The sequence below is a fragment of the Lepidothrix coronata genome, unplaced genomic scaffold (assembly GCF_001604755.1).
Source record: "Lepidothrix coronata isolate B3197 unplaced genomic scaffold, Lepidothrix_coronata-1.0 Scaffold20, whole genome shotgun sequence".
Classification (NCBI taxonomy): Eukaryota; Metazoa; Chordata; class Aves; order Passeriformes; family Pipridae; genus Lepidothrix; species Lepidothrix coronata.
Window position 1 is genome coordinate 1948083 of NW_016690200.1, and position 65629 is coordinate 2013711.

The following is a 65629-nucleotide window of genomic DNA, read 5'->3' on the forward strand; positions in this document are numbered from 1 at the left end:
AAAGCACAGATTTTCTTTAAATATTCTGTGGTCAGTTCTTCATAGTCATCTCTGGTGGTCACAGAGGTCACAGAGAGCTTTCCTTTGTGAATCACGGGCTGGGTTGGGTAGATGAGATTGGTCAATGGCTGTTCTTACCTGGGCAGGGATGGGGAGGGATTCAGGAGAGAGTACCAGAAACTGAGAGCGTAGGGCATCTGCTGCATTTTGAAATGTTGGTTTCTACACATTTTCCTATTAATATGGAAGTATTTGACTGCGGGTCTGCATTATGGCAGAACTGTTTGCTGTTCTATAGGTTTTATAAGGAAATGAGAAACACAAGAGTGACAAAATCCATTACTCGTAACCCAAAAAAAAAAAGAAAAAATGAAAAAAAAAGAAAAGAAAAAAAAAGAAAAGAAAAAAAAAAGAAAAGAAAAAAAAAAAAAGCCAAAAAGCTAACAAGACTGCAAAAAGTATTCCAGAGCAAGTCATGGCACACATCCCTTGTAACTTTGTTGATCTCAAATCTACTGACAAGACACATATATGCCCTTAAAATACTTACTAATAAATGCAAGATTTGTATGTGTTCATGTGTTTCCCTATATATATAATAATATTCAAAACTGTAGGGTAACATGGAAGCTGGCAACGCCCCTTTTAATTTTGGTAGAAACCATTCTTCTCTATTATTATTGAAAAAAAATTCTTTTTTTCAGTAAACAATATGAATTCTGGCTTTATCATTCTTCATTATCTGAAATTCAAAAATACTTCACAAAACATTTTCAAATTACTGAAATCCCACATTCTCAAAACATTAATATTTGGATTTCATATATTTTTGCTGTAGTTGTCCAGAAAATTAGAGGTTAAAATCACACATTTGTGCCCTACTCTGGGACAAATAAACTTTTTAAAGGAAAAAAAGCAGTTAATATAATTTATTCCCTCTACCCAGTTAAGGAAAAGCTAAATTAAATTCATTTTCTAGATGAGGTACAGTGAAAAGCAAATGCCACATGGTTTTTCCTAGGGTTTGTTAAACTATATTAAGCAATAATTGAAATCAGATGACTTTTAGATTATTCAGGCCATGTTATTTTAAAAGCATGTGGATATGAGTACATTTTAATTCTCCAAAGATATAAGCAATCCTGCCCTTTCACCTATGCATGATGTGGATGATGAGGATGGAATAGGTACTCTTTAGATTACAATGGAAATGAGATATCCAGCTCCTTCAAATTTCACCTCCAGTACCTTTTTCCACCCCAAATACAGGTATCTTAGACTTGAGCACAAGTCCTATGAGGAGAGACTGAGGGAGCTGGGGTTGTTTATCCTGGAGATGAGGAGGCTCAGGGGAGACCTCATCACTCTCTATAAGTACCTGAAAGGAGGTTGTAGCCAGGTGAGGGTCGGTCTCTTCTCCCTGGAACCAGCAGTAGGACAAGAGGGCACAGTCTTCAGCTGTGCCAGGGGAGGTTTAGGTTGGATATAAGGAAGAAATTTTTTACAGAGAGAGTAATCAGACATTGGAATGAGCTGCCCAGGGAGGTGGTGGATTCACCGTCCCTGGAGGTTTTTAAGATGAGACTGGATGTGGCACTTAGTGCCATGGTCTGGGAACCATGGCAGTGTTGGATTAAGGGTTGGACTTGATGGTCTCTGAGATCTTTTCCAACCCAGCTGATTCTATGATTCTATGATCTTCAGCCATAGGGGCTGAGGTCTCTTGGCTTGTTCAGCCTGGTGAAGAGAAGACTGAAGAGAGATTTCACTGTGGTCTACAACCTCCTCACAAGGGAAGCAGAGGATCAGGCACTGATGTCTCCTCTGTGGTGACCAGTGACAGGATGTGAGGGAATGGCCTGAAGTGAGGGAATGGCCTGAAGTTGTGTCAGAGGAGGTTTAGGTTGGGTATTAGGAAAGGTTCTTCACTCAGAGGATGGTTGGGCACTGGAACAGGCTCCCCAGAGAAGTGGTCACAGCACCAAGCCTAGCATTTGGACAGTACTCTCAGGCAGATGGTGTGACTCTTGGGGATGGTCCTGTGCAGGGCTAAGAGTTGGACTCAATGATCCTTATAGGTCCCTTCCAACTCAGGATATTCCATGATTCTGAGTTGTTAATGTGATACTCATAAGCCTGCAGAAGCCAAAAAGCTCTCTCCAGCTGCTACAGCATCTAATACTCATATATCAAAATATAACAGATCAGACCAGACTAGGTTTATTCCAATTATTTCTGTCTTTCCTGTTTAATTTGCACATTTGGCACTCTCTCAGTATTGCCCACTTTGCAGCTACTTCGTAGATACTTTGTGCAGGAAAAATTATCCAAGCTGTGGGTATTAGAGAATCGAGGTGCCTGCATTGGAAATGCCTGTACCTTTGCCAAGACAAATAACCTGATCAGATGTAATCATGAGGAAATTTCTAAGAATGTCATATTTACTGTGAAATATACATTTGGGTTCCACAAAACACTGAATGCCTTCCTATAGAAGCCTCAGGGAACAAATAGAAAATGTTGAGGTTATTTCAGTCTGTAAATGACTGCAGACTCATGAAGACAAACTCACTCTTTTCCTTTGTGCTGGCTGCAGAATTGCTTCCAAATCAGCCTAGAATCTAATAAATCATTCACATCACCTTTTTCTTTTAATAGGTGAATATTCATGATGATAGTTTGCAATTATAATTTGTAGGATGCTAAATTTCTGGCAAAATTTGCACAGAAATAACCAGTTTCTTTTTAATTTTAATGATCATACATCTTCAAGGCACTTGTTGAAGCTGCCTATAGGAATTCAGAGGAGTATTGCCAATTAGTGGAACCCAAAGTATGCAGAGAGTATTGCTAATAAAGACACAGGTGAAAGCTTTGATGAGAGAGTGAGGAAAGGTTAGAAAGGAAGTCCCTCTTGAATTCCTCATTTCTTTTTATCTCTTCTTTATGGTGTCCACAAAAACTGATGCAAGTGAAGTTTGGAAGGCAGAGCTGAACTATCATCTCTGGCCTTCCTATGTTTCACTCCAGCACTCTCAGCTGTGCAAGCTCTGCCCCATTTGGCAAAATGAAGCCCAAGCTGTTTTCTCCTCTGGGAATAAAGCACAAAGGTGAACACCAGGATTTCAATAGCTGCAATTGCCTGCACACCAGGCATGAAATTTCTCCTTGGTATCACAGCTAATTTGTGTAGAGGGAGCATCTGTTCAAAATGCAATTCTGCCCATCTCTGTTCATCAGAGTATTGACGATGTGATTTGGGTGGCTCTGCCCTGTGCAGGTGAGGTCTTCAGTGGCTCTGCAGGTGACCTACAGCTTCCTTGAGGCTCTGCTGCAATACTGTTAAAGTTTGTGGAGATCCACAACACTGACTATGACCTTCTGGTGCAACTGTACTGAAGAACCTCACCTGTTCCCATCTTGTTCCTATATACAGACTTATTTAAGTGTAATTAATTGCATTTATTATACTGGAAACTTTCTCGTTAAAAGATCAAAACAATGCTATGGTAAAACAAGCACAAGTGCTTTTATTTCAGGCTGATTTTTAAATATCAAAACTTCTTTTACAGAGCTGAAGCATCACAGGGATTTTCATGTCAGCGACTTTCCGAAGGCTAGATACTGAGATTTTATTAGTATTTTGACATCATAAAACATCCCAATGGCATTAAAACACCCATGAAACTTAAACACAGGTAGTGAGAGAGTTTTCTTCCATTTATCAAGTATTGTACTTTCAAGTATGTCAGGGCTCTTTCAGGATCCAGATGGCTTGTACTCAAAAATCAGGTTCAAACACAAACCTGCTGTTTTCTTTCCCCTTCTTTCCCTCCCCCTCCTTTCTCCCTCTATTTCCTTCCAAATCACTAATACTCTAAATAGGATATAAACTCCAGGACTATAAGTGTGGGTTCACTTCAGGGTTTGCCAGGGAATTAAGCTATTTTGTCTCCTGGCAATAGAGTGACAATCCAGCCAATTTTTACAAAAATTTGTTCCACTGCTGTGGACTGACTCTGTCTCTGTCCCTTTGAACCAGCTCTGCTGCTCTCACAGCCTGTCCAACCCAGACAACAGCCAGAGGAGAGGGAAAGGGAAAGGGGGAGGGAGAGGGAGAGGGAGGGGAAGGAGAGAATCATGTAATTAACTTCCAGCAACATGGAGAGGTACTGTTGGCCTGGGAAGTTCGAAAGCTGAAGAAAGACAACACGCCACCACAAAGGCAGCTTTCAGGAGCCCATGACCATCTGTGCTCCAGATTCACATTAAAAGACTTAGTATTTTCAAGAAAAATTCCTGGATGTGCCCTGGAAATGGAAACCAAATTAGTGTCCTTCAGCGAGCAGGTAGGACTGGGTTAGGTCAGGATTGCTTGTGACTGGTAAAGGAAACCGAGGCAGCTGTGCATGAAAGATTTTCAGGGCAGAAATTAGCAGGGTACAGACAAAGTACTAAAAAGAGTCTTTGCAACCCCTTATCTCCCATTTCTTTTTTCTTGACTACTTAATACTTTTCTGAAATCCTACACTGACAGCGCATCGAACTATTCCGCTGTTAACTATTTGTTTACTGGACAAATGTATTGACTTAACACGTCCCAAGTCAAACTATGGGCTGCTCGGAGGAAAAAAAGATCCTGCAATAGATCTTCAATAGATCTTCAATAGATCTTTAGATCTATTGAAGAAAAATAGAAACATGCAACTACATTCTAACAAGAATATTTCTGATGAGGTTCATTTCCCCATGTACAATTAACAGAATTATAATAAAAAGGAGTGGCTTTCTGCAGCTCCATAAATCACAGCTCTTCAAGTTAATTCTGATTCAGCAGGAAGATTCTTTCCTTAATCAAGATGATCACCATTTCATTCAGTGCATGGGAGCTGTAGTGCTGAGTGTCCCCAATTTTTCATGGCTATAAAATATGTATGTGTAATGGTTTGTACCTTTTCACAGAATATTTATAGAGTGAGACTGTCAGCTCAGCCATAGACAGATATTTTCTGAGGCTATGAAATGGTTGAACCAAAAAGCAGGCACCTAAGCCTCCCAATCCAACTTGCAATTGAAAAAAATTAGACATATAATTAACCTAAATAAGTCTGGAAAGCACGTCTTGCAGCAAGAGGGAAAAGATACCCCTTCTCCTCAATTTATTCAAAGGTTAAAAGATGCTTTGTTCACAGGTGCCTTGTTCACAGCCCGTACAAGAAGGGTATTTTGGATTCTAGGTGGTTCCTTCCCCCACAAAAAGATATAATGAGAATCAGATCCAGCTGGAAGCTGATGCTAAATAATTTCACATTAAAAATAAGATAAAGCATAGAATTGTGACAGGAAAGGTGAGTCATGGAAAAACATGTGTAGGGTTGTGTGGGTTGTATATTACCACAGATCTTTAAATCCTGGCCAGATATTCTTCTGAAAGGACTGCTACAGTTGTAACAGAATTTCCCACTCCATGAAGAAATTACTATGTGGAATTTGGAGGTCTGTGCTATACAAGAAGTGAGTTAGGTAGAGGTGACTGCCTACATCCACTTGAAAAATCAAGAAATTCTTTCTCTCTGACCCTCTCCCTGAGCATTGTGGAAAGGGGAAGTCGATAAAACCTCCATTGAAGCTATAACAGAAAAAGATCAAACAACAGCCAAAGCAAACAGCAGCTGGCTCAACACATATGAATTTCAGGTAATGGTCATAAACAACAGGCTGGAACTGTGGATGCTAATAAAGTGAGATCAAATGTCAAATCTTGCTTTTTAACAACGTGGTTTGGTTCAAAACAACAAATAAAATGAAAGCATGGGTCACAAAAAAAAACCCCAAACATTTTATTCTATGAGTAATGCAGACAACTGCTCCCCACCCCAGCAGTCCCTCTGTTCCCAGCAAGTACAGGAGTGGTGCCTCCAAACAAATGGACAATGAAAAGGCACCTGGGAGACTGAAATTGCTGCTGATCCTGCTGATCAAACTCCCTGTTTCATGGTATTCCTCAGTCTGTTGATTTGCACCCACCTGCCATCTCTTCTCCAAGAAACACATCGTAAAGTGCTTAAAGCAAAACCATCTTTCTATTCCTTTTTTTTTTGGGTGGTGGGTCACGTGAAGAGTTTCTGGTCTCGGCTTTGACACTTTGAATCTACAGAAGCAGTTGCAGCAGTAAGAGACAATAATTCATCCTTAATCACTATTGCATGCAGAGCCCCTGGAAATAAACAGAACTCACATTGGTATCCAAGCACTGATGTTTAGGGAAGAGATTCGGCATTTACACAGATATCAAGGATATTAATTCATAGCAGGTCAAAACCCAGAGAAGGTTGCTCTTGGTGAGCTGGAGCTGGTTTCTTTCCCATCTGCTTGTGTGAGATTTCAGATGCAGCTGTACAGACACACCAAGGGCATGATGTTGAGCCACATGGATGTGGATACTGATCCAGACTCTCAGCTCCTATGAGAAGCATTAGCCCTCCCATATCTGTAAGTAATAATCAGATTTCATGCTTATCACAAGCAAAATCCCATAATTGTCCTAATAGACTATGAACAATTTATCCCATTATTTATTTCTTTGTTTGTCACTGCAATAATCTGAACACAGATGGCCAGGAAATATTTTTTCCATCACGTGACCTTTGGAGTCTATTGGCCTCTCACTTTCTGCACATGGAGCAAGTTCATTTGTAAAAAGGTAGAGGAAAAAAAAATTAGAATAGCCAAGAAATTTGTATTAAATGTGTTTACTTGAGCTGGGGGAATGCACCTCTGAGTCCAAACCATCTTGAAACTGGCTATTTCTAAGGCAGAGAAATCTCTGGCTGATCTAAAGATTATTTAGCTGATTAAAGAAAATGTAAAAGAACTCATAGGAGAAACTAAGAATCACGCCATGGAGCTGCAGTGACTGGAGTATGCAGGAAGCAGGCTGAGGTCTGGGTTAGGATCCAAGCCTGAATCCTCTATCGACCATTTTTGTCCTATCTCTGCTACACAATGGCAGAGACAATTGAAACTCAGAGACAAAGACAGATGGAGGTAAAAAAGCTCTTCTTCAGCTCCCCACACTCTAACAAGGATTGCGATTCCCAAATTGTGATGGGGAAATGGTGGACTAGTCACACAACATCTGCAGAGTAACCATTCAGCACTGAAAATTATCTGAAACTGGCAATGGCTACTGAGTGACCAAGTTAAAAGGCAAAATTGAAGAGGCAATTTCAAATTCAAAAAATAAATTAATACAAATGTACCAATTACATAGTTTCAGGATATTGCATCAATATTAATCAAACTTCATTGTATTTTGAGACTGTAAATAATGTTCTCTTTATCTCAAAAATTGAAAACCTGCCAGGCTCACAATGATGAGAGAGAAGGAAAGAGGTGCTAAAACACGCTAGAATATGACAGTGTTTGGGCTGTCATTTAAACTGGTGTTGTATGTTTGAGTGGAACTAAACTGTGTTATGAACCATGGTATGAAACCATGAAAACCTGGATAGGAGCCCAAACTGGGATATGTCACACCATGAGAACAGTGGTGTACAGCTGATGCTCCAGAGGTTTATGTATTTTAAAAGGACAGCTCAGACTTATCCTCCCTAGAGTAAGGAAAACAAAAATATATTTTTTTAAAAAGATTTGTGGTTATGTTTTTTTCTTGTTGAAAATGGATCTTAAAATCTTTTTTTGGTGATCAAATCCAAATGTTGGTTTAATTGACAACTTTTTTTAGAGAAAAGCCTCAGTCTTGGAAAAGGGGTGAATTGAATATTAAATAGTTTAAATTTTCGACCAGGACAAGGCACAAATACTTCATGCAAGGTCAAGTAGCAACACAGAGGCAAAGTGAGGAGACAGAACTCCTGTCTGCCTGCTCTGTGTGCAGCCCTACCACAGTACCACACTTCTTTCCATTTCCTATTTACAGAAGCAGAACAAAACAAATTTGCACAGAGCTGTTCAAATCAAAAGGTAATGATTACCTGCAATGAGCAAATAGAAAAAAAGAGACATTTCTAAGGAGATCTGTCTGTCTCTCATATATGCTGCTGGGCTATTGGTGAAATGGGTTTTTTTAGGTTTTTTTTTCTTTCTGATAAATTTGACTCATCTTTTTCTTATTGGCAGAGTACAAAAGAGGTAATTTTTGTTAATTTGCTGAGAATTTAGTTCTCTTTGCAATTTTTTGTGACTAACCAATGTAATGAAGTTGCTAGAAATAATTTCTGGGAAAATACATCACGCTTTTGTCACTTCTCCCTTGCAATATTCACCTCTCCCTCAGCTCTTCATGCACATAATGGTGCTATTACACGCTGAGAGGTTAAAAAATAGCTGCATAGAAGAAATGAACTTGACTGGCAGATTCTATGAAGGTCACAGAGCAAGAGTGACTTCACACAATTTCAAGTGGCACTCAGGGAAAATATCTTATCCTACTAAATTTTGACAGGGTCCACATCCAGATCCCTTCTTCTGAATCCTATGAAAACTGGGAGAAGGCTGGATGTAGATATAATCTCTACAAGTGACCTTTTCTGCCTCCCTGCCTTGGCTTCAGACATTAACAGCTCCACATTTAGAAAATATGCAGAGATGAGTTTGGAGCACATTGAAAATCTGCACCTGAAACCTACTTTTTAATGCTGGAGTCTGACTTGCTGCTACCAAGGAACAGAGTGAAGGCAATTCCACCAGCCTGAAAGAGCAAGGTATAAAAGGCTAGAGCCTCTCTACGGTCAATTAGAAGAGCTTCTGTGGTCAAACCACCATTAAAAAGGGAAAGGCAGAGGAAGAAGCCAGGACTCAGTGTGCAGCATCCTGCATCAGACCTGAGAGAGGGACCGGCCTGACTCTCAGCTGCTGCTGCTGCAGGCAGCAAACAGCTCTAAGATTAAAGGCACAGTACTGAAAAGCAAAAAAAAAAGGGAGAGGAAAAAGAAACAGCAACCCCAAAAAAACCACAAAGCAAAACAAACAAAAAACCACCACACACAAAACCCCCAAAACCAAAACCCATTCAATACATTAAATCCTTGAGTTCAGCACTGCATATATATCAACTGTATTTATTTGTTGTTTTCTTGAATTTATAACTTCAATATTCACTGCCAATGGCAGTGTACTTGGGCTTTTTTCTACTTTTTTTTCTATTTACTCCTCACAACTGTCTATGGTGACTAATACACACTACAGGGATATGTGAATTATTAAAAGCTGTCTTTTCAAGAAGACAGAGGTGCTGTAAAACACCCGAAAGGGTTGATGTTACAACTGACATTGTTTCAACCATGCATTCAGTTTGAGTATTTATCAAGATTTTTTCATATATGTCATCAGAACTAATTTTTTTCCCAAAATAATTAGCAATTGATAGGCTTTCTAACCATGTGGCTGTTTGCCATAGCTGGCAATATTTCTGATATTATATATGTAAAATATTTCTATTTGCCATTGGTGACAATATTTCTCAGCAAGGAGTTTGCAAAAAGGCTAAATGGGATTTGCAACACTTGTACAAGGACCTTAAATTCAGGCTCTTGAACTTCTATGACTCCCTGGATTTCAGCCAGTCTGAAAAAGGCCCTAAATACCCAAACACTGATTAAAAAATTCTATAGCTTGGGATACTAGCATATATGTTCCTGATCTAAATTCATAGAACCATTCATGATTGAAATTAAGAATATACTTATGTATTTACATGCTGGGAATCCTGAGGGCTGATAATTTTAACTCCTCCTGCTCATATGGATGTTCACATTGTCTTAAAGGGAAGAACATGTAAGAAGCAGATCTCAAGACTATGATCTTAACGTTGATGATTTTAGATTTTCTTTCCAGAGTAGATTGATGGCAGAGTATTTTAATTGGCATATTTTTCATTTGAAGGGGAAAACAAAGGGGTTTTGTAATTTCTTGTTCTTCTTGTCAGTCCTGTTCAGAGAGATTATTTTTTCCCCCTGAACACAGAATTTTCTGCTCACCAATGACATGCCTCATCAGCTGCAGAGATGAAAAAGAATTTCCTACACAGACAATTCAGAATCACCTGTTAGAGTCAGGCCAGGTATCCTTTCACTGTTCTTTACAGTGATGGCTAAAGCTGGGGGGTTTTAGGATACAAAGCCTCATTTGCTGCCTGTTATCAATGCTTTGCATTTGCTTTGCCTTGTTATCAATGTTTGAAAAAGTTGTGTTCGACTTCAGTGAGAGAAGAAGATGTAAATACAGATTCTTCATCTGAAATGTCCCTTCCAAAATCCTTTTTGTCACCTAGTGACCTCTGTCATCACCAGCATCTTCTCCTGCCTCCTGCTCCTTCTAGATACTAAGCTGCACTGAAAGTTGCCCTGCCAGCAACCACATACTGTAGCTACAGATTTGTGCTGATTTAATTTGAGAACAAATTCATTTTAAAAAAGATTGATCAGATGAAAAAATAAATTTTATGAGGAAGCAGGATGCAGTTTGCAGTAGAGCACTCAACTGCTACAATGCAGGAAAGTGGCCATATGTTGATGAGTGTAATATTTTGTCCTTTATTTTAATTCTGATTGGCTCAAGATGGTTAGAAACCTTTTACAAATGACTTGAAAGAATGAGTCTGATACTAGGAACGTAAATCCTGCTCACTTCACTAGTAAGAGTGATCCTACTGGTTAACTCCATCAGTTTAGACTGAAAATCTGTTGAAGAATATTGGACAGATTCTAACAAAAGTCAGCCAGGTGGGATAAAATCAGATTTACAGCAGTATAAATCAGGAGGATATGACCCACGTGGCATGAATAAAAAAAAGCATAAAACCACAATATCTACCATATGCTTTCAAATCCCGAGGAGGATGACTCCTTTCCTCTCATAAAAATGAGAAAATAACATGTTTCAGTCCCATACAGAGAAACCTGCACTATCAAAATTATCATAATGGAAATTCATAGCAACACAAACCGTTTTCAAGCTTGAAGCAAAGTTTTTGGCTTGGACATGATCTGATCCCCACTGCAGGCAGCACATTGACATTTACTAAGGGATCAGCACATCCTTCAGCATCACATCCCATACACTGCAGCAGCACAACCTCTGGCCCCCCACAGACAGCTGTTAATTGATATGGATGTGACTTGCACAACCACTGCAGCTGTGCTGGCCCTTGGTGAGCTGACACGTTTGTTAATGGCTGTCAGAGGAGAAAGCTACTCTGTAACTCGGACATGAGGGGAGAGGGAATCTCAACACATGCTACAACCCTGATAATAAGTCTAGAATTTCTTAGTTCAATCCCTTTTTGAGCTGGCTGTGAACTGAATCCAGCAGCTCATAGCTGGGGCTCTCTTTCTCATACTCCCCTGTATCCAAGACATTGGACAGGCATTTTAGCTTCTGCCCAGAACTTGCTCCTGAGCTGACCCCACTGAGAGGTGAGTGGTGACTGCATGGCTTTCATTGTAACCACAAGTTCCCAAATTGCTAAAAACAACAACCCAAACTCTATAGGCCCAGAGTGCTCCACAGGGAAGCACAGCCGTGTATCTGTCTGCAGGTACAGACCAGGTTGGGAATTGGAAGACAAGCTGGGATTAGAATCACAGAATCACAGAATATGCTGAGTCGGAAGGGACACACAAGGATCATCAAAACCAACTCTTAGCCCTGCACAGGACCATCCCCAAGAGTCACACCATGTGCCTGAGAGGATCATTCAAATGCTTCTTGAGCTCTGTCAGCCTTGGTGCTGTGACCACTGCCCTGGGTACTCTGTTCCAGTGCCTAACCACCTTCTGGGTGAAGAACCTTTTTCTAATATCCAACCTAAACCCCCCCTGACACAGCTTCAGGCCATTCCCTCACGTCCTGTCACTAGGATTAGGACAGTTCTCAGGCAGGATGTCAACCAGCTGATTGAGACAGAAGGAGGGGATGAGAATGGTATTTGGTGAACAGATACCAAAGTTGCTTCCACCTCAGGGCTAGAGTAGCCCAGAGGTTGCCATCAGCAATCAAGATGGATAAATCAGTGCTCTGGGAACAAAGAATTTCTCTTGCAGCCTGAAGTCATTCGTATGTCCCTTTACCTGTGCTGGAACACAACCAAAGGGCAGGACCGAGATGTATTAAAGAGCTGAAAGTCTTTTTATTGATGAAAGTTGAATTCACAGTCCAATTTCTCATTTGATAAATCTATAGCTGTCAGCTACAGGCACTTCAGGGCAGATTTGTTGTGCAAGAGCACAATTTGCTGTACTCACAACTCTGATCTTGGAAGATATAAACACAAAGAATCGATTTCTCACTCCTTTGTTTGAAATGTGGCTGCCTGCAAATGCTGATTGTGAACTCATTTTCCATGAGATCCATATTCTCATCCTTTCCCTCTACTATGTAAAAGAAAAGTATCCAAAATGCAGCAAAGAGAAAACTGGTCATATAGTAAAGGTGGGATGTACAATGCATGGTGATGGCACATGGGCAGTTATTCTTACATTGGAGTATAACCTAAAATCTGAGGTTTGTAGGAAACCGGAAAGGACAAACAGACAGACAGCCTGCATCTGGATGGGACAGTCTTCCTACTCATTCACTCCCTACAAACCCACATCTTTAGTTGGTCTAAATCTGCACAGCCCATTTGACTCTTACAGTGTAGCAGGTAACTATTCACCCCTACCACGGAGGAGCAAGTTCATCTGTAGCCTGAAGAACTGGATTTATCCTTCTGACCTCTGCAGAAATTGCTAAAGCAACGGGCTTAATGAAGAAAGGGAAAATTGAATTAAGTGTGTGGAAAAGACCTGCAGCATCATGTAGTCCTCCCACCAAGACAGGGATAGGTACCAAAAGCAATTAGTTAACATTCATTTCACAATTCATTCTGAGGCAGAGAGCAAACAGCAGAGCGCAGACTAAGGGGCTGAACAGCTCATAGCCACCAGCAAAGGGTTTAGATCTGGTGGGTCTTGAACAATCCTTTAGATGCCCTGGAACACACACCTTCGGGCCTGGGATTCTGGAGACTGTGCTACAAGCACAAGAGAGGGGCTCCTGAAAAGGCAGATATGGAAGCCCAGTCTTCATTTTCTCGTTGGGATCAGGGCTCCCACTGGTGACTAAAGCTACCGAAGGCAGTTTCACTGGTGGAACAAATTCAGGAATCATCCCCCCAGTGAGAAGCTTTAAATTAACCTGATTATTTCATCCCAGGTCTTTGACAAATGAGTCTGATTTATTTAGCTCATTTGAAACAAGTTCATTTTAATGAAGTTATTTAAATAACTCCATGATGCCATTAGCCAGATTACATGGTGTCCGAGGGGCATAATGCATGATCTCATTTCCAACTTAAACCCCTTCCATTTCTTTCATCCTCTAACTTAAGTAGCAGGATATCAGAACATATATTCTTCCATTTCTCTCTAGATGGTAAAAAGTCGTTTGACAGCTGCCAGGTATTATCAGCTCATTTAGACACTCTTTCTCTAGCCTAGGAAATCAGATTAGAACATGAAACATATTTCTGCTAAATCACATGGAAATACAGCCCTGTTTGAGGTACAGAAACATATCACTGTCACTTTTAGAAATGGACAGTGTTATCCTGGCCACTGCCCTGTAAATCACCAAATTTTGTGCTTTAATTGCTTCTGGAGATTTTTCTCACCAGATTTTGCACATCTGTAATAGGAAAAAACAAATGAGTTGTGGCTTGGGTTTCAAGTCCTACCCTGCAATAGATTTTCCAAGAAACCAACTTCTCTCGCTCATACTCGACCTCCCCACATCAGTGCGTTGGCACATGGGCACAGAATTCCCCTCCACAGAGCACCTGGCATGTCTGAGCCTTGCTCTGAACAGATGAGAGAGCCCAAGACAAGGGACATGGGCACTTTAAATCACCACTAAAACTGTGTCCTAGCACTGGGTATAATCTTGCACCAAGACCCATCGATTCTCTGTGACTTCAGGTGGAATTGCAATCAGCAAGATAAATGTTTCGGAAGAACTTGGCCATGCAGGACTGGACTGGCGTTATTGATGTTATTTATGAAGTGTTGAGTTTGTAACCTACTATCTGAGTTCCAGATACACTTAAGTATCAGATGGATCCCCCTGGTCCTTCTGAGGTAAATGTAAACGTTTCTCAAGATGTTGCAGGATAACCTTGTCTCCCTAAGTTGGCCTCTGTCTTTTCCTGAGTGTGAGGCATCCACAGGAAATGTTAGGCACCTACATGTTAGGACCCATCCATCTGGACATCACCTCAGAACAGATCCCCGATGGACTATTTCCTTATTAAAAGGGAAGAACCAGTGTTCACTTTTTTTTGCATGATAGCTTCTGGCACAGTCCCTTCCCTGGGATTTGGCAGGCGTCTGTCCAGGCTCCTCCTCAGTGTGCAGCATGGGTCCATGGGCATATTCTCCTCAGGGGTGAAGCCACGTAAAGAGATATCTAAGGTAGTCTCCCTGCAAACACTTCTGCTCAAATTCTGCAGTTCTCTTTTCTGGCTTTGTAACAGCTTTATGGGTTTGTGCTGGAAACTGGGTCACCGAAAAGATCCAGGACAAAGCAGAAAAACAGCAAAAATTACCTATTTTTCTTAACCCAGATCACTTCAGTCACGTAGCGTTCTGTCAGGATGGCAAAGGCAGGGGGATCTGTTCCCTCTCCTCTTACACTGAGCCTGACACAAACCCAGGGTAGGAGGTCTGATGCTCAGCTGGGCAGGACAAAATAGAGGTCTCACATCCAGCTCCCTGGAATATGAAGAACTTTTACATTGCACCCTCACAGGAGAAATCTGACAGTAGTGACAGAAATTCTTGTCTGGCTCTAAGTATGCTGGCTGCAGGAATAGGGTCTTTTTCTTGGTGCTTCTGGTCTTCGGCTACAGCACTTTCAGCCACTCTTCAAGAATGTGGGTGGAGGGCTCCAGGGACCTCTCAAGCAAAGCAAGAAGAGTTTAAGCACCTCTTGAACAGCAATTCCAGAAAGCAGATGAGATCTATCACTGACTTTTCAACAGCTTTTTAGACCTTTACATTTAGAGATTAAATAGGCTGATCCCACCCTTCATCAGTTCCCCCAAATATTCTTTTTTTTTTCCCATATAAAAGGGTTTGAGTTGGATGTTGGGCTTTTTGTTCCATAGAAAGAAACCACTGAGAGGAACCTTTAGTCACACTGTATATTGCAAGAAAAACAATCAACAATGGATCACATTATCAAACATGAGAGATAAAAAGAAATATTTAAAACTAGGGCAGGAGTGACCATCAGAGATTGGTTAGGTTTTGTCTCTGGTGTATGTATTGACAGAAACTTCATGCTGCTGTGAAAGGGAGACTGCAAGACCAGCATGGGTCCAAAAGGCACGTTTTGTAAACATAAGAAAACCTTACACTGTGGGGAATAACGCCACAAATAGCTTTTCTTTCGATGGAAAGATCTGAGTTTAGAGATGCATTCTGCCTGCCAGCTCTGTGATAATCCAAAGACAAAAATAAAACTGGACGACCTGCTTAGACAGTCGAAGTTGGAAGCAGAACAACAAAGAGGAGAAGAATTTCATGTCCTAGTAAAACAAATTTAGGAACAAACCAGAATGAAAATATAAAGTAGATGCTGTTTGCTCACATCCTCTCGGAGTTGAAAAAGCCGATTCACAGCTCCTGGATATATCACAGCACCATCTGCCAGCAGAGAGTAGAATTACATGATAAATGGTACATTTTGCCTGAAGAAACATTTTGTCCCCTTTAAATGCACAGGAGGTCTGTCATTGCTTTCATGGAGCCAGCATTTGACAAACACTGCCAAAAAGCTGAACCTACATAAAAGCTGAATCAACATGCAGCTCCAAAACAGGACATGTTTTTTCACTGTGAAATATATCACTGTCCTCCCAAACCTCAAGACCATGATCATACAGCTCCAATTACTGGGATTTTATGGATGACATAGGCCAAGGAAGCAGCTCCTGGCCCTCATGTTGTCTCTCACTGCCCTACAAAGCTGCTGCCCCCCTGCCCACCCATGGCCTCTGCACACAACTGGTGCATGATGTGATGCAGAAAGCACCTGTCCACTTTTGCCTGTCCCTTCTGCAGAAAGAACTAAATTTTGCAACCCTCTCCTCATGCCTCCCTCTGCGTAGCAGGATGCTCTGCCTGGAATGGGGAAAACAACTCGAACGATGCCCTCTTTGCAAAGCTACCAGAGGTAAATGAAGAAGGGGGCATCAAGCAGCTTTTGGTGTTGAACAGTGCTGAAACCAGCCTGACTTATCAATCTCAAAGTTAAACATCCTGATAGTGAGATAAAGATATGGTAGACCTGGTAAAATACTTTATACTATAAAAGCCCAGTCCCAAATTCTAACACACCCCTTCTTGGGATGTACATGTGGGAGTCCTCCCTCAAGTGGAGATGCCCTTCGAGGTGATTCCTTGAGGTTGAGCGAAAGAGATTTGCCCATGGTCATTGGTATGGGTGAGTAACATCAATCTCTACTAATAATTGAGTTTGCTAGCCTGAATACAATTGCTTTAATACAATTGCTTCAATGTAATTGCTTCAATATTGCTTCATAGTGCACTATATTATAATAGTTGTTACAGCTCCTATAATGTGTAGGAAATAATTCTAATTAAGATCTTTCTGTCTAATCATTATCATAATAAATCACATATATTTATATAAACATATCTGGTTTGCCATCCTTAATCCTGCAGGACAAAGTTGTATAAATGTTCAGTTCCACCCATATAATCCTTTACACACTGATTGTTGACAGTCTAAGATTGGATCCAGCCATATCTAGGCTCCTCTCTGGGAAGGAGTTTAGAAAGCAAGGGGGTCCTTTCTGCACCTTGTGACTCAAGAAGAGGGCTTCTCTACTAAACTTTGTCTGAAGCTCCCACTCTGCCCATGACCCCCTTCCATCAGCACCTCTGATTTCAGTAGCATACAGTAAATCACTTCCCAGCTGGGAGCCATCTGCTCCTCCCATCTGCTTTGTCCATTTCTCTCCCTTCTCTTCTGCCAGTGATCCTGTGAAGCCTTGTTCCTTCTCCTTTTCTGCTGTCCATACACTATCTTACAGAAACCAGTTCCTCCTTGTTGTTTTCCTGGATACCCCCTCCAGCCACCTTTATAGATACTGTGAATTGCACAGCTGCCTTCCTGCTAAACTCAATAGCAGGAAGAATGCCTCGTCCCAGTGTCACTGACAGCTCAGACTCATGTAGACCTTGATGGCAACTTGTCCTCTGCTCACTGTCTCTAGGACTCTGGTCCTTTTTCTTCTTCATGTTGAGCCATATCAGCACAACCATTCCTAGTCTTGGGTTGGGTTCAGTGGGATGGCTACTGCCATGGGCCCAGATTGTGGGGAAAGCTGGGCTCCTCTAGATGGCAACCCAGGTGGTAGATGTGCTTGTCATGCAGCCCAGGCTGACTGCAATTGGAATTTAGGTGTCTCAGTAGATGTTTCAGGAAAAAAAGACAGGAAAATGCCCTCGTTCCCAGCTCCGCAAACTGTGTGTTGAGGCTCCTGAATACAATGCCATTCCCTAATATTTTTCAGGACTCTGGCAGAGGGTAAGTGACACAGCAGGCACTCAAAATATATCAATAGAGACTTTCAAGGTGGGTCAATCCATTAAAGACTCACACAGGTGCAAGTGAGGAAACTATGAGATTGTCACCACAGACAAGGTCCCAAAATGAGTCAGGATCTATAGGATTATTCTTAGCCCAGGCCACAAGGTAATAATTCTTCTCAGAGGAGATTCATTCTGCAGTGAAGAATCCACATGAGCTCCCACTGACGCTCTGTTACTCCTTCTCTGGCATCTCTTTCATGGCAGCACTTCAGAGCCTGAGCAATCCTCCATAGCCAGCCCCCACCCACTTATGTGAGCACATAAATGAGCAAGTGTTATATAAATACTAGATTGTTTATATATAGAAATGTTTTTTTTCTGTCAATGAGTAATTTGCTACACCCATATGTAATTAGATACACACATATCTATACAGATAGAAATCTATGTAAATATGAAAAATCTCATAAACAAACAGGAATCAGCCTGTTTGTAGGACCCTGCAGTGAGGAAAGGAGGTGTCTTTCCCTCCAGGTTTGTTTCCTTCAAATTGTGTCAACTACTGCTTCCACTTAGAAATACCCTCCCCTAGAGAGCAGCATCTCCATGTCTGCAACAGAAAGGTACAGTTTCTTGGGAAAGGATGGAAAAAAACATGTACAAAGGCTTAGTCATCTGATAATCCACAAGAGATAGTCCAGCTCTTCTCTGTGGACTTGATTTTCGCTTGGAGTAAAATTTTTATGACTGACATTTAAGATGCATTTTTGAAATGTGAATCCTGAACTGATGCTAAGCACCCAAATATCTGGCAATGAGACTGGGAATGGATGGGGTTACAGCAGTGGACATTTGGTGGGTTAAATCAGTGGTTCAGCTCCACCAGCCCAAAGGGGCAGAGGGAATATCTCATGCTAAGTGGGCACAACAGATAAATACATGCAGCCAAATGAGGAGAAGTTTTGGAGCTCTGGATTGCAATGACCTAAGGAAAAAGGCACCATTTGTGGCAGCATCTTTCCACGAAACCACAGTCAAGAATAGTAAACCAGTCCAGGGTCTGAACTGGGACCAGTACACCAGGCTGCATTAAGCAAGGCACATTGTATATATTAAGGCAGAGGAGAAGGACCATTCCCCTGTGAGCACCAAAGATCCTTCTGATGTCAGTGCAGAGACATCCTTATTGAGATCCAGTCCACTGAAATTAGTACTTCCTTTTTCATTTAATTATTTCATGAACTTACAGGAGCCGAAATTCTTAAGACCCCCATCCTTCCTGCATTATAGGCCACTTGCATCTGCTCTGGCCAGTTCTGAAACTGCTGTAAATGCTGCTACGTGCCTAAACAGCAGCTGGTCAGGGCAGCATGTGGAGCCTCTGCTCAGGAAGACTTTAAAAAGTGGGGCAGTTGCAAAAGTAGGGTACAGGTAAAGAGGCTAAAAGAGAGAGACAGCTGAGGACATGTGGCTGCAGTTGTTTTTTTGAAGGAGATTCTCCATGCCAAAGGGGTGCAGCACTGACATCATGTTATCATGAGGAGCTGAGGAGATCCCTGTATCAGTTCATCCCTGCAATTGCCTCACCAGCCTTTCCTGCCCTCAGGCCCTCAGCTGCACATCATCTGGGATGTCAGTCTCCCTAAACTGGAGACAGAAGGCAGTAAGCAACATGTTCATACACCAGCCCATGGGTTAGATAATATAATCAAGAGTTATTGCTTTCTCTTCCAGCTACAACAAAGTCTGCTTCGGGGCCTCCTATATTGATCACTACAACTCCTCTCGGTCACCTACTTCATATTTACACCATACACACTTTTATGGGTCATTTCAAAAACAATCTGCTAAGGCCAGACACACTTCATGTCATCTTGTACATCATCCACCCTGAACACCTCTCAGTATTTAGTACACATAATTTTTTCTAATTTCTACTTTTTGCATTTCTTCTCTTGAATTTTGCAGAATAGAACTTTATTTCTTCTATTACAAAAAAAGGCTCTGTACCAAGATTTCTGTCACCACCCACCTAATCAGATTTTGGATTATAAAGTTCACGCTTTGGCATCAGGATTTACAGTGAGTCACCAGCATGTTGATCCTCTTTCTCACTTCTTTATCTTACCAAGCAGTCTCACTTCTCCCCAAATGCCCAAATGAGAAGTGAGTGCACTGTACCCACAAAGCAATGCTAATTGAGCTTTAACTCCACCGCAGCAGAGGGAGAGATGTTCCATCTCTGGGATGCAACTGGTGGGTCTGGAGCATGTGGCAGTAGGGACATCTGGTGGCTACCAGGAACACGAGGCCTCTGGAATAAAACTCAGTATGAGTTAATAAAAAGCTAACTTAATTTAAAAAAAAAGAGATTGTTAGGTCCATAGCAAACTCTGTGTTTGAGTCTTTCATCAACTTAAATAGATATAGGTGTATGTAATTGTTCCATTAACATGAGACAACTCAGGATGCATGAACCTCATTTGCTCTAAAAGAGTGTTACAGAGTGAGATTTCATCCTGCTCCTGAAACACCAGAGAACTCCAGCCATCATTTTATTTACATCTACCTTGAATTTGATATCAAGTAAATAAAAAAACTTGAGATTCCTGAGGTTTGATGTACAGAAATAGCAAGTATACAGAGACCACAGCTAATTTAAATGTGCATTGAACAAAACAGATGCTATAAGTCTTGCTTTCAGATCCTTATCCCAGCTACCTTCTTGTCCCAGCTACACATTTTATCTCTTTTCTTTCACTACCATAGTTTTATGTGCAGTGTCTCCTCCCTAAACTGCCCTGCCTTCCCAAGACAATCTGAGTCCCATCTACAAGCCTTTGTTTCACAAGTGCAAATCCTCACCTTTTCTTCATGACTGTTTAACGCAGAGTAAGAGACAGCAAAACTGAGCTTTGTAATCATTAAGGCTGGAAGGGACCTCTAAGATCATCGAGTCCAAGTGTTAACCCAGCATTGGCAAGTCCACCACTAAACCATGTCCCTAAGTGCCAGATCTACATGCATTTTGAACACTTCCAGAGATGGTGATTCCACTACTTCCCCAGGCAGTCTGTTCCAGTGCTTGACCACCACCACCACCCTTTCAGTGAAGAAATTTTTCCTAATATCCAATTTATACCTGCCCTGGCACAACTTGAGGCCGTTTCCTCTTATCCTATCACTTGCTACCAGGGAGAAGAGATCGACCCCCACATGGCTATAACCTCCTTTCAGGGAGTTGCAGAGAGTGACAAGGTCACCCTGAGCATCCTTTTCTCTAGGATAAATATCCACAGTGAGTTTATCCTGGACATAAACAGCTCTTGCAGCTGCTTCTCATCAGACTTTTGTTCCATCCCCTTCACCAGCTCTATTGCCCTTCTCTGGACACACTTCAGCTCCTCAATGTCTTTCTTGTAGTTAGGGGTCCAAAACTGAAGCCAGGATTCAAGGTGTGGCCACAGCAGTGCCAAGTAGAGGGACACAGTCACTGCCCTGGTCCTGCTGGCCACCCTATTCCTGACACAAGCCAGGATGTCACTGGCCTTCTTGGCCACCTGGGCACACTGCTGACTCACATTCAGCCAGCTGTCAAACAACACCCCTGGTTCCTTTTCTGCTTCACCCCCTTCCACAGAAACACAGAGCCATGCTGGAAGGACCCTGTTTGTCCCAGTATCTCAGCTGTACCATACTCAGGGCAACCAGAGGGACCTGAAACCTTATGGGCAAGATGCAGTTGCCTAATCATGGTCATCTAACCCCATCTGAGATGTCCTAGGCTAGATGGGGCATTAGTCCTGCCTTGTCTCCCTCCAGATGCTGCGAAGCACACAGGACTCACTGGTCATGCTGCCCAGTTCTCTGCAGGCATCTTTGAGGCTTTTAGAGGTTTAAGGTATTAAAAGGCACCAGCTGTTTAGGACAATTGAATTCTGCCTGGCAAGCAGATTCTGCTGACCTCTCCCAATGTGTCAGGCTTCCAACAGCCTGTGAGGAAGGTTTGCAGAAAAAGCTGTTCTCAGGGGACAAGGGTACATTTCAAAGCTCTCAAGGTTTGAGGAGGATGCAGCTGGACAGAAGTGGCCAAAAAGAAGTGGTAGAAGTGCTACAAGGATTTTAGACAAAAAATTGTGGGCAGGGGATGCCAGGTGCCGTCTTGCCCTTATCTACCTTGTTTGTCTGTGAGGGGGCTCAGCGGGTAGACTCTATTTTGCCAAGGATTGTGGCACCTACAGGCACCCAGAACACAGGGCAGGGAGCGCCGCAAACATACTTGTTTATTCTCGGCTTTATGGCTCATTTTTGATTATAAGCCTTGTTTTTTTGCGAGGTCGTTGGGTGCGAGGGAAATGAAGAGTGATCCATTGATCAGGCATCGCAACAGGGAGGTGATGGAGACATTGTCCCTGGAGGTGTTTAATGAAAGACTGGGCACGGGACTTAGAGCCACGGTGGTGTTCGGCCAAGCTTGAACTCGGTATTTTCAGAGCTTAAGCGATAGTCTCAGGAAGGACGTGTGGGTGTTACAAGGGGTGTCTGTCCCAGGAGGCCCCTCAGCGAGGCGGTGGCTCCGTGCGCTTTGTGGCGCCGCTGGTGCTCGGGGCCGCGCTCCGTGCGCTTTGTGGCGCCGGGCGGGCGGGCGGAAGCGCCGGGCGGGCGGGCGCGGGCCCTTCCGGCGGGCTCGCAGCGCCTCGCCCCGCCGCCACCGCCTCCGCCTCCCCCGCTCGCCGCCCGCCGCCCGGCGCCTCCATCCTGGTACTTGGGAGTCTCCATCCTGGTTTCTCAAGTGCCCGGACCCAAAACAGGAAGTAAGTGCGCAGGGGCCCGGCGGGATCGCAGGGCCGGGAGCTGCGGGCGGCGGCGGAGCGCGGCGGGGACGGGGCGGGGAGGGAGCGGCCGGGTGCGGCCCTGCGGCTCGCCGCGCTCCAACCGGGCTGGCGGGCGGGCAAGGCCGGGCCGGGCTGGGCGGGCAACAGGGCCCGCGGCGGGGTCACCCCGCGCCGCCGCCCGCCGGGGACACGGGAAAATGGCGGCGGCCCCGGGGCCAAATGGCGGCGCTGCGGCCGCGGGGCTGAGGCGGGCGATGAGGCGGGCCCGGAGCCGCCGCCCCGGGGGCAGTGCCGGGGCCGGGCCGCTGCCTCCCGCCGGCTTCTCCCCTGGGAGAGCACTGGGCCAGCCCTGGGCCGCGGCTCCCCGCGTTCCCGGGGTGCTGCCCGGGCGTCGGGAGCGCTGCGCAGGAGGAAATTGGGAAGGGGGTGGACGGACCCTGGAAATCACCAAACCTGGGCTCCCTTGGGAGGGCAGGGCGGCCAGCGCGTTTATTGTATTTATTATATTTTAATTAATATTTTTTATGATTGTTATTTCTGTTTTAAACTCTCTTCCCCTCCCCCAGTCGGATGTCTTGTAATAAAAGGCCACCTGCACGATCACGTTTGAATCTCCCATTTTCCCCTCGCTTGGGGTATCCTGAGCTTGTGGCTTTTATCTGTTTTGTTTCATAATCTCTGGGGGTTTTTTTGGTTGTTTTTTTTTTAATGCCGAGATTTGTGGTTGCTTGGGGGTTTTATTTATAAGTGGTGTCTGAAATGTGCGAGCCTGCCAAGATCAGGGGTTTCATCTTAGAGCGGTACCAGGATTTTTCTGCACTAGAATTATGCTCTCTGTTTTGCCAGAATAAAGGATTCCGGTCGGAAAAGCCTTCTTTTCTCCTTTTTTTTTTTTTTTCTTTTTGAGGTCTCTGTGTTCTTGGTTGTGCCCTTGAGCGTGGGTAAGCGTATTGCATTTGCACCAGCTACTTCTTTAGCTGAGAGATAGTGTTTGTGTGTGTTCATTCACAAAGAGTTACCATTGTTCGGCCTCACCTGGCTATTGTTAGTTGAAGTAATCTAGAAAATGCTTTTTGTTTGCCAGCGCTGCTTTGGCCACAGATGTAACTTGGCCTCTTGACAGCATAGTTAAAATTCCTTTGCAAAACCAGGAGATGTGGGTTTTGCAGTGAGGTGGACACATTCAGATTTTCATTTCTGTCATGCACGTGGTTATAACAATCCACAACTTCATGATGTTTTATGACTTATGGAAAAGATTTGACATCAACTAAAACTCCTTAAGTAGAATACCTAAAAATACTGATTTTTGTCTTAACCACTCAAAATTATAAAAGGTAGGTATGTAAGAGACAAAGACCTCTGTACTGAGTTTTACGTGTTCTAATAATTCCTTATTTGTGAACGTTAATTCTGTGCTCATCTGCCCAGGAGAAAGCAAGAGAGAAGTCTCTTTGCTTATCGGTCTTACAGTTAGGATAATAACTGTTCATATTTTTCTTGTGTGCTAAACTTTGCCCATTGTTTATAAAGGTGAAGAAGCTATTGTAATGCTTTGAATGAAACTGGGTTTACATGAAAGAAAAGTAATTTTAGAACATACCATACTTATCAAGATCTTTTAACCGTAGTCATAACCTTGTCCCCGAGAGCCATTTTCTATTCCCAAAAAAGAAAACTTCTAACTCTCTGGTTTTGGTGATTTTGTTTTTTCCTTTTTAAAGAGCTGGGACATAGCTTTTATTTTGTTTTGTTTGGTTTCTTTTTTCCCTTGTGTGACATTTAAAGCATGCTCGGTGCTTTTTATGAAAATATCAATGGATAGGCCAGAAGTGATGGGAGTTCTGCCAAATTTGGATCAATGCAAATGAGAACACTTTGTCCTGTTGTGTCTCCCATATATTCCATCTCCGTGATGGCCGACTTCTCTGAATACCACTGATGAGTCAAATGTAACTGTTCCTAAAGGACTGTAACCTCATGCTGATACAGATTAATAAATCTTTGTATGCCTCAAACTCGGGCCCTTGGGTCCTTGTGATTGATGTCTGTCCGGTTTGGTTCCTTCTCATATCCATTTTTGCAGCTGTTAGAGGTAACTTCTGCATGGTGGAATTTTAAATTAGAGTGGAACCCATTTGGGGTGACAAAAAGGAGGGTTTTTTTGCTGTTGAATAACAGCATAAGAGAACAGGCACTAGTTGAAAAGTAAAACCTCCTGATGACATATTAGAAGTATTGACTTGGTATGAAATACACTTAAAATTCAGGCTTCCTAAAATACGAGGTCCTGTAATGACTTTGTTTCCTGTGTGTTATTCTTGAACAAATGCCTTGAAATCCCAGTGCATTCCGTGTAATTGTTCCAGTTAAATGCCACAATAGCTGGAAGCCTCCCTTAATAATCTTCAGTTTTTGCTTTTTACAAGACTTAATGAATATACTTATTGCCCAGTGCATAGAACACAGCCCTTAAAGCAATTTCATATAGAAATTTTAAAAGATTTACAACAGTCCACTGAAGACTATACTTAACATTCAGTTAATAACTAGGGGCCATAACAGAATTCTGTCTTAAAGGGTAAAAATACTATTTCTTAGAAGTGCTTAATTTTTACAGCCCACAGAATAATTGAGCCCATCTGCCTGATTTAGAATTACAAGAATTTTTTGATTGAAATATTCACTTTTTTTTGTAGTTCGGTATAAAATCAGCTTTGTGTGGGCTTTTTTCCTGCCTAAATCTGCTGCAGGCTTCCCAAATAAATCAAAACTTCTCTATTATGTGGTTTTAGTGGAAAACTTATATTGGAATTCTGTATTAAATGGTTCTTGTAGGCAAAGTATTTTCCCTTCTCTTGGGTTGCATGTTGAAATCTGTTTGAAATTGTAATGCAGCTCTGAAAATGTTGGGTTTAGTAAATACACGCAGAAATCCAACAAGGCAAAAAAATACTTACTGAATTTACACGAATTTCTAAGGTGCTTTCTTAGAAATCTAAGATTATGCCATCCACAGTGTTGGTGTAGATGTATCCAACAGTGTTGCCTTCCCCAAAAGCAAACTCTCCTTCAGAACATAAAATATTAGTGATAGATTGGCATCTCTTTAAAGAGTGTGTCTGAATCAAGGATTAGAGAAAAGCCTGGGGTTGTTCATTAAAAATTAAATATTTGAGTAAGCTTTTTGTTTAAAATAGAAAGCAGTGCATTTTCAAAAGCACATTTAGTGAAGTTATGAAAAGAAGGTGGTATTTTTGAGGTGATGAGACTACCTAGGTCATAATTTTCACTAATTAAGAAGCCTTAAGAGCATTGGCTCCAGCAGCAGCACTGGGCTTTGGCCACTGAGCTCATCATAAACTCCACGTGGTCCCATTGTGTGTCATATTTGATGCATGTTCAGCAACTGTGGTACACTTAATCATTGAAGTGTAAACCAGTGGTTTTTCTGTGGTCTGGAGATTGCTTCCTGTTCAGTCAGAAGAACCACCACAGTTATTCCTGGATTTGGTCACTGATTCATGTACTCGTGGATTGACACCCTTGTCCTGGGGTTTGATGTGTCTTTAACGAACAAGTTTGTTTGGTTGTGTTCTTCCTTCAGTTTTCTTGTATTTGTGTAGTCTAATGAATAAAAAATAATGTCCAAAATACGCACTTGACTTTGACTTAACTCCTGATGCTCTTTCCATTCAGTTTTCAGTTGTGGTCCAAGGCCATATCCATTAAAGTTGATGGGAATTTTTCCTGTCAACTCAAGGGTTTGACTCTTCCTGAGTTTTTATCAGGGCTTGGTTATGGTTATTGCCTTTACTCAGAAAACTCTGAATATGCTAAACCTCAAGTATCTTACACAGAACATTATTATTTTTTCCTGGAGAGCCTGTTTTCATACTTGCTTTTCAACTAACTGTTCGGATAGACCATTCTTGGGACATTGGCAAAAGGTTACAAAACCCTGCTTAGTCCAGGAATTACATTGAGAAATTGTTTCTTGGGAAGTCCCAGTTCCTTGAACAGTGTGTAGTGCCCAGTGTTTGGTGCTCTGCAATACCTGGGAGCTCGAGCTAACAGCTTGATCCGAGGAGCTGGTGTTGCTGTTGGATGTGCTGCCTCAGCTTTGGCTGTTTATTCCGTTACAGCTCTGTATGGAAGTGTCAGGGTGGCAGCTACTGATCCTGGTGTATCTTCCTCCCCACCTCTGGAAATGCCACGTTTGGATCTCTGGATGGACCTCTTTTATGCTGTGTCGTTTTCCTCTCCTAACATGGCAAACCAGCAAGGCAGAGAATGCAAAGGGACAGCCCTGACTGCCCTGTGCTTGTGATTTGGGAGCCAAATCCTGTAAACATACTAATTGAGTTTCAGCAAGTCCTGAGTAACTGCTGAAAGAATGACGCAGCTTTGCTGTCTCTGTGTTCAGTCTTCCAATAAAAAAGAAGGAATAGTCTGCTGTATCTCCTGTTGTGACTGGTGCTATAGTTTCCACTGCTTTTAGAAGAACTTTAGGTGAAGTACATGATTGTTGTGATGTGTTTTGTAAAAAGAAATCATATGTCTTTCAAGGCTTTAGAACAGTGAGAAGAAAAATAGGGGCTTTCAGCGTGTTATCACTACCAGTTCACAAAAATCTAAAGAATTCTCCATGACATTTCTCATAACTTTGGGAATTTTTATTACAGCAGTCCATGTAGTGAAAGTTATTCACAAAGTGTATATGAACATGAAAAAGGAAATCTGTATGTTTTGGCCCAACTTCTTCACTCTCCAAAGGCAGAATGAGTAACTCAAAACTAGTTTGATAAAGTTACAGTCTGCTAATTTAGCTGTAATGCTTTGGATGTCTTTCTTCATGTTTGAGAATTAAGGATGCCTCATCAGGTTCCTAAAGTCAGTACTACAGCCATGCAGCAAACAACAGCTTCTAGTAAAGGATAGAGCAGAGGCTGTAAAACTCGGAAAGAGATGAATCCCAAGGAAGTTTTTCCCTCCTACACTTGCACGTGGCAAGGAGCTGTTGCTGATGGTAGATGTGAAAGTAAATTTGAGAACCCTCTGATACAAAATGGCAGTGTATCTGAAATTTTTGACATGGTCAGAGGGGTAATACCACTTCATTCGGGGAATCAGCTACTACATGTGCTTAAAGATCTGCCAAATCTTCAACAAGCTCAAGGGGTGATAAGTAATTTTGTTGAAGGACTGGCAGTAGTTTTATCCTTATAGGAAGACATTGAAGCAGTGTTATTAACGTTATAGAGGGGGTTTGAAATCCATGTTGTAAATTCCACTTATGTATGGGTAGATGAGTATCCCTGCCTGGTACATGGAAACTTTGTAATGTAATTGTGATTTCTTTTTTTAACACCATAGTCAATGATTTTTTAACAATGTAAGTAGAATTGCTGATAACAATATTTTGACTTCAAAATAAAAGTTACAAGTACTTTTTGCCTATGTCTAAACACATAAAAAGGGCTGAACACTTAAAGGAGAAATAATATTTTCTTTTTGCAAATCTCTGCCAAAGTCACCAAGCCCAGGTGCTTTAAATGGATTAAATCATTGCAAAGCTTCTGGATATTTTAGACGTGATTTCATTTAGGTTCTGCAGCAGAAAATTAGTTACATTTCTTTGTATTTGGGGGGTTAGAACTTTTGTTGTGGTGTTTTGCTCTGTTTTATTTAGTCATGGCGATAATTTACATAGAATTTCTTACAAACTTTGGGTTTCTTTATTGTAGTTTTATCGTGCAAATGAGATTATCAGAAGCACTTCATATTGCCCTGATTACACTAGAAAAATATTTGTCAGTCCTGACTAGCTTTGGGTTATGTATTAGTAGAATTATGAAATGAACAGTGAAACAAATATTAGACCAAAAGCATCAGATCTGAAGAATTTAGAAATACTGAAAAAGTAATAGCTTAGGTATGTGTTTAAAAAAAAAAAAGAACAACCCCCAAATTATTAGTAAATTGCAAATGCTTCTGAATGGGGAGTTTAGGTGCTATTTTTAACTGGAAAAGTAGCTTTAAAGCTGTCTGATGTTACCCTGTGCAATATATAAGTATGCAGAAAGTAAAGGTAGGTGAATATCTTCAGTTGTGGATTTCTCATGTGAAGGAGTCGACTCTGTGAAAGTTTATGCTGGTTTTTTGGGATACAGGAAGCAGAGTTATGGTCCAAGCAAAGTCCAACTGCAGAAAAGTAATCTGTGTGTTGCTCTTTCAGGTTTGAGTATGAGCACAGTTGAAGAAGAGTCTGACACAGTGACAGTAGAAACCGTGGACTCTGTGACTTTGACTCAGGACACTGAAGGGAACCTTATACTTCATTGCCCTCAAAATGGTATAGAATTGTATTGCATAGTATTTTTTAATTCTTTTTTTGATTGATCTGACCATCATGCTTCCCCGCCCCCAAATTCTACCGGCTACTGGGGTTACTATGCTACAATTGAGGTTTATGATGCTACAGTTTGTTCTGTTTCGGTTTAAAGAAGGATAAAGTGTGGAATTAGGTCTAAATCCCAAAATTGTCTATAGGTGCCCAACAGGGATATAGCTGCTCTGATTTATTTCAGTGGAAACACATCCTTAGAACCAAGCATGTACCCAAATTTGTGTACTAAGGGACTGATTTTAGTGTGACAAACTGTGGATAGAATTTACAAAGAAAATCTCACAGGAAATGTGTGTTGAGGAAAGCATGTGAACTGTTGTTGCCGTAACTTAGACCGAGTTCCTGCGTAGCAATAAAGCTCTGAACCACCCTGTCACATTTGTTTCTACTTTTTCTTTTGGCCCACTTTGTTAGAACTCTGTCCAGAGCTCCACTTAGTTAACAGGAAGTAACCTGCATGTGTTTTTGGTGTTAGAAGCTGATGAAGTAGACTCTGAAGACAGCACTGAACCTCCACACAAGAGGCTTTGCTTATCAGAGGATGATCAAAGCCTTGATGATTCCACTCCGTGCATTTCTGTTGTTGCAGTTCCAAGTAAGTTCTCTTGTGTACTCTTGTAGCAAAGATATCTCTTGGTAAAGGTTAAAAGAGGACTCTTTGAATCACATTAGAATATTTTGCATGGGTTTTTTTCTTTTCAAATTTTATTAATACACTTGAGTATATCTTATCTCTCATAAGCTTGGATGGTTTTGCAGTGTTTGGTATCTGTACAGTACTGGCAAAATAGACCTGCCTTGCAGACAGAGACCTGCAGGCACAGGTGCATTGAATAAATTGAAGGATAAGTAAATGAACAGCAAATTAGATGCTCTCTGTGTGCAAAGAGAGGTTAACTTTTTTTAATGATCAAACAGTATTGTTAGCATTTCAGTGTTATGTAATATTGAGGTGTATGGTCCTTTTAAGGTAGAGACTGTTGTAAAAAAGGGTGAATACTGAATTAATCTTAAGGAAGTTGATTGAATATTAGATAGGTGAACTTCATCTCCCAAAGGGAGGCAAAACCAGATCTAGTTACAATACCAATTTGCAATACCTTGAGTGGCTGTTTATTTGGTGGAACTTAATAGAAATTCCTTAGAAGTAAAGGCATTATCATGTTGAAGTTGAAGGAGAACTGGGAAAAAAGCATGCGGGCAAAAGATTTGAATTTTATCCTTTAGTTATTGGAAAATACCAGAGGTAGGGCTGGAAAGGAAGTATTAATACAGTTCCAAATGTTTGCATCATATCAGACACCTTTTGTTTATATGTTTCACATTAGATCTTAGTTTCACATTAGATCTTGTTTTGAAACTGAAGGTTTCAAAACCCATATTTAAATTTTATGAAGAGGAGCAGTTGATAATAATTTTAATGATTTTACTGTGTCAACAAATAAATACTGAATAAAGTTTTTTCAAAATTTTCAGTTCAAAGGTAGCAATGTGTGAAACTGGTAACATGCATAAAAAATGTTTCCAGAGTAAAGTGTGCAGCTAACTTACCCATTCTGAAGTTTCAGAAAATGATCAGAGCTTTGAGGTGACCATGACTGCTACCACTGAGGTAGCTGAAGATGAGATTAATGAAGGAACTGTTACCCAGATTCAGGTACAGTAAAAGTTTGAAATTTTACCTCTTTGATACATGTTTTTATTTAAATAGAAATGAAAAGATAAACAAATACCAGAAAGACTTATTAACAAGACTATTTTAATATGAAATTAGTGTATTTAAGCATGGATCTTGTTTATAAAATGCTGTTCTGTTTTATGTATGAGAGAGGTTTTTTGTAGTGTAACTTACTGCCCAAAGAGCAACACAGCAAACAGTAACAGAGGTAGCCTTCCACTGGTAATCACTTGCTCTGTGGTGATCTGCATAGAAGACAAGTTTATCTGTTATTTCTGTCATTTGTTGATTATAAGTTAAGCTTTATAACAGGCCTAAGTAGGCTTTGTCTAACAATTACATGCAGTTCTCATTGTGGGTGTACCGTGTTTCAGAGTTCTAGATTGGAGGTGCTGGCCGTAGTCCTTCCTCCACCAAAGCCAGTGAGACTCTTCTTATTTACTGGACATGAAACAGGAAGAAGAATGTTACTTAATTAATTCTCAGAACATCTATATAATAAGATGCTGAATCTTACTCAGGTGTTCCATTAAAGGTGAATGTACTTTCAATGCCATTTTTAAAAAGGGGCACTTTTGAACAGTCAGCAAGGTGACTTGGTGTGCTGATTCCATTTTCCTTTAAGTTATGCCTCCATGTTAATTGCAAGGTGATAAAGAATTGAAGATCTTTATTGGGTAATTTCATATTGGTCTTTCTAAGATTCTTCAGAATGAACAGCTGGATGAAATCTCCCCAATGGGCAATGAAGAAGTGTCAGCTGTTAGTCAAGCCTGGTTCACAACCAAAGAGGATAAGGATTCTCTAACCAATAAAGGTAGGAGATATCAAATGCTCTTCCATACTAAAAAAAGCTAAACTATTCCAAATGTCTCAGAATATTTTGCACGTTGCATAAAGTAATCTCCAGTCTGGCTTTTTGGAAATGGGCTGTGCCTGCAGTGGTGACAGTGACTGCAGTGCTATGGTAGAGAAGGGCTGTAGGTACTGTGTGTTGGCCCAGATGGGGCAGACAGTTGTGTTTGCCTGGTCAGGAGATGGGAAGCTGCAGCAGAGAGGAGGAAAAAACACAATCTGACCTCAGGTTGGTGCATCTTCCTCCAGGCAGGGCTTCTTAGTCTGGCTGCCATGATTCATATTAAACAGTTTTGGGAATGGAGGTGCTTCAGAAGAAGACAGCTCATGCAGACCAGGATCTACTGAAATAATCACTGCTACTCCTAAAACTTCCACCCCATTGGCATTCCTCCCTTTCAGAATGAAGCTGTGCAATCATGTAGTAGTTGCTGAACTTGAGAGCTTGTATTTTTTCTTTCTCCCCCAGGGCAAGTGCGTTTCTGAACCTGGAGAAACAACTTAGAGTCCAATGAAGATGTGTTGTCTCTCTAGTTTCCTTAGTCTCTCTGTTTTTCTAGCTTTGACCTTTCCTATTTCTAGAGGAAAAATAGGGGTTTTTTTCAGTCAGTTCAAAGCAATTTCCTTTTTTGTTAGAAACCTTTAGGAAAAAATGTGATGCTTTTGTCTCACAGGAGCAAATGATCTCTTACCCAGTGAGTTTTAGTCCAGTGAGCTGAGTGTACTGCTGAGTCAGTGAAAATATGGCCTGAGTGTTGGATATGAAAAATTCAGAGAAAGGGAGCTGAGCAGCTCTGTCAGTGACCACTTGCTGATCCCATGTGTGCACCAGCAGTTGCTTCTAACAGACAGCAAGTAATTTTTCCCATTTTCTCTGTCCTTATTCATTAGATTTAAAGGGCTTCAGAGGTATTCAGTGTATTCAGAAACCTACTGCATTTTTAGCTGTCTCCCAGACATATCAACTGACTATATATCATAGAGATAACAAGGGGCATTTACAGTTGCAAATGAATGAGGGCACTGAGATTCCAATTAAGAGATTAATAATTTGAGGAAGACATTTCTAGTAAAATATGCCAGGAAAACTATTTGAGAATCAGTACTACTTGAACCTTTCTTGTGATCTCTGTGATCCTCTGTGTGTGCCGCCTTTTTCAGTAGCTCAGAGTTTGGCATGTGTTGCCTGAGCTCATAATTTTATAGCAGTCTCCACCTGATAATGCTTTATTTCCAGACCTGTGGGCAGGTTATGATAATGCTGACACTGAATTATGCAAACAAGTGAAGTGCAAAATATATATCCTTTCCTAAAGTAGTTGGGTATTAAAGGTTACTCCGTATAAAGAGTAGCCGTGTCCCATTAAGTCAGAGGCTTGGGTAGAGGTATGAACCACAGCGACAGTAATAGATTATTGTCCTGTCTCTGTAGTTTTGGAAGAAGAGATTGAAGCCACCAGGCACACGGAAAGAGTTCTCTCTCACCAGTTCCAATGGAATTGGTAATAATGCCTGTACTTTTCATTATAATTGGATTTGAGTAAACACTCTCTTTGGTGTGTTCTGCCTCCCAGCTCTGGTAATTAGCAGGCTGAGAAGGAAGTACCCTGATTTTTCTGAGCAGAGGTGGGCAGGTAGCCAGCACACACCAGTATGTAAACTGGGTCACATCGACGTAATCTGAATTAAAAGTATGGTATGACCATAAAGGGAAAAAAGGATAATCTATGTATTTTAGAGTAGCAATGTTTTATTGATAGACTTCAGTTTGAAATTTTTTCTCTGAATAAAGTTGGTTGGATTTGCCTTTAAAGCTCAGCTGACATTGTTGTTACTAAGGGCTTAGACAGAGAGGAACATTATGTTTGTTTCTATTTGTTTGCCACTTTTATTCAGGGAAATAAAACTCTCACCACGAGTTTTTATCTTGACTGTGTCCCCTGAGCATTATTCTCAGTGCAAAAAAAAAAGGAGAGAAATGGGGACCAGCTTGTCAAAACAGACTAAGCAGAGCATTCTATTCTGTGATTTACCTGTATGAAAAGCATTCACAGTAGGTGGCACTACTCACATGTTGGGGAGTGTTGAGGCTTATAAGAGAAGCCTACGTAGTTGCCAGTTCCTCAAGTAATATTATGAGTCACATTTTAAGTTCTGGCTTCTGGAATCATTTTGAGAGCATGGAAACTTCAGCTGTCAGTTTAAAGACAAATTTTCTAGTTGCGGCTGAAGAGAAACTCTGAAAACGTGACTTGACAGCACATAGAGGAATTTATGTTCTGTTTTTAAAATATGGATGTTTTTGAAGAGAGGTCTGACTCACATTATTTAAACATTAGTTGATGGTTGCTGTCAGTTATGAAATAACATCTGTTTAAAATTCTGGTTAGCTTTTTAGTAGCTAAAATTAGTCTTTTTTTTTTTAATTGCAGTGTGAGGGTCGTGTGTCAGATACTTCTGCTCTTGCTGTTTTCCTGGCTTTCACTTCAGTCATTACTTTGCCATTTCTATTTTCAGGCCATAAGTGGAAGCAAGGGATGTGGTCAAAGGAAGAAATTGACATTTTGATGAGTAACATTGAACGTTATTTAAAGGTATGTTTAGAGTATCTTACCTGCTCCTTGGTGTGGTGATGCAGTTCTGCTAGAAGCCAGCTTTTTTTAGTGCTTCCCAGAAGGTTCATAAGTGATTCTGACTGATTCATTGTAGAAATGGTCATTACCCATTTGAAATACATAAGAAAATTATATCCATACACAGGATTTAAGTCTGCTTTTAATTTTTATCTGAATATTGCCCATTTTGAGCATCCTGATGTGACATTTTACATGGCTAAATGTCTCTAAATATACACTGGTTATTCATGAAACCTTTGGTGAAGATGGAGGGAAAAAAATTGCACTAGCAATAAAGATAATTTTCTTTACAGAGTATGGAATACAACTTTCAGACTTCCTTGATGCCATATCCCTGTTTATTTACTACACTAACAGGATGGCTGTGTCTGCTTTCTTCCCCTTAATGTGTTGGTGTCAGAGTTCAGTGTAAATTGGCTTGCAGTTAACACAGTGATGGTGATAATTGCCCATAAGTAATATTTGTGGTAGGCTTGCAGCTGAGGATATTTGAGCTGAGCCCTTACAACTGAGAATACATAGCCTGGATGTTACAGTGTCACCATCCTTCACTTGTGGTTTCAAAAAAAAGCCCTGAATTTAGTGTTCATCCCACAGCATTTGTTGTAGAAAGTGTGTCTGCCCACACATATATTAGAATTTCTGCCACAAAATCATTCATAGGTAATACTGTCTTTTAAACCTAGTGAAGCTTTTTGAACTAGCTAAATAACTTTTTTGAGTTACTGATGAATCATGATTCAGTCTTTTCCCACTTACCTGCTTTCTTGTACTACTTTGAATAGTTTAAATATAGTGATTCTTAGTTTAAGCTGAAGTTAAACTAAGAAGTTATAGTTAAACTAAAGCTTTCCTTTCATACTTCATTCCAGTGTTTTGTTTTCATCAAAACAAGAAGAGTAGTTTAACTGAAAGAAATTGCTTTCAGATAAATAATATATAAAATTATGTAATAAATTGATATAACACTGTTTGACAACCTTCTCTTGTATGACCCCAGACTAATTCCAGCACAGTATGTTTTCCATGATGTTCTCTTTGATGGTTCAATTTTTGATCTTAAAATATGCATTAGACAGATTTTTTTCTTAAATGTGGATGGAAGTTAGAGTTTCTGTGTCTACCTGGACTCCAGTATAAAAAAACCCAAAACAATAAACCCTAGTGATCAAGGTTTTGTATTTGAGGGAGCTAATCCATAAATACTCAGTTTTACTTTTGAACTGTAGTATTTGTAATACACAGAAAGTTTCATAATGGCTTCAGTTCTTAAGTGTTCTGCTTCTTGATTTCCAGGAGACTTTTATCTAAGGTGTTTTGTTTGTGGTTTGTTTTTTGTTTTGTTTTTTTTAAATGCTTCGTTCTAGGCCCGTGGAATAAAAGATGCCACTGAAATTATATTTGAAATGTCAAAAGATGAAAGAAAAGATTTCTACAGGACAATAGCTTGGGGTCTGAATCGGCCTCTCTTTGCTGTCTATAGAAGAGTTCTTCGCATGTATGATGACAGAAACCATGTTGGAAAGTATGAAAACCTCTAATGCTGCATGGTTTTATTGGTATGAGTAGGGTCATGTATTTATGTTTGACATGTTCTGTGTGAGGCAGAAGTTGTAGCCAAGCAGATCTTCCTAATCATGTCACCTCTGCTGAATTCCAGTAAAACAACCTTGACAATAGTTGTGTTAAATTGGTGCTATTCACAACTTTAAAAAAAGAGATGAACAAAAAAACCCACCCAAAACGAAGATTCGTAGCAGATTCTGATATGATTAAAAGACTTGGACACAAGCATGGGTCTGCTGAGATGTAACTTTTTCCTAGAGCTTTGACCTAGAGGTAATTGATCTCCACACTGTGCCCTTCTGTAAAACAGTGGTCTGGTGCCATCCAGAAAGGATGTTGGATTTTAGTTTTTGAAGGTAGCTGAAAATTAAAAATACCTTCTCAGTGCTGATTTATTTTTTTTTTTTTTTTTGATGGGAAGTCAGCTTTATGGTGATTGTGAATTGGGACAGGAAGGAAGAAATAGTTGTTTATTTGAGAGACTACTATGCAAAATTTTAATTCTGTTCTTAGTAAGATGACCAAGAACGAGGAATTTTCCTGACAAATGAGGGGAGTTTTAGACCAGATAACGTTAGAAATGCGCTGATGTGGAAAATGGCATTTGTTCCTCACGTTCTTTCAAAGCATTCAGTGAGATATGCTTCTTACAGCAGAAATTCCTTAATCGCTTGTAACTGAATGTGTACTGTGTGGTTAGTAAAATAAAAGTATTTATGCTGTATGCTTTCTCTTTAAAATAATGTATTTTTATTTACCTGTTGCCTAGGTATACTCCTGAGGAAATTGAAAAGCTTAAAGAGTAAGTCTCATGAACAAGGTCGCTCTTCCGTGTTTATATTTAGTAGCTTGAGCAGTTTTTACAGGTTTCCTTATGTGAAATCACTGAAAAGTTACAAGTAAATTTGACTGCTCCAACACTATCCAAAAATAGTGGTCATTATCTGAAGAGAAATGAAACTATATTTGGATTTTTTTAGAAATTTTTTTCTAATGTGTATTCAGGACAACAATATGCAACAAAGTATAAAGCAAAGCTTCTGTTTCAAAGGAATGTTTCAGAATTTTACAAAACAGTCAATATTTGTGGTTATGTTTGTGAGAAACAGAAATTCCATTTTTTTAGGAAATCTGAGCGAAGGTTATTTCTAAAGAAAGTGGGAGGTCAAGAATAGGACCTCCCCTGTGAGGTATTACAGAATTACATAAATTATCACTACAGCTCAGAGAGTCTCATTTTGAACATAAACCTGATCGATTAAGGAGATGGGGCTGCAGACTTTGTCCCCTCCTGCAGATTTCCAGGGTTGAGCGGTTTGAAGAAACTGTTGGACTGAAGGAGGGAAGGGAGTTCATTTCATTGCACTGATGGATATGTTGGGGTCAATTTAGCTGGTTTGTGTTGTTCCTAAGGTGCCTGTGGTTCCAGATGTGTCAGGACTAGTCAGGGCTCAACATTTTAAGCAACCCGCTGTCATGTGAGGGAGGAAAATAATTGTTAAAATTATGAACATGATTATGCAGTGTTTTGCTTCATTTAAATTGTAGGATGCCTGGGTTTTCATCAGGCATTATTTCGATTTCTCAAGTACTCTTTATACCACCTGAAAATCTTTGAGGAGCTTGTGTAGAATGGAAGTTGGCTGTTTATCTAAACCTTCATATTCTGTTTAACAATCATTAAGCCTTACAATGTTCCTGCAAGACAGATGTTTTAAGCATTTAATAAAGGAATATCCTGTGGTTTAGCTGGCCCAAAAGGCTTCTAGAAACACACAGAAAAAATAGCAGTGATGATAGAAAATAGTGAAGTATCAAAGTGTCTTTAAGCCTGTGAACTGCACATTCACCCTGTTTTTATTAGAGAGGATTTGATATTTTGGTAATCTTCTAACTGGATATAGTGCTAATGAGCACGTTTCTCTTTAGGCTGAGGGTAAAGCACGGTAACGATTGGGCCACAATAGGAGCTGCCCTGGGGAGAAGTGCTTCCTCTGTGAAAGATCGTTGCAGATTGATGAAAGATACCTGCAACACAGGTGAGGTAAATGCTGGTGTCAGAAATGGATGTTCTGGTTAAAATTCTGTCACCTTTGTCATCACTGTTTTCAGAGGGGTGTAACTCTGAACTGAGGAACTCACTGTGTGAAATCTGGGGTCAAATTAGAATGTCTTTGGTGTTTCTCCAGTTTCACTTCTTAATAATCAGAATACTCAGTTTACGTTTGCAATCCGTTATCCATTATATGTTCCACTGGAGCATATTTTATTGAGGTGGATTAAAAAGCCTCCGCTTGTGTTTAATGTTTTTAAACATACACTGTGTCAGTTAAGAGACAGGTGCACTTCAGAAGTAAAGTATTTTTTATTTTGTAATGTATATATTCAAATGGCAGGAAAACTTATTCATCTGGAAGAGGAAGAGAAGAAAAAGAAATTTGACAGCAGAACAATGAAATTGTGCATTTGTTAATCAAGAATGGAAACTATAAATTGTTATTAGTTAAGAACAGTTAGATTTTCTTCACAAGTCAATAGTTGCATCTGGAATAAGGTGTTAGACACAGAAGATAAATGTCTGTTGGTGTGTTGCAGATCAGAACAATATCTGCTGTTGGTTAAGTTGGAGGGCTTTTCTCTCTTTCAGGAAAGTGGACAGAGAAAGAAGAAAAAAGGCTGGCAGAAGTAGTGCATGAGCTGACGAGCACAGAGCCAGGTGACATTGTCACACAAGGTGTATCCTGGGCTGCTGTGGCAGAGCGGGTCGGGACACGCTCCGAGAAGCAATGCCGCTCTAAATGGCTTAACTATCTCAACTGGAAACAAAGTGGGGGCACTGAGTGGACCAAGGAAGATGAAATAAATCTGATCATGAGGTTTGTTATTTTGGTTACTTTTAAAGGCTTGTAATACGTGTTGCTGGCAGGATTCCATTGGGGTCCATTTTGCTGGTTTCTTAGACACTGAAAACTCTAGAACCCTCCAAAAATCACTGCTGTGTTTACAGTTCCTAGAGATTTATTATTGAACATACTTTTTGTTTTTTGTTTTTTTAGTGAATGTTAGTGTTCGTGAAAGGTGTCAGATTGAAAACCCTGGAGACTGAAGTCTTCTTTATTCCACAGAAAAGGTACAGCACAGGCAGCAACCATGCAAGCTTCCCACACGTGGCCCCACCGATGCGCTTTAACCCTTAACTGGAGGGTAGCTCAGTCTCCCTGCCCGTTCAGTCCTTGGCCTCTCTGCTGAGATGACCAACAAGGGTCAAGTGTGGTGGTGGTTTCTGTGATGTGGACGTCTTGTCTACAAAGAGCTAAACTGAGACTGCAAATTAATTTCATGTAGGCCACCAAACACTGATTGGATGTCAGCATCTCTGACTACATTTGAACTGGCAACCTGGTAGTGACTTTGGAAATCTTTCGCTCTCTCCAGTCCTCCTCCCATTTTGAATGCCTTTAACTCAGGCTTTTTAGCCAGTGGATATTTATGGTTGGGTGGGAATAAAAAACCAAGACATCCAGGGAATCTAAGGATTACTTACAAAGCAATATTCACTAATTTACTGAAGCTGTTTGACATGAACTCAAAATGAGGACCCTGATTCCACATTTCAGAATGTGCTAGTTATAAGTCTTAATATTTCTGTTTTATTCTGTCCAGATATCCTTCACTCATCCTGCAGGGTTGGTTCTGGTAGTTTTTTCCATTTTTACTTTTTTTTTCTTTAGCTAGCCAAGAGTGTCCAGTGCTATTGCTTCATTTGTGAAGAGAACTTTTCTTAACTTCCACAAAAATATTTCCCCCTCTCACTGTTCACCTCTTTCATATGCTCCATGTACAGATGAGCTGGAGGCAATTCAGAAATATTCCTTGTATTCAAACAGATTCTGGTAGAGAAGACTGTCCCTTACCTGGAGAGCCTGATGGGATTGATTTAAGAGGAACTGTTTAATGCCGTAGTTAACTTCATCTACTTTGGCTAAGAAGCATCTGAGAGAAGGCAAAAATCTATGTTAAGGATGGATGGTTGTTATTTAGGAGAAAACAGAAGTAAATAACATGAAATTAATTAAGTGAAAGTTCAGAGTGAATCTCAGGAAGTATTTCCTGCCTTGTTGATGTGTTTGGGGAATGGTTTTTTCAAAAAGAAAAGATGCAAGTACCACCACTTGGAATGCTTCACGATAATCTGATCTAAGTCCTAATGTATAAGCAAATAAGGAGAATAATCCTGCATGGCAAGGAGATGGACTGGATCATCTAACAGGTCTAGTCCATCTTCCTTGGTTTATGATTCTGCTTGACCTCTGGCAGCGTGGAGCCTTGGAAGCCTGTGTCAATTCATGAGCTCTGGTGGCCTGATCACTAGCATGTCATTCTGCGCTGTTACGTGTGACACGGCCGGAGATGTGCAACACCCCTGCCGGTCTGGAGGGCAGTTTCTAACAGGTAAATGTTTTCTGTATCCTGCCAGGATAGCGGAACTTGAAGTTTCTGATGAAAATGACATCAATTGGGATTTACTTGCTGAAGGATGGAGTAGCGTCCGCTCACCACAGTGGCTTCGGAGTAAATGGTGGACCATTAAAAGACAGATTGCAAACCACAAAGACGTTTCGTTCCCTGGTAATGTACTACTTGCACGCTTCTCTTCTGAGAGCTCCTTTCACAAATGTCAAAGGAATAAGGCTGCATTTTGTTGTCTGCTTGCAGCATTGCTGGCCAAAGAGTACATTGCTCCTTTGCTGGAAGTTACTGACCCCCTTGGATCTGCTGGCTGAATTGCTCCTACAAGCAATCCTTAAGTGTTTCAGTCGAAACAAGCCGAGCTGATGTATACAACTAAACAGATTTTACCATCTCCCCTCGCTTTGGCTAAAGTGAGAGCATGTGTATAAGCAGCTCAGCTGGCAGATCTCAGATGATGCTGATCTTTGGTATGGAGGGCAGTGACCTCTTCAGGTGGAAGAGGATATGTTTCTGCAACCTAACTGTGGCCTCAGGTTAGATGTGTTACCTTTACCATGTTAAAATATAATCTGTGTCAGGTGCTGAGCCTCAGCTGTAGACAGAAGGTAGATCTACTATCTGCAATGAGGAGGAGGGGAGAAATCTCATACCATTTTCTCATTCAAATACATCTCATAGCATTTTCTCATTCTTGGTTAGAGAAAGTAGTGTCTGAGCCAGAGGATATTTCAATCTCTGTGACCTTCAGTCCTTCTTTTCTCTGACTTGGGGAGAGTAAAAAAAAATCAGAGAGATTAGTCATGGTCTAATTAGTGAAAGGTGTAATTTAATGGACACTTCTGTGGTTGTCAGTGTGGTTCTATATTAGTCATGCCTGGAGGCTGCAGTTGGGAGGGGAACACTGTTCTGCTTACCACACATTAATAGGCAGTTGTTGCATCAAATAATTCATAATGTAAGTGCATTACTGAATCAACAGGCTCCTTTCTCTTTCCCCTGATAAAATGGCTTGATACCAAAAGTGGGAGATGTTTAAGCAGTTTGCTATACTGAGTGCTAGAAAAGCTGAGGCCTCAGGTTTTGTAACCGGCTGTTATGTCAGCTGCTCCCTCCCTGGAGCAGTGGGCCTCTTCATGCCTCTTCAGGTGAAGAATTGTAATATAGTCACTGTGAGATTAATTCCCCGTTGCTCCCTATTTCTAGTGGCACTACTGTCAAGCTCTTGAACAAATCCCCTTTCGTGTTTTGTAAGATTGGAGCGTTTATTTCTGGAAGCAACATTACACAACTAGTGATACTGGCACTTGATTGTAGTTTGCACTTGTACATGTTTTTAGAGAGTTGCAAAATTTTATAAGCTTTGCTTCCCCCACCGCCAAGTATTCTGAAATGCCTAGGTTCTATGAAAAATCAGAGTCACTGCAGTAGTTGACTATACACATGGTTTACGTGTGTGCTAAATTTCTAGTTTTTGTATGTCTACAAATTGTTTAAGTTCCTAATTCAGAAGGATTTTGGTGGGTTTTTTTCATCTTGGGTAAATCTCACATGCAGCATTTCAAATGTGCTTCTTCAACATGCTTTAGCATGAGTATTTTTTCTCTCAGTGCTGATAAAGGGTCTTAAACAACTCCACGAGAACCAAAAAAACAATCCAGGGCACCAGCTCTCAGAGAACAAATCTGGAAGTGGATTACCAAACGCTAACTCTGGCTCGGGGGTTCAGCACGTGCAGATTCGTGTGGCTCGCTTGGAGGAAAACACGGGCAGTGCCCCAAGCCCCATGGCAGCTTTGCAGATTCCAGTCCAGATTACCCATGTCTGTAAGTACCTGGAACAAACAACTGCTGTCCTCTAACAAAACCTGAAGCTTTCTTACATTTAGATGCCGAAGGAGGAGTGGGCGTGTCTTAAAGAAATGTAGTAATTCTGCTGTGGTCTTGTCATAACTTCAGGTGAAGCATTTCTGGATTCCATTTACCTGCTTCTGACTTTGTTAGGCAAACGTAGATATTGCTGTGATAGTAATTCCAAGAAGCTACAGTTGGGGCACCTGGACATAGGTATTGTAGGTGTCTGTCTGTGTGTGTGCACACAGGAGTTTGCCACATAGTCTGTTCTTTGAAAAGCCTTCAGTACACAAGCCTCTTAATGAAGATGCAGAACATATGTTTATTCCTTAAGTTTCTTTGATGGCTCTTGTGCAGAACAATGAATATCATGTACAGGGACTCCTTTTGTAAATTATATACGCTGCTGTCCCTCAGTTCTGATGAAGGACACTGAAGAGAAGGTGTATAATGTTTTTTCTAGTCCTGCTCTTTATTATGCAGTTATTTCTAGGCACAAACACTCTGTAAAGTGTTAGCTGCCAAGTCACCCTGACATTCAGCCAATGTTCTGCTCTAACCACTGTATTTTTTTTTTCTTAAGCTGATGCTTCTCTTAAGGATGAACTTTGCTCATTATCAAACTTTTAGTACTAAGTCTACTTTGATTATAGCTTTTATTGCTTGGTTTTTTAACTGATTTTATTAACTCCAGTCACCCCATATGCAAACTGTGGTCTCCACCATATCCTATTTTGCACCATTCATGTTTGTGAATTTTATTAGGAAAATTTAGTGCTTTGGTCTTGCTGATTACCAAATTAGTTGATCAGACTATGACTAAGTAGGCATTTGGCAAACAGTTTTCTGTTTATAATTTCATTAGGTTAGCCTATCTTTATCTACTTATCAAGTGCTATCTTCATCCGATGTGTGTGGTTTGTTTTTTTAATTAGAATGACATGCAACAGCCAGCCAAGAACTTTTTATCTGTCATAATATGTCAGTGGTCTCAGACTTTGAACAAAGCTTGGTCAAAGCTATTGGGTTTTGATGAGCAGGCAAGATGGGCTGGTATTCTGTAACCTTTAGTCCTTTTTGAATTGAATCCCGGAACAGTTATTTTGTGACTTCACTTGTCCCTGTCTGCCTAACCAAGCCTTTTTCCCCATTTTAATCTGCCTTTCCGAAGAATTTCTGGTTGTGTAATCAAAGTGAATTTTGTATTGTGTCTTTCCATATCTCATGAGAGCTGAACCTATTGGCCACTTTCAGCTGCATTTGATAGAAAGCTCAAGGTTTCAAAGGGGCAGTTGCTGCAGGTTTTATGAACACAGCTGGCTGGGTGACTGAAGGGCCACAGCTCTGCTACTGGGTAGCAGGAAACCCGCAGCAGGAAACCTTGAACATGACACTGTAACAATAAAAGCTTCAAAACTGGAGCTTTTATCTTAAGAGATCAAAATTACTCTAATTTGCAGCCAGAGAGTCTGAGATGGCAAAGTTTCCAGTGCTTGGATCACTGTTGTAATCTTGTAGGTCTTTTGCCCTTTTGATATTTAGGAAGTTACTGGATAATCCCAGGCAAAGTATTAATTTGCCTTCAGCTTCCTGGAACTTGTGATTTTTTTAAGACTAAGTAGAAATCGTAATTATGGTTATAAACGTTTTGGTACAAGTTGTTTGGACCTGGTGATCTTGAAATACCTCATGCATCAATTGTTTTCAATGCCTCTCTTCATTACTTTGAGAATTAGTGGAGATAATTTCATAAATAATTACACAAAATATTTACAACTTTTATACACTGCCATCACAACACACAGGATAGGAAAATACCTTGGGAAGCATCTGATGTTTCATCAGTGGTAGACACACTGTGGAAGGCAGAAGAGATTAAAAATACCAAAAAAAAAAGAGGTCTGTTGGAAACACAACAATATTAAACCTGACACCAGTTTAAAACAAGCAATACATGATCCAAAGGGTATCATTACACCAAAGGGTATCGTTACGTTAGAACCTCTTACAAATCTGATTACAAAAAGTAATTAGATCACGTCAGAAACTTTATTTGTCTGCTTTTATCTCTGTGCACTAAACCCATACTTACTTTCATTTGCTCTTTTGGATTGTAGAATACTCTCCTTAAATAGTATTGTGTCTTGTGTACCAATTAGAGAACCTTGTCATTAGGATTGCGGCCAGTTTTCTTTTTCCTCTTAGTGGAATTAACAGTACCCTGCCATGTAGTAATTATAGTATGTTATGCTCTCTGCAGGACTGAACATTCTGGTTTACATACTTTCTTTTTCTTTTTTTATTTCCTTTTGCAGCCTCAACTGATTCCCCTGCTGCTACTGTTGACTCTGAGACAATAACACTAAACAGTGGAACACTACAGACCTTTGAGATTCTTCCAGTAAGTAACAGAGAACTGGTGTTTGTTACTGTGTTTTTTTCTTTTAAGCCCAGCTACTTCTTAGACTACAGAACTGCGCGTTTCAATAACAAAAGTTTTCAAGTGGAAAGAGGAAGTTAAGAGCTCTGAAACTTTTTTCTGAAAGTGTAATCCACTAGGGCTGTGGAGAAAACTGTGAATTACAGTTAAATGCTTTAAATCTGTCTTAATGCCTTAGTGCTATGAAGGTTCCCTTTGTGCTTGGTTTTTTTCTCGTTGTAGTCTGACATAAAGGAGCCAGAGAAAGCTCTCAGCAAGTAAAGATTGTCTCATTTCCATTGTCCTGTAGTTTATAGCACAGTTTCTCTTTCATCTCAGTGTAAAAGTAAGTTGAATTTGTTCCCTTCTTACTTGCTGTTGTTCAGCATAATACAGACCTGCTGGGCTCTTGCCCTTAATACTTGTCTTGGTAGCCAAAGGCTATAGATGGAGGTTCTGCTTCTTGAGTGCAGTACAGCAGTTAGTGCAGAAGGGATTGGATTGGATTGGTGTGTTTGTTTTCCAGGGAGTTGCATTTAGGCTGGTTCATGTGAATCAACTTGCTCCCACTTTGGCCTGGGCAGCAAGTTTGGGCATTAAACTTGTGTTGTCTTTGTAGTCTTTCCATCTCCAGCCAACTGGAACACCAGGAACCTACTTACTGCAGACAAGCTCAAGCCAAGGCCTTCCTTTAACACTGACAACCAGTCCCACCATGACCCTGACGGCCGCGGCCGCTCCGGCCTCCCCGGAGCAGATCATAGTCCACGCCTTATCGGTGCGTGCTCTGAGCAGTGAACGCTGGAGTTTGGGCTCTGGGGGAGGGGAGCATTTACAATGCATGGTAAACTTGCAAAGCAGTTCTTAGGTCATAACAGTGTCACTTTGCTTAAAATCTTGAAGACTGAGAATTTGCGTTTTTTGTATTGTTTTTAAATAGCAACTTGGAAGTTGCAGCTTCATTCTGCTGTGGCTGAACAGGACGTCTCCATACAGTGGCTTGGTCCCCAGCAAAACCAAATCTGATGGTTTCTTGATGTTTTCATTTACTCTCACAAAGAGATATTTGTTCAAAAAAGTTGTATAGTAGTGACAAGTATTGCTTTTTGTTAGAGAGAGGGAAGGGGAAACAAACTGGAGATTAAATCACAAAAGTGATACAAAATTTGGGGGAAAAAACCTCTGACCTTTTGAATCTACAGCTGTCCTCACCTGAATGGTTGTCTCTTTCATATTATGTATTTGCTTTATTTGTGACTTAGAAAACAGGTGACACCAAATTCAGTCTACAAAGTCATCATATAGGACCAGGAAAGGTCAACAGATGATCTGGGCTGACATACTGTATATACAAAACTCTAAATTACACTTACCAGTTCGAATCTTTTTGCTTGTATTTGCTGAAAGATTTGAAGATAGTTACAGGAAAGTGTCTGATGTTTTTTTGGGGTTTTGTTTGTCTCTTTTTGCAAATGCTGCTCACAGCCAGAGCATTTGTTAAACACAAGTGACAACGTCACAGTGCAGTGCCACACGCCAAGTGTCATAATCCGCACCGTTGCTGCCGAAGACATCCCCTCCTCTGTCACCCAGACAGAACTGACTGTTGACTCAGACATTCAGTCAGCTGACCTGACTGATCCTCCCGATACCCTAGAAACAAATACTTTCCCAGACGATATCCATCAGTCCAAGCTGAGTGATGAAGAGCAGTCAGCCTACAATGAAGATGATGCTTCCAAATTCAGCAGCAGGAACAGTAGTGAACTGATGGATGGAGTTATGGTAAGAACTGAGGAGGAGATTGCAGATGCCAGCCTGAAACAGGATGAGGATTCTCACTCTGATTTACCCAGCACTTACGTTACTGAGGTAAGGGAGTCCATGATACTTGATGTTTTCCCCATTTCTGCATGGAAAATGATTTAATTACATCTTTGACCTTTATGTTAAGCTATTTGTATGAAATATGTCAGTAATTTCATGTATATTAGTACTTCAAGGGAGCCTACAAGAAAGATGGAGAGAGACTATTTACAAGAGCATGTATTGACAGGACAAGGAGGAGTGGCTTCAAACTGAAAAACAGTAGGTTTAGATGAGGTATTAGGAGGAAGTTTTTTGCTGTGATGTGGCACTGGAACAGGTTGCTCAGAGAAGCTGTGGCTGCCCCATCCCTCAAAGTGTTCCAACACTAGGTTGGATGGGGCTCTGAGCAACCTGGTCTAGTGGAATGTGTCCCTGCCAATTGTAGGGGGTTGGAACTTGGTGGTCTTTAAAATCCTTTCCAACACAAACCATTCTATAATTCTGTATCGCAGTTCTACAAGTATTTGTTCTGATCCACTATCCTTGAGCTTCATTAATGTGTTATGGGTGTGAAAGAGTCAGCTTTTAATTCAGTACTGAGGCTTCTATTTTATTTCATCTGGAGCATTGAACATCTCACTAGCTGTGGAGTTGCTTCACTACTCAGGATATGTTTGCATGGTGACAGTGGAAAGGTGGAATATTAGTGGCACCAAACAGTTGCCTTCATGTAACCAATGTTTGATGCTGTTGCTTTAAACTAGGCTGTTAATTATCCAACATGCCTGTGTCACAGGTAGGTGCACTGCTGAGCAAGGAAGGTGAGGCAGAGTATTTAGTTTTTGCTTCATGAATCTAATAACATATTTCAAGGTGTACCACCATTTCCATTTTTGAGGACTTCTATTAAACATGCTTCTCCAGTTAAGTATCTGTTAAATTGGAATTTGAAGCATTTAAGCTACTTCTCTCTCTGGCCTCAGATTTATTCCGCTCCAACACCTGAGATGCAGAAGTGAGTTTATCCAAATGATTACAGGTATTTGGATTGTTTATACTAAATTCCTCCATCTTTCTCTTGCTGAAACTATGAAAATTACTAAGTCACAGAAATTAGAGGTGCTAAAAAGAAGATAACACTCTTTAGTGGGTAAAAAATACTTCTTTCCTTACAAGCTTGATTAGGTTAGAATGTGGGAAGAGATAAGTTAGAGTGAAATACCCCATCATGTTCTCTAAAACACTGTGCTCTACAATAGCTGTAACTCTACTTTCCATCATTGATATGCTTTAGCTTTGTCTTTGCCAAAGTTTATAATAGACACTGCATATCCATTGTGCTCTTGCAAAGGGGAAGATCTTTGTATGTCTCAAGTCTGCTACTACAGAAGTGTTTGAATCCTGAATACATCCAAAGCTGGGGTTTATTTTGCCATTTCTTCTTTCTTCTCATGTTTGACATAGTTGTGATAAGATTTTCAACAGTTGAGGCAGACCATCAGCTTTCTACTTTCAGTTTAAAATTTTAGCTTTTTGAGGTAGAATTAATAAATTTTTGATATAAACCTAGTTCCTAATTAAACTTTTTAGAAAATGCTTATGGCTAGCAGGATATAAAATTAAACTTTTTTTCTATACAGAATTACAAACTGAGTTTGTAATTCTAATTTGCCGTACACTTCTAGTCAGATGCAAGTTTGATGTGTGTATTTAAATTCTAGGAAACAGTGAACCGTCTGTGAGTGATTCTGAGTGAAAAGTTACTCTAGAAAAACATGCCTAAATTTTGCTCTCTTCAAGTCAGTGTTATTTTTATGCACTTGCCAGTGTTGTATTGTCACTGTGGGTGGGTAGTGGGAAGCAGGCAGTCATGCTGCAGGGTTTTATTATTTCTGGCTGGGAAAGGTGCCCATTTGCCACAATGGCTTCTTCAGTTTTTCACGCCTCCTCTTCCCAGTTTCAAGCCTTTCAACACAGTGCTGCTTGTGTGCAGGTTGAGCTGTGCACTTTGCAGAAAGCTGCCCTTGCAGCTCAGGCACACGGTGCCTTGTGTGAATGGGTACATGTTTGGACCTAGTCCAGCTCACTAAACTGCTGCACAGGTAGGCAGCTCCTCTTCAGCAGTACCAGGGAAGGGGTTTTCAGGCAGTTGCCTTTGCAAAAATATTGTGGAATTACATAGGGAAACAAGTTTTCCGAAAGAAACAAGGTGGAGGAACATCAGGGTTTTCTTACACACAGAGGGCTGTAGCCTCTCCTAAACAATTCCTTCTCCCTCTGAAAACAGTAATAAATCCAGATACCTTCCATTCTGCCAGAAACATTTGCCAGCATTCCACACCAGGGATTTTGTAAAGCTTGAACAAACCGTACACATGTTACACACCAAAGCTGGAATCCAAATGTCTCTGCTGATTCTGGAAGAACTGTGTCTGGGATGTCTTTTCACTGTGTTTGCAGAACCAGGCATCTGGAGTGTGCTGTGACACTGAGTAAGCCAGAGCTGTTAGTGCCATTCGAGTACTGCAGGAGCCAGGGAAGAAGCAGCAGGAGCAGTTAGGACAGGACTGGAAGAGAGGGAGGATGTTGACAACTTGTGCCTGGAAGGAGTCAGTGCATTATGAATTTTTGGTATCAAAAGGTTCAGGAAAACAAGTTTGGAGCCAAGCTACAGTAAGCAAGTGGCAAGCAAGGCACAGCAAATAGTGGGTCTTCTGAGCTCTTTTCAGTGTCAGTTAAAACTCGACAACAGAAGTTGTGAGATTAAGTTCAGGTAAAGCTTCTGTGTTTGTGGAGCAGGTAAGTACTGTAAAGGTAATGCTTCAGCCTCTCAGAACATCTCGGCAGCAAGTAGTGGGAAAGCTTAATTATTCCTCTTCACAGAAAAAATTTATGACTTGAAAGAGAACATTTTATCACCACCTTGCAGTCTCTCCTTCCCTTTCCCCCTGCCTTTATATTGCTCACAGGGTAGAATTCTTCTCATCTTGTTTTTGGGTGCCTGCACTAAGATGAAACACACCCTGTAAATGCTGAAGTAAACTTATCTCAGATGCTGACATTTCAGTTTAATGAGATAAAATTCATCCAGAATTTATTGCTTACTATAGGGTATGGCTGAGCACAGCAGTTTTTGTTTATGGTACCAGGAGCACACTCTCATGTCCTGTTCTTCTGTGTTGTGCAGGATCTGGGTTCCCCAACAATAGAAGAACAAGTTGATCAGCCTACAATAGACGATGAGACTGTGCTGATTGTTCCTTCTTCCCATGGTTTTATCCAGGCAGCGGATGATATTGATAGTGAATCAGTCTTGCCCCTGACAACTCTGACAGGTATGACAGTCCCTGTCATTAAAGCAGTATATAGCACTTCTGAGTCTCTGCAGACAACATTTGCTTTCTCTTAAATAATTTTCCATGTCATTGCCATGAAATTTTAAGGTGAGTCGGTCCCATGTGACCTTGTGGGAAAAGCATTAAAACAGCAGGTGCTTCATTGCTTGCTGAGCTGTTCCCATCACCCTTGAGCCTTGAACTGGTACACAGAGGATGGTAACTCTGTAGTGTGCATTTCTTCATGCCTGGTACTGGAACGAAATTTGTTTGTCTTTTTTGAGAGAAGACCAGAGGCATCAGCAATGCACTTGATGCCTCTCATCGTGAGGGGCTGAGCTGTTTGTGTGTTGGCACAGCACTTACCTGGAAGGATGTGCTAGATTGTGCTACACTTCCCAATGCCAAGAGTCATCTCAGACTTGGAAGCAGCACAGATTTATTCTCACACTGCAGCATGTAACAAGTACTGCCTTCCAGAGGACAGATCTCCTTGCAGAGCCATCAGAGGGTCAGCACTAGGCCTGATAGTGTAATATCTCATGAATCCAAAAGTGAGTCGTGCTGATTGCATCCATATTAGTCATCTCTTACCTTCTCAAAACCCACCTGGACGTGATCCTGGGAAACGTACTCCAGCTCAACCAACTTCAGCAAAGAGTTGTACTAGATGATCTCCAGAGGTCCCTTCCAGTCCCAATCATTCTGTGATTCTGTGAAACTAGAAATTACAAACTGCCTGTTTGAGCAATATCACTTAAAATTGGTTAAAATTCCAGACTGGGTTTCTGCCTCTTAAGTGTGTATTTTATATCTTGTTATAATGGCACAGTATTAGTAGTTCTAATGTACTTTGTCTCTTGACAGATCCTATCCTACAGCATCATGGAGATGGGTCACACATTATTGGCTCATCACTGGGCAGTCCTGACTCAGAAGACTCAAAGGATGTTGAGGATTTAGTGAGCTGTCACTGAGAAGCAGTAACCGTGTCCATTTTCTATCGACCACGTTTGCATTGTGAAATTAGTTACAACTCTGTGCCACATCTCCAAAGAAAGCAGTCACAGTCTGTCTCTTTAAACAGAAACTTCCAGTTTGAAATGACTATGGTGCACTTTCTCTGTTCAGGCTGTTTTACCTCATCTGTGAAGGGTGACTGAGCAGCCAGCCGAGGCCTGAGGTGCCACATCTCAGCCAGGGTGTTCAGTGTTCTGAGGAGCCTCTGTTGCAGTGCTCACTGCCAGGACCCATCCAGACAGTTCTGATCTGACTTGATACTGGTGTGCTGAACTGCACATCTGGAAAACTGCACAGAAGTCAAGGATTGTGGACTGTAGCCTCTTAGTGCCACAGCAAGAATTAGTTTGCACAGGTTTCATGAAGAATGGGTGAGGATTTCTGCACTTACTGACTCTTGTAATACATGGAGTTACTGTTACATTTCAGGAAGGAATGAGTTCCATCAAAGACTTCAGGGAGCATGGGCAGCATCGTGAAGAAATGGTGTGTATTCCCATCTCATCTGACTCGTTCGTATGTCTGTGGCATTGGAGGAAGACACAGAAGCTTATGGGACTTGCCTGGTCTGCTTGTTCCTGAGGAGTCTGTTGCTGGCAACGGACAGAGCTCGGAAAGATCAGTTGTGGAAAGTCTTTATTTTCTTTTCTCTCATTGCTACAGCAAGCTGAATAAAAAGGGAAGGGCTATGAGAAAGGGAAGCTACTGGGACCCCCACAAGCTTGTAACTTCTTTGAGATTGTTGTGAGTAGGTTGGAACATTTGTCTCTCTCGCTGTTTACCTGACACTACCAGCCACCTCTCCAGAGGTGATTTCTGCAGCAAGTTAGTAGATGGGGAATGATGTGGAGGTGGCAGTCTTGGAGGAATAGCTCTTGTGAGAGTTTGGACATAGGGCCCCGAGGCAAATGAGGAAAATTAATTCCTACATCCAAGGGTTTGAAACAGACACTAGGCTGAGCAGCAGCCTGTTAGCTAGGAATCAAGAGAAAAAGCTATAGAAATTAAAGACTCTTTGTATAAATTATTTTATTTATTTCTGTAATTAGCTCTTCATAATCAAGAGTTGGTCTTTTTCAGTCTGTGGTTTTGTTAATGTGAAAATAAGTTGTAGTTTTAAATGGTTGCCTAGGGAACAGAAATAATTGTATATTCAGTTTCAGCAAAATAAAGAGTATTTGTCTTACTTGACTGTAAGATGCCATTTATTTATACTGCCACAGATCCTTTCAATGCTGCAGTTTATTTGTACAGTAATAAAAAAGTGCATTTTTTTTCCAAAATGAAAAAGCTTGTGCCATTCTGAAACATCAGTACAACTGGAATGTTCATTAAGCGCAACAGTAGCTCTTCAAAAAAAAGCGGAATGTCACGTCTTATGGCAATAATTTTCCCTAACAAGAGGGACATTACATATACATTTACATGAAAATCATGTACTGATTTATCCTTGCACAACCCACTTTGTTCCTCTCAGGCTGCTTGTTCTCACTTAAATGTCTCAAGTAGAGCTGAGAGCTGAGCTGAAAACATTCTGACACAGTAGCATCATTGCTGGGTTTTCCCAATGTCCATCATTTATCCACTTCATGGAAGTACAGGTTGGCACATATACATAACATGACAATAGAAAACAATATATAGTAAATTAGATTTCTAAATTTAGGTTCCAGGTCTCCTTGTCGATACCAGTAGATCTAGAAGAGAAAAGAGTTTGTATTACTTTAAAAAGCCAGGTACTTCTGCGGAGACTTTCCATGGTAACTGAACTGGCAACTTGTAGATCTGTTTTTTCCTGTAAAATAACCCAGCTTCTTCTGGCTAGAGAGAATGAGCGTGCGTTTGTCTGTGAAACTAGTTATGAAGACAGGGGTTGTCTGGTCAGCTTTGTTGAAGAGGGAGGGTGGGTGGGGTGTTAGCCAGGGATGTTGTAAAAAAAAATAAAGCTGGCTACACTACTCCCTGGTTGATGAGGACAAATATCAGGTTTGCCCTAACACAGTCTGTTCTGGGCAGAGTTGTGGCTACCAGCTGTAGAATCAGAAACTGGGACTGACCAGGCACTGCAGAGCAACTTCCCAGCTCACCCAGCATTGGGGCTCAGGGCCAGACCGCTCCAGGTCACAGCTGGAGGAAGGAGAATGCCCCAAATATAAAATGCTACAGCAGAAAGGAGGAGCTACGAATGTCCCTTCCTATGGAAGGGGGGCTGGACTAGATGGTGTTTGAAGGTCCCTTCCAACCCAAACCATTGTGTGATTCTATGAACCCTGACCTGCCAGGTCCCTTTGCCAATGCTTGGGACCAACTCTCTTGGAATTTTGCAGCTGTTGAGTAGAGAAACATCTGCTACTTGCTGTAGCTTCCTGCCCCTGTAACCCCTGTGCCTGAAAGGTCACTGACTTCTGCAAGTGCCTGGCTGGCCCCACCATTTCAAGCGAGTTCTGCAGCACAGTCCATCTCTGCATTCCCATCTCACTGCTCTGCTCCCTGGTTTCCTACTCTATCTCCACTGGCAGCTGCAAGTGGCACAGTCACAGAGGTGACAAGTCTTCCACCACAGCTGGGCTGCAGGAGTTGGCTCAGTTCACACGCTTGCACCATAGTAAATAACGAAACTGGTTACCACTCTCATTGTCAGCTTGTCTTATGGAGGCAGGAAAGCTTTTCTAGGAGAATGTAAAAAAGAAGGCAGCACCACGTAAAGAATGTTTTATTCAGAACTGTAGACTCAAAGGCTTGCATGGCAAATGTGGCGGTACTTACAAGAATGCCAGCAGAAATGCAACACAAGGAGATGCAGAAAGCAAAAAATACATTCACAGGTTTTGGAGGTAGTTGCGGGAAGACAAAAGCACTGATTAGAGTGACCTGTGGAGGAAAACAAAGATGAAGAGTTTGCTCTCGCCTGCTCTCAGAGCTGTGATGAGAAGAGGCTCACTTTGACGGCTGGGGCACCACAATGCTCACATTCCCCCCCCTGCACACCCCTCCCTCCTCTTTAACTCCCACCCCACGAGGAGCTGGAGGGAAATGCAAAATTCTGGAGGAGAATCTGTTTGGTACAACTGCACACTGAGATGGGTGGAAAACATTGATGAAAACTTTGCTACTCAGGCTTGTTGCCATCCTCCAAGTACTCATAAAGCCAGCAGGTACAGGGGTACATACTGCCCATGTAGGAGCATTCCTTCAGCCAAGCATTTCCCCAGCTGGCACCTTGGCTGTCCCTGTGGCCTCTCTGCACCTCAGCTCAAATGATGCTGCCGCCCACCAGGGACCACAGAACTGATGTTCTCCAGTCACAATAGCATTGGGTTTGTCTGTAAAGCTTGGGGAAAGCATAGCTCAAGAGAAAGGGACAAATTCTGGAAAGAATGTCATATAAGACATAATTAAAGGGAAGTTATAAACAGAAGGCAATAGAAGCAAACATGCTCTCCTGGGACATAAGCACTTTGTTGTCTCACCCAGCCTCGCGTTCAGCCAGGATGGACAATTTACCAAAGAACTTTTTATTGCACAGCCAACTCATAAAAATGCAAACTCTGGCCTGAAGATGGCCCAAAGAAAGGTATTCTCCTGTTGTCAAAGAGCTTCAAAAGACAGGTGTGTCCCAAAGTGACTACCTGGGCCCCAATTACAGCCTGTTCAGTCACGGGAAGTTTCACCACCTGTTTTGGGGAGGAACTCTGGTCCCTTGTCACTTAAGAAAAGCACTCAACATGGAGTGGAATGTGGGATACTTACTACAAGCAGCAAGGTTGTTAAGCCACCAACAACTAGATTGATGATTCTGTCCTGAAGAAAAGAGAAGACGGTTACATGCATGTATCCCTTGCCAAAAAAAAACCCCAAAACATCACAACCAAAAAAAAAAAACAAACCACCTGAAACATACCATTAACCAACAACACTGAGAGCATCACCCAGGACCCATGTTATCCCCAGCACAACACTGAGGCTCCCTGGTCAGATCTGTCTGCCACATAGGAAAGTTTCCCGCCCTCCAGTTCCACGGACCCCAAGGAGGTTGTACTGGCCAAGGCCTTGTGCAGCAGGTTGGCTTGTTTGCAAATGGTTTCCTCGCTATGTCCAAATCTATTACAGTTGTGCAAATCATTTTAAAGGGGTTTTTTTTCAAAGTGGGAGTGCACAGATGGAGGGTGTCAGAAAAAGCTTGTTTTAGCCTCGCTGCCTGAGAATTAATAGCTCGATAGTGTCTTAGGTGGGAATTTGTGGGCTGCTGGCAAGGGGGTGAAGTGTTGCCTGCACCCCAAACGTTCCACCCTAACACCAGCAGACCTGAGCACACTGCACAGTGGCTCTGCTTGGATGGACAGATAACCCACACACAAATTTCCTTCTGCAGCATCTCATCAGGATAAAACAATTGGCTGGGAAGACACAACCTTTTTGCACCTAGGAAGAGGTGTCATCATCACAGTCCCACCCCAATGGCATCAGGGCAGGGACTAGCTGTTACACTGGGCTGCATGAGCACCCAGGGCAGGACCCCATACTGATGCACTTACTGGAGTGAAAAAACAACTTGAAGGAAAAGGGAGAACATTCCCATCCCTGCTGGGACACCTGTCTCCTCCCTGTCTTCATGGTGCTGCTCTGAGTATAAATATCTATTCCCACACGCGGACTGGGTTGTGCACAGTCAGCTGTAACACCCCAGATGGCTGACTCCCCAAATCAAAGGCTAGAAGAACAGCTACAGCAGTAAAGATGTGCAGAGAGAAAGCTCCCCGAACTTCAGTTAATTACACTGAGAGTCATTGAATAGCTATGGTGAAAGTGAGAAAAGAGTTTGAGCAGTGAAAGCATCTTGCCCAAGACACCCCAGCCACCAAGCGGGGCAACACGGGTTTCCCTCCACTTGGTGTTGCACCCTTCTTCCCTCCTAGAATTTGGATTTGGAGAGGGAAAAGCCCCAGATCATGAAGAAGTAGCACTGGCAGCAGCAGGGCATGAGGAGAAAAGCAGAACAAAGAGTAGGAGGCAGAGAGCAAATCCTGCTCTGGTGGGAGACCACCAGCCCTCACCTAAGACTTTGTGGAGCTCAGGCTCGGGTGGTTCAGACACAGGGGGATGCTGTGCCCTGGTTATGTTCACCCCCCAAGAGAAAGGGCCACAGCAAGCAGACTCTTTGAAACCTCTTCTATTAGTCTCCCATGGGAGCACCTCCATCAAAGGGAATTGAATAGGAAATTGTCATCAACATCTCCTGCCAGTCAGGCACAAACCCTTTCTCAACAGCGCTTCCACGCACGGGATCATCAATACAACAGCAGCCTCTGGGAGCCATCTATGAGGTACCCACCACTGACCCCAAAAAAGGAGCCAAGAGAAATAACTCCAGGCAAATAACAGAAGCAACAGCACAAAATGCAAGCACAAAATGCTCCATGAAAGCAAATCATGACATCTGAGCTGGACTCTTTCACCTAAGCTAAAATAAATTCATTAAAGCTAACTTTAATTTAGATGGTATATGGAAGGGTCCTTACCCCCAGAAGCCACTCTGATACCAGGAGAAGACGGTGTTTTTGCTCTGCCCTTGCCCCGCAGACCCACCCATTTTGCCAGGACTGAGACTGGTCTGACGGGAGAAAACAAGGGGGTCAGACTTGGCAGTGACCACAGAGCATTTTCCTCTGTTTCATGGAGTGTGGGAAAGAGCATCCCCCAGTAGAGGGACCTCTCCTCTGACACTGTTGAGGGATGGATATCCCAGCAACAGCTGAATCAGGTGCAGATGCCAGCAGTGGAGCAGCTTTGCCACGTGGCATCTGGTCCCTGTGGGTCAGGGCATCCCCTTCCCGGTGCTTAAACCCGCAGTCACTCAAATTTTCCAAATGCGCTGCCGGCAGAAGAAGGTATTTCAGGATCCAGGGATTAGAGACACTGATCCTGAAATCCTGGGCTTGGCAAAGCAGTCTGAAGGCTGTGTTCCCCAGGGCCTGCTGACACTTCAGCCCCAGGCAGCTTAGCACAGCAAAAAGGTTAAAAATACTCAAGCAGAGGCCAAGACGGCTAAAGGGATTGGAGATGACGGAGCCTTTCACCTCCACACCACGTCCGAGTGCACAGCCCAGCCCAGGCAGACATTCATGGATCCTGGGCACACAGAAATGGGCTGTGACGAGCCATGTCTCCTACATGCCATATCACCCAGCTGGCACAGCCAGCTCTCACAATCAGCACAGCTGATTCAGGGAGGATTTTTCTCCAACATCACCGAATTACAATAGCTGCTAGAGAAAAAGACAAAAAAAAAATGCAGCATGCACAGCAAAACAGCTGCTGGAGGTCACCCTGCACATGGGCACCAACTTCTGCTACACCCCAGCAGTGCATCAATGGGGGTTCCCATTCAGCAGCCATAGTGAGCTGTTGGCCAGACAGGAGATGAATTCCATGTTTCAGTGTTGCACAAGATGCATTTTGAAATGGGAGGGTTGATGCCCTCTCCTCCTACTCTGTGGAGGGTGTTGCAGGTGCTGGAGGCACCAGACTTGTCCCAAGGAGCTGCTGCAGTGCAGAGGTGTCCCTCTACCTGCCTCTGGGAAAGGGAGACAAGGTCGGGAAGTGTCAAGTCCTTGCAAAGCAGGAGGGCACAATCCAGGATCCTTTGGGATCTGAGTAAAGGTTACTTGGAGCAACAGGAAAACTGAAGCAGGACTGAGGGTGTAGCCTCCCCACTGCACCTGCTGCACGGGCTTTGACAGAGCAACAGCTTTGCTCTTTGTCCTGTTCCAGCTCAGCACTTTGCAAGATAGCAACTTGTGGGCTGAGCCCATGGGGATCCTGGCAGAGGCTTGGCCAGGACAGAGGAACACGCTGGTCCCCCAGAGGGTGGATACCTGGTGCCATCTCTGCAGGAATGACAAAAAGGCCATTTTTATGTCTTACATCAGCAAGTCCAGATGGTCAGCAGCTATCACAGCCTGTTGCAGCCATAGGGGATCCCTGAACCTAGTGCCAGCCCAAACCTCATGGCATCGCAGGCAATACAGGCTGTATACAGAAGAGCTGTGCCCAGGGCCACGCTGGCCAACCCACCCCCTGCAAGACATGGGGACATGCTGGTGTGTCCTCGAAGGCTCCTCATTCCCATTTTGGGCTGCTCAGCCTCTCTAGTGCTTTTTGCTTTCAACCCACAGCAGTTAACCCTTTTGCACTTACATTTAAATGCTTCTGTCATGGAGGAACCCAACTTTCAACTTCTTTCCCAAGAAGTCCTGCACCTGTGACACTCAGTCTCATCTTTACCACTGCACTGCTGTGCCTTTGCTTTGTGTCATCTCATACCCACTCGCTGCCAGTGCTGCATCCCTGGTAACCACAGCTGAATTCACAGCATTCCCTCTTCCCACCAGCAACTTCTCTGGGACCATCTTGCCCCCAGTCTCCTCTCAGCAGCCAGCACAAGAGAGCGAGCTTGGCAGGAGCAGCTGGAGCATGGCAGGGGAAGGAGGCTGGTGCTGCAGCCAAACTCTCCCATCCCCACAGGGGTTTAGCCTCAAAGTCACTAGCTTGGAGACCAGGAAAGCGTAAGAAGGCAAAAAGAGGGCATCTCCATCTCTACATCCATTTCCAACTGCTGGCAAGGGTGCAAGACCCCTAATTTGGGGTGCAGGGCTTCCTGGGGTACAAGCATTGCCCTGCCTCTCCCTGTGGCCTCATGCCCAGCCCCAGCAGAGGGTCCCACTTTGCCAGGACAGCCATCGCTTGCAGAGACCCAAAAGCAGAGCTGGGGCACGGGCAGATGCACTTCTCCCAGCAGACCTGCTCCCATTCTAAGGCAAAGTTTAGCTTTTCCATTTCTGAAGCGGAACGTTTCCAGCTCTGGACCTCACCAGCGTCTGTCTCTAGGCAACCCCAGTGAATCACGGAGGAAACGACCCCGGGCCAGCACAGTGATCCCTTGTCTGTTGGACACGGGCTCAGCAGTGAGAGACCATTGGCTGCCGCTGGGCCCACACAACAGGTTCCAAAAACAGCCACAGGAGATGGGCCGGGGGTGATGTGTAGGATACGGGATCCCCATTTGAGCACAGGAACTGGAATTAGCATCCCATATTTATTATTTACTGCTCTCCTTTGCAAGCAGAGGCACAGCTGGAGAAAGACAGGGATCAGGGACTTAAGGCGTGACCTGGGCTCAGATGTTGGGGGATTGCCTCCTCCGATGGCACATTCCGGTCCCCAGAAGTGCCCATCCCTGGAAGCTTCTCAAAATCCCAGACCAAGGACAGCCAACAGGTCCCCAGCACAGGGCACTGCTCCAACAGAAGTACTCTTAACCTCCAGCACTCCCCATTCAGGGCTGAAATCCACTGCTGGGGACAACCTGTCCCCCTCACTTCATCTTCTCGGGGTCCTGCCTGTCCTCTTATCCCACATCAACCTATTTTCGTCCGAAAATTTGGCTCGTATCACTTTATTTATATTTTTATTAAACACTATCATTTTAGCAGCAGTTCCAAGTACTTAGGGAGGAAGGGGGTGGGGGAATGATGCGTTTGATACAGTTGTCAATAACCCTGCACAGTTTCAGCCTGCGCCCCCCAAACATACACACACACACACACACACATACACACGTTGCTGGGTAACCTCTCCTTACAGGGAACAAACCCTAAGTCACAAACCCATGTCACCCCACTGGACACAGATGCACACCACCAAGTATGATTCCCGAGGGATCCCGATGCCAGGCAGTGCCTGAGGAGCCCCCTCCCCTGCGCAGCCCCCCACACAGCACTGACCCGCAGCAGCGCCGAGAGCCGCCCGGCCGAGCGGCTTACGGGGGATTGACACCTGAAGAGTCGGTGCTGCCACACGTCAGCCACCGCCAAGGAGAGACACCGCAGTCTCCTCCATCCCGGGAGAAAAATAAATTACCGCGAGGGCACCAAACGCGGCCCCCCAGCCCCATCCCCAGCAAAGACCCCCAAAATCGGGCGAGAGGCAGCCCGGGGTGCTGCGGCCCCAAAGCCCCGGCTTGGGGGGCTGCAGGGACACTTGCACCCGGATGGGACGCAGGGGCTGCGTGACCCCCTGACTGCACCCACACCCTTTCCCAGCCCCGCTCCAGGGGTCCCCCCGGCCCTGGGACTCTCTGCACCTCGAGCCCCAATTCCCCAGGAAGTTGGGGGGATGTTGGTTTTGAGGGGTTTATTTGAAAGTTTATTGTTTGGGGGGGAGACGGTTGTTTTGGGAGTTTTTTATTTGGGGAAGGGGTCTTGCTGGAGGGGGGATTGGAAATAGTTCTGGGGATGTGGTTTGGGTTTTTTTGAATTTGAGGGCTGTTTGTCTAGGCTGGTTTTGATGGATTATTTTTGGTTCGGGGCACTGATCAGGAGGGGGTTGTTTTGGTTTTATTTCAGGATGGTTTTTTTTATTATTATTATAATTCTGCCAATTTGCAGCATTTCCTTCTTTTGGAATTTAGGGGGTGCTCCTTTTACATTTTGCCATCGAGGTGCAGCTTTCTGATTTTCGATGGTGGTTTGGGTGGGGGGGAGACCAAATTTGTTATTTTACAGGGGTGTTTTTTAATTTGTTTGCAGGATTTGGGCAGGTTCCTCACTCGGGCCGGCTGCGGTTCTCCGGGAACCGTGGCGGGGTGCGAGAGGAGGGGGCTGCCGCTGTCAGGGAGGAAGTTCCTCATTACCGGGGGGCATTTACACCGGGTGGGGGGTGGCGGACACACTACGGGACTTCCCGCTGCGTTTTCCTCGCTGCGGTTTGTTCCGCGAAGGGGAGGGGAGAGGCGGCGGTGGCGGCGTGTCCCCGCCGGGGCTGTGAGCGCTGTGCCTTACCCTTGCCGAGGTCTCCCCGAAGAGCGGGCGGTGGTCGGCGCCGCCGGTGCCGTACCCGCGGGCGGGGAATCCCTCCATGGCGCGGGGGGCGCAGCGCCGGCGGCCGCGGGGGGGCGCGCGCTCGTCCCGCTCATCCCGCGCCTTCCTCCTCCTCCTCCTCCTCCTCCTCCCGCCCCCTCCCCGCGGCCCCTCCGCGCCCGCTCCGCGCCCCGCGCGCGCCCGGGCGGGGACACGCCCATCCCACGGACACGCCCCCGCCGGAGGGACCCGGGATTGGAGGAGGGGGAGGGAACCGGGGATGGAGGGAGTTGGGGAAGGGGCCCCGGCTCCGCGGGAACTCCGCGGATGCGGAGGGGGCGGGGTCAGCGCTCTGCTGCGGACTGTGTCCGTTTGTTGTTCGACAAAAGTTGCGGTATCTGAGCAAATCTCGTTGTTGGTCATGATATGGTGCCCTGGAGAACTGAGCTTCATTTCATTTCATTTAATTTCATTTCATTTCAATTCAATTCAATTCAATTCAATTAATTTTATTTCATTCGATTTAATTTAATTTCATTTTGATTTTATTTCATTTTATTTTATTTTGTTTTATTTAATTTCATTTTGATTTTATTTCATTTTATTTTATTTTGTTTTATTTAATTTCATTTTAATTTTATTTCATTTTATTTTTGTTTTATTTTGTTTATTTTATTTTATTTTTCTTAGGGTTTTTTTTTTTTACTTTATTTTATTTTCCTTTATTATATTTTGCCATCATAGAGTCATACAATGTTCTGAATTGGACAGGGATCCATTAGGATCATCAAGTCCAACTCCTGGCTGTGCACAGGACACCCCAAGACTCACACCATGTGCCTGAGAGTGTTGTCCAACCACTTCTTGAACTCTGTCAGGCTTGGTGCTGTGACCACTTTCCTGGGGAGCCTGTTCCAGTGCTCAGCAACCCTCTGTGTGAAAAACCTTTTCCTGATATCTAACCTAACCTTATTTTATTGTATTTTATTTTTCTTATTTTATATTTAATTTTATTTTTTTACTTTATTCTATTTTACTTTATTTTATTGCAGATGGGGTGTATTTATTATTTTATTTTTAAACATCTGATGCTGGCAGAGCTCAAAAATGAACTTACATGTGCTCTTCCTGGTCACCAACATGTGTTATCCACCTCAACTAGACAAAAGGGAGGGATTATTCCTGGGGCTGGGATTTTGCTCTATACATTCATTAGCCAGTTTTCCCTTGGAGTCACCAAGTGAAATCCCATGCACTGCTGCTGCTGCTGCTGCTTAGGGTAAAGCTTGATACTGCCACTGCAGAGCTGAAGATGGGTTTGCATGTGAAAAAGCCTGGGGGCATTCATTTTGTTTTAGTTAAATTTTAATTTTTATTTGTTTTCCTTTTTTACTTTTTTTATTTTTAAATTTGATGTCCTTTCATATTTATTTATTTTAGGTTTTTATTTAATTTGGGGTTTATTGATTTATTTTTCATTTATTTTAACTAATTTTTTTAACTACATTACCTGCTCTCACAAAATATCCCCCAGGCCATCATGGCCTCAGCATTTCTCCAAGTGCATTTTAGGATGAAAATAAACCAAATAAGATGCATTAAATGTCATGGCTCCCAGGACATTTTAATTTTTTCTGTTCAAACAAACTCTGTGGTTTTCCCCTGACCATACACCATACTGCCTGCCACACACCTCTCCAGGAATTCCAGGGGGCTTCTTGCCTTGAAAGTCAAATTCCACTAAACACCAGCAGAATTCAGCAGAAATAAGATGGGCATATCCTCTTGTTGCATAAAAAATTTTAGAGGCCAGATCTGTAGGGGAAAAGACCAGGAAGAAGAAAAGTGGCCCCAAATATGAATTGTCAGTGCAATTGTTCCCTTGGTGGGTCCAGTTCCTGCCATCCCCAGCCATCCAAGATCTCCCTGTAGGCCACTGGTCACAGCTCATGGGAGCTCCCCTGCTCTTGAGCAAGAGGGCAATGAAAGCAGTCGCTTCTCTTGCGAAACATTTCGGTCATTTTAGGTGAAAAGTGCTGCCAGGGCCGCTTGACCTCAGGCCACGCTGTGTACTAGGGCCCCTCTCGGCCTCCTGAGCTGAACAGCTCAAAGACCAAAGCGCCGCAGCGCCAAAGACAGGAAGCACTAAACTCAAGTAAGGCAGGAAAATTATCAAGGTTTCGATGAGCTCAACTATGTCCTGAGCTGAAGCACTGGGTGGGAACTCACAAAGGCCTCCTGTAACCCTCCAGCAGCCGTTCCCACACTCACAGTTGGGTGAAGAAGGTCTCAGGATCTCCAGGACTCGGTGGAGAGGCTCTCCATGTCATCTTGAGCCACTTGGAAAAAAAAATCCCATGGTGGGTGAAGGATGTGGCTTCCTGACACACAAGTGCTCTTGACCTGCAGAACAGCTGGGTTTACGCTCAGTTTTCAGCACTTGTGTATTAATATTCCCAAGCAGATCTGGCTGTGCCCAGATTAAATACTGAGGGTTTTGTGGGGTCTAGTTGGGGCCTGGGAAGCACAGGAGTCTGATTGAGCCACTAACATAACAGACCCATCAGATTCACTTCTTTCTACAATGTAATGTAAGTGTATTAATCCTCAGTGAAAAGCACGTACACTTCTCAGGGCTGAAATAAAAAACAACCTGCTTTTTAATGGAGGAAAAAAATATAAAAGGAAATCCTGGGTGGTTTAAAATTACAAAGGTTTGTTCTGCTCAGGTTGGACACAATCTTTCTTGTTCCTGCTTGGTGTGTTTTACATTTATTGCAGCTGGCTGCTTCTGTTAGAGCAGTTCCAAGGTATATGTGCTGAGCTTTAGCTCCCCTTTCTCAAAAACATTCTTGGCATTGCTTCCAAGCAATAGATCTGGCCCATAAATTGCAGAGAGCTTTGGAGTCTCTTCAGAACATCAGCACCATGGACTTGTAGAAGAATATATGCTCTCTCCTGTCTAATATTTTATTTATATTAAAGGCCAAGATGTGTTATCTCCTGTACTCTGGATGAAGGTTTAATTCAGCACATATATGAAAATTGCAATGTATCCCAAGGCCAATTATATACCACTGTCATTGATGCTGCTGCTTCCATAACTCACAGGCTGGTTTGTTGGAGTCCCAGGTCAGTAACTCATGTAGGCAGGCCTTCAGCTCCTCACCAACCCTCTTTGCTGATGCTCTGCATGTCCTTTCAAGTGATCTAATGTGCTGAGGCTTCTAATACATCAATTTATCCCGTAACTCTTCGGTAGCATGGGCTTTCTGCTGCAATTTATCTTGGTTGCAGCTCCAGCAGCAGAAGCCACTGCTCTCCTGTCTCCTTCCCTGCAGCGATTTCAGCTTCCCAACACAGCCGTTAGTAATTACAGCCTAGTAATTGGGTTTTGCACTATTAAATCAGCCTTCAGCTCCCAGCACAATGGCCCTTGGGCTATTCTATTTGGTATGTTTTAATTTGAAAGGATACCGTTTTCCTTGGAGCTTTCTAACAACGCTTCCACAACCCAAAATTCCTGGAGGACCCAGGAACTGTTTTCACCTTTGTTTTCGAGTCCAAAGTGAACCTGAGTAACAGACTTGATTTGTTAAAATGGACTTTATTCTCATCTCTGTCAGCCCTCAACCTGAGGAAATACTCTGGAATATAAATAAATGGACAAGACATTTGCTACACTGAGATCCCTCTCCATCATCCCAGAAGAGCTGGATTTGTCTCCCTCCATGGAAAGGGTCACCCAACCCTGGCAGATGAAAGGTAAAACCAGCTCAAGGACTGCTAGCACTGCTCCTCTACCCCAGAGCAAGGGACATGACTTTTTCCAGTTAATGCTGCCGTGCTGAGACTGTACATTTCTTGCCCTTGCATGTGGCAGGGGCACATGTTCTGCTGAGAGGACGGGTTTGTGCAGAGGGTTTGTGAAAAGAGAAGAGAAACCAAAAGCTTTAAGTTTTGGAGTTCCTGTGGTCGGTTTTACTCAGTAGCTGCCTGTAAGGACTGAGAGATTTCTAAATTGGTACCCAGTGGTGTTACAGACATATTCAAACTGAAACAACGACAACAGTTAAAATTCAGCAAAAATATTTCCAGCATTCCCCAGGTGTAATCTCACGATGTAGCCAAAGGTCCCTGCTTGCATCTCTCAGTTTATGGTAACTTTTTTTGAGTCTCTGCCTTACAGCTTTCAGAGATTTCCCCTAAACAAGGATTCATGCACTAATTTAGTGTTAATGGAGAACTCCAGTGGCAGAGGGATCCACGGGGCAGGTGTCACAGGAGGAACACAGCACTGCTGTAGTGACACCCACTGGCACCGAGGCGGTGGGGCTGATGTGAGCAGCTCGTATCCACCAGCTCCCTTGATGTTACGGTCATTGTCTGGGACACGGGAAGGAACATCACCCCAACAGGAGGGGAAAAACAACCACGGCTCTTTATCATTTGCAGGCAAGGAGAGAGAGGTCTGGGGGAGGCAGTCAGCAGAGGGAGGCACGAGCTCACAGATTCGGTGCGAGCCTCAGCCTGCGGTGTCCCTCCGAGCTCCGGAATGCAGGCAGGGGGCTTCAAATGGTTCTGCAAAACTATTGCATTTCACTTTTTCCACATTTGCACTTAGCTTTTAGAGATCAGACAACAGACTGAACAAATTAAGAAGCTCAAACATTCTGATCCAGGGATGTGTTGTCTGAATTATTCATTATAATCTTCAATCTCCCGTGAGTTTTCCAGCAGTCTGAGTTTCACGAGGATTGTGGATTCTCCCTCTTTTACATTATCTTATTTAATGTATTGCAGAAGCTGTCCCATCTGCTCCTTCATGCTCCAAAATCTCAGCTGAGTCACAGTGTTTGATAGAAGAGTCAGAGAAAAATGTCCTCAAGATTTTTTATTTTTGAGAATATTTTCAAAAATATAACTATTTCATTAATATACATGTGTGTATGCACATATAATGAAAATTTTCTTTCTGTGCCTTTGATAAACGTAGAAGCAGTTTACCAACACCCAGCTCTCCTCTGAGGCTGGTGGCAGACGTTAAGTGGGGCAGCAGCTGTGGGGCTGCTTCAAAACACCCCTTTGAGGAGCAGAGGGAGGAGCTCGGACTGACACCGATCGTTACACACCATCTGAACGGCGAAACAGCCCTTCATCTGCTATGTCTGCAAATCAGGCAACATCACTTGTCAGCCCAGCGAGGGTGGCAGGAACATCACAGGGAAATCTGGATTGTTACTGATCTTCAAGAGGGAAAAAATGT

At 42.6% G+C, this 65629-nt stretch overlaps 2 protein-coding genes across 2 annotated transcripts; one reads left to right on the top strand and one right to left on the bottom strand.

The window, feature by feature from the left end:
• Positions 1-22301: 22301 nt before the first annotated feature.
• On the top strand, positions 22302-51695 carry DMTF1 (cyclin D binding myb like transcription factor 1). Its single transcript, XM_017807807.1, has 17 exons — positions 22302-22435; positions 28695-28811; positions 29341-29460; positions 30428-30522; positions 31246-31360; positions 33916-33992; positions 35402-35559; positions 36370-36402; positions 37530-37639; positions 38248-38476; positions 40078-40229; positions 41681-41896; positions 44239-44324; positions 44962-45120; positions 45828-46214; positions 49339-49486; positions 50354-51695. Exons 2-17 carry the CDS (start codon positions 28703-28705, stop codon positions 50461-50463), a joined length of 2304 nt encoding a protein of 767 aa, XP_017663296.1. The 5' UTR covers positions 22302-22435; positions 28695-28702; the 3' UTR covers positions 50464-51695.
• A 1-nt stretch (position 51696) lies between these two features.
• TMEM243 (transmembrane protein 243) lies at positions 51697-60443 on the bottom strand. The gene is made up of 4 exons (XM_017807808.1): positions 60346-60443; positions 54257-54307; positions 53273-53377; positions 51697-52203 (listed from the first exon to the last, which is right to left on the bottom strand). The coding sequence occupies exons 1-4, from the start codon at positions 60421-60423 to the stop codon at positions 52081-52083; spliced, it is 357 nt and encodes a 118-aa protein (XP_017663297.1). The 5' UTR covers positions 60424-60443; the 3' UTR covers positions 51697-52080.
• Between the last annotated feature and the right edge of the window lie 5186 nt (positions 60444-65629).

Excerpts from the sequence above, each read along its gene's own strand:
- DMTF1 (XM_017807807.1), top strand. The coding sequence starts at position 28,703 with ATGAGCACAGTTGAAGAAGAGTCTGACACAGTGACAGTAGAAACCGTG. Across the intron at positions 33,993-35,401 it reads ACATTGAACGTTATTTAAAG|GCCCGTGGAATAAAAGATGC; the intron begins GTATGTTTAGAG and ends GCTTCGTTCTAG. Across the intron at positions 45,121-45,827 it reads TCATAGTCCACGCCTTATCG|CCAGAGCATTTGTTAAACAC; the intron begins GTGCGTGCTCTG and ends TGCTGCTCACAG.
- TMEM243 (XM_017807808.1), bottom strand. The coding sequence starts at position 60,423 with ATGGAGGGATTCCCCGCCCGCGGGTACGGCACCGGCGGCGCCGACCAC. Across the intron at positions 54,308-60,345 it reads TCGGGGAGACCTCGGCAAGG|GACAGAATCATCAATCTAGT; the intron begins GTAAGGCACAGC and ends TCTTTTCTTCAG. Across the intron at positions 52,204-53,272 it reads GCATTTCTGCTGGCATTCTT|ATCTACTGGTATCGACAAGG; the intron begins GTAAGTACCGCC and ends TTTCTCTTCTAG.